Source organism: Melozone crissalis, unplaced genomic scaffold, assembly GCF_028551555.1.
Source record: "Melozone crissalis strain CALT ecotype California unplaced genomic scaffold, PUWL_Pcris_2 ptg000036l_1, whole genome shotgun sequence".
In the NCBI taxonomy this organism is placed as follows: Eukaryota; Metazoa; Chordata; class Aves; order Passeriformes; family Passerellidae; genus Melozone; species Melozone crissalis.
The window spans coordinates 7,496,727-7,568,815 of NW_026535814.1; the positions used below are offsets into that span (position 1 = coordinate 7,496,727).

At 46.1% G+C, this 72,089-nt stretch overlaps 1 pseudogene; it reads left to right on the forward strand.

The window, feature by feature from the left end:
• Positions 1 to 19,973: 19,973 nt before the first annotated feature.
• Positions 19,974 to 36,779, forward strand: LOC128941469 (serine/threonine-protein kinase PAK 1-like; annotated as a pseudogene).
• The last annotated feature ends 35,310 nt before the right edge of the window (positions 36,780 to 72,089 follow it).

Genomic DNA, 72,089 nt, shown 5'->3' on the forward strand with positions numbered 1-72,089 from the left:
GTCCTTTTGGCCCACGCAGCTCCCCAGCCACAAAGGTGCCATTTTATCCTCTGATACAGAAAGTACCTTTGCAAGATGGTCTCCCTCTTCCAAGCAACACAAAACAGCACTCAAGGACTTGCAGCTTCAGCCCCACTCTAGGATCCAAGGCAATTGCCCAAGTCGCAGACTTAGGCACAAAACAGATCAGGAGAAACTTGCCCTTTCTTTTGTTTGCACCTTCTCAAAAGCCAAAAGGCCGTTGGGCCAACAGTAACTCAACAAGTGAAGAACAACTCAAGAAAACTGCAGAAGATTTCCACAAGCCAAAGACACCTTTCCAAAAGGGAAAACAAACCAACAAAGACTTTTGTCCTCCAGCAGTACCACATGTGCCCTTGGCCCTAACTCTGCGCACGCCCAGAGATGGAGCTTCCCTGAGCCAAGAAGCCAGAAGCTCCGCTGGAGCGCCCAGCTCTGAACTGCCCCAACAAGACAGGTCAAAGACCAATTTCTAGCTGTCACTGCCTGCAGGAAAAGGCCACGTCCTGCAGGACTCCAGCACTCAGCATCCTTGGCCAGACACAGCAAGTGCTGGCTTCTCAGAAACTTGCACCTCTGCCTTGCACTAAAGACAGCACCCCCCACAACAGGAACTTACTCTCTTAAAAATATGAGCAGGCTGTGGTGTGACTACGGCTGGACAGAGTTGGTGGTCGTCTTCCTCATTTTCCTCCTCTCTGGCTTCTTCAGCAATAGCAGAGAGAGCCAGGGGAAAAATGGCTCTTCCTCTTGCCACCTGTAGCAAGAGAGAATCATAGGGACAGGCTGTTACCTAACGCTTATAACCTCATACCGGCTAAAATCCCCTGACAAAACTTCTAAAGACAACTCATAAACTTTGTAACAATCTCATTCGAAGTCACTCCAACCAGATTGAAATGGGAACTTTCAACAGAACAGAAGAAGGTTATTATTCAATATAACTCCTTGGCTGCTATTTGGAAGCAATCTTCTCTCTGCAAAAGGGAGCTTTCAGTTCTTGAAAGCTCTGAAAGGGAAAACTAGGAAAGAGCCAGCATGACTCTTTGCTCCTGCTCCACACGACATAGAAACCCAGAAAGGGTTCAGAATGATTTTCAGTATTTCAAGGCTCAGAAAACAGTTCTGCAGAAGCCTACTATCTTGCTGGAAAAAAAGAAAAGGAACAGGACTTGTCCTCCTTAGAAAGCTACAAAATATAAGATGGAAGTGTCACCCGCTCCAGTGTCTACAGCCCTTGGATGCAGTGAGGAGATGTCTGGCACTGAAACAGCCCTTGTGCTGAGCACCGTCATGCAGGGATTGATGGAAGTCTGCCTGAAGGTGCCTCAAGTGCCTCCCATTGTCCAGGCTAAAGCTCCCTCAGCACCTCCTCCCTGGCCTTGTGCTGCACCCCCTTGCCCAGCTCCCCTGTCCTTCTGTGCACACGCTGCAGCCCCTCCATGACTCTCTGCTTCCCAGGGCCCACAAGTGCACACAGCACTCCAGCTGTGGCCGCAGCGCTGCCCAGCACAGGGCCACGCTCACTGCCCCGCTCCTGCTGCCCCGCTGCTGCTGACACAGGCCACCATGCCCTTGACCTTCTTGGCCCCCTGGCCACACGCTGCCTCATCTTCAGCTGCTCAAGGCCGCCAGCCCTGCGTCCTTTTGGCCCACGCAGCTCCCCAGCCACAAAGGTGCCATTTTATCCTCTGATACAGCAAGTACCATTGCAAGATGGTCTCCCTCTTCCAAGCAACACAAAACAGCACTCAAGGACTTGCAGCTTCAGCCCCACTCTAGGATCCAAGGCACTTGCCCAAGTCGCAGACTTAGGCACAAAACAGATCAGGAGAAACTTGCCCTTTCTTTTGTTTGCACCTTCTCAAAAGCCAAAAGGCCGTTGGGCCAACAGTAACTCAACAAGTGAAGAACAACTCAAGAAAACTGCAGAAGATTTCCACAAGCCAAAGACACCTTTCCAAAAGGGAAAACAAACCAACAAAGACTTTTGTCCTCCAGCAGTACCACATGTGCCCTTGGCCCTAACTCTGCGCACGCCCAGAGATGGAGCTTCCCTGAGCCAAGAAGCCAGAAGCTCCGCTGGAGCGCCCAGCTCTGAACTGCCCCAACAAGACAGGTCAAAGACCAATTTCTAGCTGTCACTGCCTGCAGGAAAAGGCCACGTCCTGCAGGACTCCAGCACTCAGCATCCTTGGCCAGACACAGCAAGTGCTGGCTTCTCAGAAACTTGCACCTCTGCCTTGCACTAAAGACAGCACCCCCCACAATAGGAACTTACTCTCTTAAAAATATGAGCAGGCTGTGGTGTGACTACGGCTGGACAGAGTTGGTGGTCGTCTTCCTCATTTTCCTCCTCTCTGGCTTCTTCAGCAATAGCAGAGAGAGCCAGGGGAAAAATGGCTCTTCCTCTTGCCACCTGTAGCAAGAGAGAATCATAGGGACAGGCTGTTACCTAATGCTTATAACCTCATACCGGCTAAAATCCCCTGACAAAACTTCTAAAGACAACTCATAAAATTTGTAACAATCTCATTCGAAGTCACTCCAACCAGATTGAAATGGGAACTTTCAACAGAACAGAAGAAGGTTATTAATTCAATATAAATCCTTGGCTGCTATTTGTAAGCAATCTTCTCTCTGCAAAAGGGAGCTTTCAGTTCTTGAAAGCTCTGAAAGGGAAAACTAGGAAAGAGCCAGCATGACTCTTTGCTCCTGCTCCACACGACACAGAAACCCAGAAAGGGTTCAGAATGATTTTCAGTATTTCAAGGCTCAGAAAACAGTTCTGCAGAAGCCTACTATCTTGCTGGAAAAAAAGAAAAGGAACAGGACTTGTCCTCCTTAGAAAGCTACAAAATATAAGATGGAATTGTCACCCGCTCCAGTGTCTACAGCCCTTGGATGCAGTGAGGAGATGTTTGGCACTGAAACAGCCCTTGTGCTGAGCACCGTCATGCAGGGATTGATGGAAGTCTGCCTGAAGGTGCCTCAAGTGCCCCCCATTGTCCAGGCTAAAGCTCCCTCAGCACCTCCTCCCTGGCCATGTGCTGCACCCCGTTGCCCAGCTCCCCTGTCCTTCTGTGCACACGCTGCAGCCCCTCCATGACTCTCTGCTTCCCAGGGCCCACAAGTGCACACAGCACTCCAGCTGTGGCCGCGGCGCTGCCCAGCACAGGGCCACGCTCACTGCCCCGCTCCTGCTGCCCCGCTGCTGCTGACACAGGCCACCATGTCCTTGGCCTTCTTGGCCCCCTAGCCACACGCTGCCTCATCTTCAGCTGCTCAAGGCCGCCAGCCCTGCGTCCTTTTGGCCCACGCAGCTCCCCAGCCACAAAGGTGCCATTCTATCCTCTGATACAGCAAGTACCATTGCAAGATGGTCTCCCTCTTCCAAGCAACACAAAACAGCACTCAAGGACTTGCAGCTTCAGCCCCACTCTAGGATCCAAGGCACTTGCCCAAGTCGCAGACTTAGGCACAAAACAGATCAGGAGAAACTTGCTCTTTCTTTTGTTTGCACCTTCTCAAAAGCCAAAAGGCCGTTGGGCCAACAGTAACTCAACAAGTGAAGAACAACTCAAGAAAACTGCAGAAGATTTCCACAAGCCAAAGACACCTTTCCAAAAAGGAAAACAAACCAACAAAGACTTTTGTCCTCCAGCAGTACCACATGTGCCCTTGGCCCTAACTCTGCGCACGCCCAGAGATGGAGCTTCCCTGAGCCAAGAAGCCAGAAGCTCCGCTGGAGCGCCCAGCTCTGAACTGCCCCAACAAGACAGGTCAAAGACCAATTTCTAGCTGTCACTGCCTGCAGGAAAAGGCCACGTCCTGCAGGACTCCAGCACTCAGCATCCTTGGCCAGACACAGCAAGTGCTGGCTTCTCAGAAACTTGCACCTCTGCCTTGCACTAAAGACAGCACCCCCCACAACAGGAACTTACTCTCTTAAAAATATGAGCAGGCTGTGGTGTGACTACGGCTGGACAGAGTTGGTGGTCGTCTTCCTCATTTTCCTCCTCTCTGGCTTCTTCAGCAATAGCAGAGAGAGCCAGGGGAAAAATGGCTCTTCCTCTTGCCACCTGTAGCAAGAGAGAATCATAGGGACAGGCTGTTACCTAACGCTTATAACCTCATACCGGCTAAAATCCCCTGACAAAACTTCTAAAGACAACTCATAAAATTTGTAACAATCTCATTCGAAGTCACTCCAACCAGATTGAAATGGGAACTTTCAACAGAACAGAAGAAGGTTATTAATTCAATATAAATCCTTGGCTGCTATTTGTAAGCAATCTTCTCTCTGCAAAAGGGAGCTTTCAGTTCTTGAAAGCTCTGAAAGGGAAAACTAGGAAAGAGCCAGCATGACTCTTTGCTCCTGCTCCACACGACACAGAAACCCAGAAAGGGTTCAGAATGATTTTCAGTATTTCAAGGCTCAGAAAACAGTTCTGCAGAAGCCTACTATCTTGCTGGAAAAAAAGAAAAGGAACAGGACTTGTCCTCCTTAGAAAGCTACAAAATATAAGATGGAATTGTCACCCGCTCCAGTGTCTACAGCCCTTGGATGCAGTGAGGAGATGTTTGGCACTGAAACAGCCCTTGTGCTGAGCACCGTCATGCAGGGATTGATGGAAGTCTGCCTGAAGGTGCCTCAAGTGCCCCCCATTGTCCAGGCTAAAGCTCCCTCAGCACCTCCTCCCTGGCCTTGTGCTGCACCCCCTTGCCCAGCTCCCCTGTCCTTCTGTGCACACGCTGCAGCCCCTCCATGACTCTCTGCTTCCCAGGGCCCACAAGTGCACACAGCACTCCAGCTGTGGCCGCGGCGCTGCCCAGCACAGGGCCACGCTCACTGCCCCGCTCCTGCTGCCCCGCTGCTGCTGACACAGGCCACCATGTCCTTGGCCTTCTTGGCCCCCTAGCCACACGCTGCCTCATCTTCAGCTGCTCAAGGCCGCCAACCCTGCGTCCTTTTGGCCCACGCAGCTCCCCAGCCACAAAGGTGCCATTCTATCCTCTGATACAGCAAGTACCATTGCAAGATGGTCTCCCTCTTCCAAGCAACACAAAACAGCACTCAAGGACTTGCAGCTTCAGCCCCACTCTAGGATCCAAGGCACTTGCCCAAGTCGCAGACTTAGGCACAAAACAGATCAGGAGAAACTTGCTCTTTCTTTTGTTTGCACCTTCTCAAAAGCCAAAAGGCCGTTGGGCCAACAGTAACTCAACAAGTGAAGAACAACTCAAGAAAACTGCAGAAGATTTCCACAAGCCAAAGACACCTTTCCAAAAGGGAAAACAAACCAACAAAGACTTTTGTCCTCCAGCAGTACCACATGTGCCCTTGGCCCTAACTCTGCGCACGCCCAGAGATGGAGCTTCCCTGAGCCAAGAAGCCAGAAGCTCCGCTGGAGCGCCCAGCTCTGAACTGCCCCAACAAGACAGGTCAAAGACCAATTTCTAGCTGTCACTGCCTGCAGGAAAAGGCCACGTCCTGCAGGACTCCAGCACTCAGCATCCTTGGCCAGACACAGCAAGTGCTGGCTTCTCAGAAACTTGCACCTCTGCCTTGCACTAAAGACAGCACCCCCCACAACAGGAACTTACTCTCTTAAAAATATGAGCAGGCTGTGGTGTGACTACGGCTGGACAGAGTTGGTGGTCGTCTTCCTCATTTTCCTCCTCTCTGGCTTCTTCAGCAATAGCAGAGAGAGCCAGGGGAAAAATGGCTCTTCCTCTTGCCACCTGTAGCAAGAGAGAATCATAGGGACAGGCTGTTACCTAACGCTTATAACCTCATACCGGCTAAAATCCCCTGACAAATCTTCTAAAGACAACTCATAAACTTTGTAAAAATCTCATTCGAAGTCACTCCAACCAGATTGAAATGGGAACTTTCAACAGAACAGAAGAAGGTTATTAATTCAATATAACTCCTTGGCTGCTATTTGGAAGCAATCTTCTCTCTGCAAAAGGGAGCTTTCAGTTCTTGAAAGCTCTGAAAGGGAAAACTAGGAAAGAGCCAGCATGACTCTTTGCTCCTGCTCCACACGACATAGAAACCCAGAAAGGGTTCAGAATGATTTTCAGTATTTCAAGGCTCAGAAAACAGTTCTGCAGAAGCCTACTATCTTGCTGGAAAAAAAGAAAAGGAACAGGACTTGTCCTCCTTAGAAAGCTACAAAATATAAGATGGAAGTGTCACCTGCTCCAGTGTCTACAGCCCTTGGATGCAGTGAGGAGATGTCTGGCACTGAAACAGCCCTTGTGCTGAGCACCGTCATGCAGGGATTGATGGAAGTCTGCCTGAAGGTGCCTCAAGTGCCTCCCATTGTCCAGGCTAAAGCTCCCTCAGCACCTCCTCCCTGGCCTTGTGCTGCACCCCCTTGCCCAGCTCCCCTGTCTGTCTGTGCACACGCTGCAGCCCCTCCATGACTCTCTGCTTCCCAGGGCCCACAAGTGCACACAGCACTCCAGCTGTGGCCGCGGCGCTGCCCAGCACAGGGCCACGCTCACTGCCCTGCTCCTGCTGCCCCGCTGCTGCTGACACAGGCCACCATGCCCTTGACCTTCTTGGCCCCCTGGCCACACGCTGCCTCATCTTCAGCTGCTCAAGGCCGCCAGCCCTGCGTCCTTTTGGCCCACGCAGCTCCCCAGCCACAAAGGTGCCATTTTATCCTCTGATACAGCAAGTACCATTGCAAGATGGTCTCCCTCTTCCAAGCAACACAAAACAGCACTCAAGGACTTGCAGCTTCAGCCCCACTCTAGGATCCAAGGCACTTGCCCAAGTCGCAGACTTAGGCACAAAACAGATCAGGAGAAACTTGCCCTTTCTTTTGTTTGCACCTTCTCAAAAGCCAAAAGGCCGTTGGGCCAACAGTAACTCAACAAGTGAAGAACAACTCAAGAAAACTGCAGAAGATTTCCACAAGCCAAAGACACCTTTCCAAAAAGGAAAACAAACCAACAAAGACTTTTGTCCTCCAGCAGTACCACATGTGCCCTTGGCCCTAACTCTGCGCACGCCCAGAGATGGAGCTTCCCTGAGCCAAGAAGCCAGAAGCTCCGCTGGAGCGCCCAGCTCTGAACTGCCCCAACAAGACAGGTCAAAGACCAATTTCTAGCTGTCACTGCCTGCAGGAAAAGGCCACGTCCTGCAGGACTCCAGCACTCAGCATCCTTGGCCAGACACAGCAAGTGCTGGCTTCTCAGAAACTTGCACCTCTGCCTTGCACTAAAGACAGCACCCCCCACAACAGGAACTTACTCTCTTAAAAATATGAGCAGGCTGTGGTGTGACTACGGCTGGACAGAGTTGGTGGTCGTCTTCCTCATTTTCCTCCTCTCTGGCTTCTTCAGCAATAGCAGAGAGAGCCAGGGGAAAAATGGCTCTTCCTCTTGCCACCTGTAGCAAGAGAGAATCATAGGGACAGGCTGTTACCTAACGCTTATAACCTCATACCGGCTAAAATCCCCTGACAAAACTTCTAAAGACAACTCATAAACTTTGTAACAATCTCATTCGAAGTCACTCCAACCAGATTGAAATGGGAACTTTCAACAGAACAGAAGAAGGTTATTAATTCAATATAAATCCTTGGCTGCTATTTGTAAGCAATCTTCTCTCTGCAAAAGGGAGCTTTCAGTTCTTGAAAGCTCTGAAAGGGAAAACTAGGAAAGAGCCAGCATGACTCTTTGCTCCTGCTCCACACGACACAGAAACCCAGAAAGGGTTCAGAATGATTTTCAGTATTTCAAGGCTCAGAAAACAGTTCTGCAGAAGCCTACTATCTTGCTGGAAAAAAAGAAAAGGAACAGGACTTGTCCTCCTTAGAAAGCTACAAAATATAAGATGGAAGTGTCACCCGCTCCAGTGTCTAAAGCCCTTGGATGCAGTGAGGAGATGTTTGGCACTGAAACAGCCCTTGTGCTGAGCACCGTCATGCAGGGATTGATGGAAGTCTGCCTGAAGGTGCCTCAAGTGCCCCCCATTGTTCAGGCTAAAGCTCCCTCAGCACCTCCTCCCTGGCCTTGTGCTGCACCCCTTTGCCCAGCTCCCCTGTCTGTCTGTGCACATGCTGCAGCCCCTCCATGACTCTCTGCTTCCCAGGGCCCACAAGTGCACACAGCACTCCAGCTGTGGCCGCGGCGCTGCCCAGCACAGGGCCATGCTCACTGCCCCGCTCCTGCTGCCCCGCTGCTGCTGACACAGGCCACCATGCCCTTGACCTTCTTGGCCCCCTGGCCACACGCTGCCTCATCTTCAGCTGCTCAAGGCCGCCAGCCCTGCGTCCTTTTGGCCCACGCAGCTCCCCAGCCACAAAGGTGCCATTTTATCCTCTGATACAGCAAGTACCTTTGCAAGATGGCCTTCCTCTTCCAAGCAACACAAAACAGCACTCAAGGACTTGCAGCTTCAGCCCCACTCTAGGATCCAAGGCACTTGCCCAAGTCGCAGACTTAGGCACAAAACAGATCAGGAGAAACTTGCTCTTTCTTTTGTTTGCACCTTCTCAAAAGCCAAAAGGCCGTTGGGCCAACAGTAACTCAACAAGTGAAGAACAACTCAAGAAAACTGCAGAAGATTTCCACAAGCCAAAGACACCTTTCCAAAAGGGAAAACAAACCAACAAAGACTTTTGTCCTCCAGCAGTACCACATGTGCCCTTGGCCATAACTCTGCGCACGCCCAGAGATGGAGCTTCCCTGAGCCAAGAAGCCAGAAGCTCCGCTGGAGCGCCCAGCTCTGAACTGCCCCAACAAGACAGGTCAAAGACCAATTTCTAGCTGTCACTGCCTGCAGGAAAAGGCCACGTCCTGCAGGACTCCAGCACTCAGCATCCTTGGCCAGACACAGCAAGTGCTGGCTTCTCAGAAACTTGCACCTCTGCCTTGCACTAAAGACAGCACCCCCCACAACAGGAACTTACTCTCTTAAAAATATGAGCAGGCTGTGGTGTGACTACGGCTGGACAGAGTTGGTGGTCGTCTTCCTCATTTTCCTCCTCTCTGGCTTCTTCAGCAATAGCAGAGAGAGCCAGGGGAAAAATGGCTCTTCCTCTTGCCACCTGTAGCAAGAGAGAATCATAGGGACAGGCTGTTACCTAACGCTTATAACCTCATACCGGCTAAAATCCCCTGACAAAACTTCTAAAGACAACTCATAAAATTTGTAACAATCTCATTCGAAGTCACTCCAACCAGATTGAAATGGGAACTTTCAACAGAACAGAAGAAGGTTATTAATTCAATATAAATCCTTGGCTGCTATTTGTAAGCAATCTTCTCTCTGCAAAAGGGAGCTTTCAGTTCTTGAAAGCTCTGAAAGGGAAAACTAGGAAAGAGCCAGCATGACTCTTTGCTCCTGCTCCACACGACATAGAAACCCAGAAAGGGTTCAGAATGATTTTCAGTATTTCAAGGCTCAGAAAACAGTTCTGCAGAAGCCTACTATCTTGCTGGAAAAAAAGAAAAGGAACAGGACTTGTCCTCCTTAGAAAGCTACAAAATATAAGATGGAATTGTCACCTGCTCCAGTGTCTACAGCCCTTGGATGCAGTGAGGAGATGTTTGGCACTGAAACAGCCCTTGTGCTGAGCACCGTCATGCAGGGATTGATGGAAGTCTGCCTGAAGGTGCCTCAAGTGCCCCCCATTGTCCAGGCTAAAGCTCCCTCAGCACCTCCTCCCTGGCCTTGTGCTGCACCCCTTTGCCCAGCTCCCCTGTCTGTCTGTGCACACGCTGCAGCCCCTCCATGACTCTCTGCTTCCCAGGGCCCACAAGTGCACACAGCACTCCAGCTGTGGCCGCGGCGCTGCCCAGCACAGGGCCATGCTCACTGCCCCGCTCCTGCTGCCCCGCTGCTGCTGACACAGGCCACCATGCCCTTGACCTTCTTGGCCCCCTGGCCACACGCTGCCTCATCTTCAGCTGCTCAAGGCCGCCAGCCCTGCGTCCTTTTGGCCCACGCAGCTCCCCAGCCACAAAGGTGCCATTTTATCCTCTGATACAGCAAGTACCTTTGCAAGATGGCCTTCCTCTTCCAAGCAACACAAAACAGCACTCAAGGACTTGCAGCTTCAGCCCCACTCTAGGATCCAAGGCACTTGCCCAAGTCGCAGACTTAGGCACAAAACAGATCAGGAGAAACTTGCTCTTTCTTTTGTTTGCACCTTCTCAAAAGCCAAAAGGCCGTTGGGCCAACAGTAACTCAACAAGTGAAGAACAACTCAAGAAAACTGCAGAAGATTTCCACAAGCCAAAGACACCTTTCCAAAAGGGAAAACAAACCAACAAAGACTTTTGTCCTCCAGCAGTACCACATGTGCCCTTGGCCATAACTCTGCGCACGCCCAGAGATGGAGCTTCCCTGAGCCAAGAAGCCAGAAGCTCCGCTGGAGCGCCCAGCTCTGAACTGCCCCAACAAGACAGGTCAAAGACCAATTTCTAGCTGTCACTGCCTGCAGGAAAAGGCCACGTCCTGCAGGACTCCAGCACTCAGCATCCTTGGCCAGACACAGCAAGTGCTGGCTTCTCAGAAACTTGCACCTCTGCCTTGCACTAAAGACAGCACCCCCCACAACAGGAACTTACTCTCTTAAAAATATGAGCAGGCTGTGGTGTGACTACGGCTGGACAGAGTTGGTGGTCGTCTTCCTCATTTTCCTCCTCTCTGGCTTCTTCAGCAATAGCAGAGAGAGCCAGGGGAAAAATGGCTCTTCCTCTTGCCACCTGTAGCAAGAGAGAATCATAGGGACAGGCTGTTACCTAACGCTTATAACCTCATACCGGCTAAAATCCCCTGACAAAACTTCTAAAGACAACTCATAAAATTTGTAACAATCTCATTCGAAGTCACTCCAACCAGATTGAAATGGGAACTTTCAACAGAACAGAAGAAGGTTATTAATTCAATATAAATCCTTGGCTGCTATTTGTAAGCAATCTTCTCTCTGCAAAAGGGAGCTTTCAGTTCTTGAAAGCTCTGAAAGGGAAAACTAGGAAAGAGCCAGCATGACTCTTTGCTCCTGCTCCACACGACATAGAAACCCAGAAAGGGTTCAGAATGATTTTCAGTATTTCAAGGCTCAGAAAACAGTTCTGCAGAAGCCTACTATCTTGCTGGAAAAAAAGAAAAGGAACAGGACTTGTCCTCCTTAGAAAGCTACAAAATATAAGATGGAATTGTCACCCGCTCCAGTGTCTACAGCCCTTGGATGCAGTGAGGAGATGTTTGGCACTGAAACAGCCCTTGTGCTGAGCACCGTCATGCAGGGATTGATGGAAGTCTGCCTGAAGGTGCCTCAAGTGACCCCATTGTCCAGGCTAAAGCTCCCTCAGCACCTCCTCCCTGGCCTTGTGCTGCACCCCTTTGCCCAGCTCCCCTGTCTGTCTGTGCACACGCTGCAGCCCCTCCATGACTCTCTGCTTCCCAGGGCCCACAAGTGCACACAGCACTCCAGCTGTGGCCGCGGCGCTGCCCAGCACAGGGCCATGCTCACTGCCCCGCTCCTGCTGCCCCGCTGCTGCTGACACAGGCCACCATGCCCTTGACCTTCTTGGCCCCCTGGCCACACGCTGCCTCATCTTCAGCTGCTCAAGGCCGCCAGCCCTGCGTCCTTTTGGCCCACGCAGCTCCCCAGCCACAAAGGTGCCATTTTATCCTCTGATACAGCAAGTACCTTTGCAAGATGGCCTTCCTCTTCCAAGCAACACAAAACAGCACTCAAGGACTTGCAGCTTCAGCCCCACTCTAGGATCCAAGGCACTTGCCCAAGTCGCAGACTTAGGCACAAAACAGATCAGGAGAAACTTGCCCTTTCTTTTGTTTGCACCTTCTCAAAAGCCAAAAGGCCGTTGGGCCAACAGTAACTCAACAAGTGAAGAACAACTCAAGAAAACTGCAGAAGATTTCCACAAGCCAAAGACACCTTTCCAAAAAGGAAAACAAACCAACAAAGACTTTTGTCCTCCAGCAGTACCACATGTGCCCTTGGCCCTAACTCTGCGCACGCCCAGAGATGGAGCTTCCCTGAGCCAAGAAGCCAGAAGCTCCGCTGGAGCGCCCAGCTCTGAACTGCCCCAACAAGACAGGTCAAAGACCAATTTCTAGCTGTCACTGCCTGCAGGAAAAGGCCACGTCCTGCAGGACTCCAGCACTCAGCATCCTTGGCCAGACACAGCAAGTGCTGGCTTCTCAGAAACTTGCACCTCTGCCTTGCACTAAAGACAGCACCCCCCACAATAGGAACTTACTCTCTTAAAAATATGAGCAGGCTGTGGTGTGACTACGGCTGGACAGAGTTGGTGGTCGTCTTCCTCATTTTCCTCCTCTCTGGCTTCTTCAGCAATAGCAGAGAGAGCCAGGGGAAAAATGGCTCTTCCTCTTGCCACCTGTAGCAAGAGAGAATCATAGGGACAGGCTGTTACCTAACGCTTATAACCTCATACCGGCTAAAATCCCCTGACAAAACTTCTAAAGACAACTCATAAAATTTGTAACAATCTCATTCGAAGTCACTCCAACCAGATTGAAATGGGAACTTTCAACAGAACAGAAGAAGGTTATTAATTCAATATAACTCCTTGGCTGCTATTTGTAAGCAATCTTCTCTCTGCAAAAGGGAGCTTTCAGTTCTTGAAAGCTCTGAAAGGGAAAACTAGGAAAGAGCCAGCATGACTCTTTGCTCCTGCTCCACACGACATAGAAACCCAGAAAGGGTTCAGAATGATTTTCAGTATTTCAAGGCTCAGAAAACAGTTCTGCAGAAGCCTACTATCTTGCTGGAAAAAAAGAAAAGGAACAGGACTTGTCCTCCTTAGAAAGCTACAAAATATAAGATGGAATTGTCACCCGCTCCAGTGTCTACAGCCCTTGGATGCAGTGAGGAGATGTTTGGCACTGAAACAGCCCTTGTGCTGAGCACCGTCATGCAGGGATTGATGGAAGTCTGCCTGAAGGTGCCTCAAGTGCCCCCCATTGTCCAGGCTAAAGCTCCCTCAGCACCTCCTCCCTGGCCATGTGCTGCACCCCCTTGCCCAGCTCCCCTGTCCTTCTGTGCACACGCTGCAGCCCCTCCATGACTCTCTGCTTCCCAGGGCCCACAAGTGCACACAGCACTCCAGCTGTGGCTGCGGCGCTGCCCAGCACAGGGCCACGCTCACTGCCCCGCTCCTGCTGCCCCGCTGCTGCTGACACAGGCCACCATGTCCTTGGCCTTCTTGGCCCCCTAGCCACACGCTGCCTCATCTTCAGCTGCTCAAGGCCGCCAGCCCTGCGTCCTTTTGGCCCACGCAGCTCCCCAGCCACAAAGGTGCCATTCTATCCTCTGATACAGCAAGTACCATTGCAAGATGGTCTCCCTCTTCCAAGCAACACAAAACAGCACTCAAGGACTTGCAGCTTCAGCCCCACTCTAGGATCCAAGGCACTTGCCCAAGTCGCAGACTTAGGCACAAAACAGATCAGGAGAAACTTGCTCTTTCTTTTGTTTGCACCTTCTCAAAAGCCAAAAGGCCGTTGGGCCAACAGTAACTCAACAAGTGAAGAACAACTCAAGAAAACTGCAGAAGATTTCCACAAGCCAAAGACACCTTTCCAAAAGGGAAAACAAACCAACAAAGACTTTTGTCCTCCAGCAGTACCACATGTGCCCTTGGCCCTAACTCTGCGCACGCCCAGAGATGGAGCTTCCCTGAGCCAAGAAGCCAGAAGCTCTGCTGGAGCGCCCAGCTCTGAACTGCCCCAACAAGACAGGTCAAAGACCAATTTCTAGCTGTCACTGCCTGCAGGAAAAGGCCACGTCCTGCAGGACTCCAGCACTCAGCATCCTTGGCCAGACACAGCAAGTGCTGGCTTCTCAGAAACTTGCACCTCTGCCTTGCACTAAAGACAGCACCCCCCACAACAGGAACTTACTCTCTTAAAAATATGAGCAGGCTGTGGTGTGACTACGGCTGGACAGAGTTGGTGGTCGTCTTCCTCATTTTCCTCCTCTCTGGCTTCTTCAGCAATAGCAGAGAGAGCCAGGGGAAAAATGGCTCTTCCTCTTGCCACCTGTAGCAAGAGAGAATCATAGGGACAGGCTGTTACCTAACGCTTATAACCTCATACCGGCTAAAATCCCCTGACAAAACTTCTAAAGACAACTCATAAACTTTGTAACAATCTCATTCGAAGTCACTCCAACCAGATTGAAATGGGAACTTTCAACAGAACAGAAGAAGGTTATTAATTCAATATAAATCCTTGGCTGCTATTTGTAAGCAATCTTCTCTCTGCAAAAGGGAGCTTTCAGTTCTTGAAAGCTCTGAAAGGGAAAACTAGGAAAGAGCCAGCATGACTCTTTGCTCCTGCTCCACACGACACAGAAACCCAGAAAGGGTTCAGAATGATTTTCAGTATTTCAAGGCTCAGAAAACAGTTCTGCAGAAGCCTACTATCTTGCTGGAAAAAAAGAAAAGGAACAGGACTTGTCCTCCTTAGAAAGCTACAAAATATAAGATGGAAGTGTCACCCGCTCCAGTGTCTAAAGCCCTTGGATGCAGTGAGGAGATGTTTGGCACTGAAACAGCCCTTGTGCTGAGCACCGTCATGCAGGGATTGATGGAAGTCTGCCTGAAGGTGCCTCAAGTGCCCCCCATTGTCCAGGCTAAAGCTCCCTCAGCACCTCCTCCCTGGCCCTGTGCTGCACCCCCTTGCCCAGCTCCCCTGTCCTTCTGTGCACACGCTGCAGCCCCTCCATGACTCTCTGCTTCCCAGGGCCCACAAGTGCACACAGCACTCCAGCTGTGGCCGCGGCGCTGCCCAGCACAGGGCCACGCTCACTGCCCCGCTCCTGCTGCCCCGCTGCTGCTGACACAGGCCACCATGCCCTTGACCTTCTTGGCCCCCTGGCCACACGCTGCCTCATCTTCAGCTGCTCAAGGCCGCCAGCCCTGCGTCCTTTTGGCCCACGCAGCTCCCCAGCCACAAAGGTGCCATTTTATCCTCTGATACAGCAAGTACCATTGCAAGATGGTCTCCCTCTTCCAAGCAACACAAAACAGCACTCAAGGACTTGCAGCTTCAGCCCCACTCTAGGATCCAAGGCACTTGCCCAAGTCGCAGACTTAGGCACAAAACAGATCAGGAGAAACTTGCTCTTTCTTTTGTTTGCACCTTCTCAAAAGCCAAAAGGCCGTTGGGCCAACAGTAACTCAACAAGTGAAGAACAACTCAAGAAAACTGCAGAAGATTTCCACAAGCCAAAGACACCTTTCCAAAAAGGAAAACAAACCAACAAAGACTTTTGTCCTCCAGCAGTACCACATGTGCCCTTGGCCCTAACTCTGCGCACGCCCAGAGATGGAGCTTCCCTGAGCCAAGAAGCCAGAAGCTCCGCTGGAGCCCCCAGCTCTGAACTGCCCCAACAAGACAGGTCAAAGACCAATTTCTAGCTGTCACTGCCTGCAGGAAAAGGCCACGTCCTGCAGGACTCCAGCACTCAGCATCCTTGGCCAGACACAGCAAGTGCTGGCTTCTCAGAAACTTGCACCTCTGCCTTGCACTAAAGACAGCACCCCCCACAACAGGAACTTACTCTCTTAAAAATATGAGCAGGCTGTGGTGTGACTACGGCTGGACAGAGTTGGTGGTCGTCTTCCTCATTTTCCTCCTCTCTGGCTTCTTCAGCAATAGCAGAGAGAGCCAGGGGAAAAATGGCTCTTCCTCTTGCCACCTGTAGCAAGAGAGAATCATAGGGACAGGCTGTTACCTAACGCTTATAACCTCATACCGGCTAAAATCCCCTGACAAATCTTCTAAAGACAACTCATAAACTTTGTAACAATCTCATTCGAAGTCACTCCAACCAGATTGAAATGGGAACTTTCAACAGAACAGTATAAGGCTATCAATTCAATATAACTCCTTGGCTGCTATTTGTAAGCAATCTTCTCTCTGCAAAAGGGAGCTTTCAGTTCTTGAAAGCTCTGAAAGGGAAAACTAGGAAAGAGCCAGCATGACTCTTTGCTCCTGCTCCACACGACATAGAAACCCAGAAAGGGTTCAGAATGATTTTCAGTATTTCAAGGCTCAGAAAACAGTTCTGCAGAAGCCTACTATCTTGCTGGAAAAAAAGAAAAGGAACAGGACTTGTCCTCCTTAGAAAGCTACAAAATATAAGATGGAAGTGTCACCCGCTCCAGTGTCTAAAGCCCTTGGATGCAGTGAGGAGATGTTTGGCACTGAAACAGCCCTTGTGCTGAGCACCGTCATGCAGGGATTGATGGAAGTCTGCCTGAAGGTGCCTCAAGTGCCCCCCATTGTCCAGGCTAAAGCTCCCTCAGCACCTCCTCCCTGGCCTTGTGCTGCACCCCCTTGCCCAGCTCCCCTGTCCTTCTGTGCACACGCTGCAGCCCCTCCATGACTCTCTGCTTCCCAGGGCCCACAAGTGCACACAGCACTCCAGCTGTGGCCGCGGCGCTGCCCAGCACAGGGCCACGCTCACTGCCCCGCTCCTGCTGCCCCGCTGCTGCTGACACAGGCCACCATGCCCTTGGCCTTCTTGGCCCCCTGGCCACACGCGGCCTCATCTTCAGCTGCTCAAGGCCGCCAGCCCTGCGTCCTTTTGGCCCACGCTGCTCCCCAGCCACATAGGTGCCCATTTCCCTTCAGATACAGCAGGCACCATTGCAAGATGGCCTTTCTCTTCTGCATCCACATCTTTTATATGTAGATAGATATGTAGATATTATATGATTTTGTAGGAATACATTTCTGAGGTACTCTGACTGAATTTCAATGGTGAACTTCAACTGTACAGGAATTTTCTCCTTGTTAAACACTCCACCCTATATGCTGTAGGACTCAGCCTTCTCTCTGCAAAACTGGATTTGTAGTTCCTTAAAGCTCTGAGATGGAAATAATAAATTACCACTTATGCTTTTTATTTTTTTCCTGCCGGTATTAAAATGGATTTTCTTTCAGCCTTCCTAGCTCACCTTCTATATTCTACTGTCTCTGTCCCAGCTCACAGCTTCCTCTACAGTGCTTAAACACCAGGAACATGAAATGTGCCTTTCTCACTCACCTCATTATCAGCACGGCTGGACACATGCCTCAGGTGACCTGCAGTGGGCAGGGAAAATGAACCAGATACGTTTAGAAAACATCCTGGGCTGCTGAATTCCACAGAACAAGTCAACCCAAACAGAGATGATTTCCCATTTTGCAGCATCCCTCCAGGAGACATATTTTATTCACATAGCCAGCAAGAGGTCAGGTCAATATTCTTGGTTGTCCCTGCACTTTGGCCTGTTTTGCCAGTAAATGACTACAAACATGACCAAGAAAATGCAGATTTTTCTTTAACACTCAATGTTCCTGTTCTACTAAATACATAAATAGCTTCTAAAATCCTCTCCTTGAGGTACTTCTTAAAAAAATCAGTTGAATGCACCAATTCTCATTTACTTGCTGGAAATGCTTGCCCAGTAAAGCTCCCCCAAAATCCCCCTGAGCTCTGGCAGTTCTGTTGTGAAACAGCAGAGCAGCAGCTCCAGGGTTCTGGAGCAGACCTTCACTGCTTTGGAGTTTGCATTTCATTGCAAAGGGAAGATCTTAGCACTCAGTAAAGGGTCAAGTTAGACAGTCAGATCCTTTCAAGACAAACTGTTGAAAGAAAGAAGCTTTCCCTGAATTCTGGGAACAATTGCAGAGTTTCAAGAAGGCCTTCCAAGATGGTCTGTCAGTCTACATTTTCAAAGGTGTCCTGCTTGTCCCAGCAAACTGAGGAAATGACAGACTCTGCTGCCACAAACTCCCCACCTCGAGGCAATTGAAGCCCTGCATGTTCCCTTGCAAATGCTGCCCCTGTGGCTACAGACACCCCCTTTTTAGCTGAACGACTTGACAGGAGCTTTACCAAACCAGTGGCATCCTAATGCTCTTTCTCTTTCAAAATCAGACACTCAGTCACTAAGAGCGAGCAGGAAGACATACAAAAGCCAGGTTAGGATACACCCTAACCTAAGCAGAAGAGAAACCTCTACTTACGTGCGAAATTCATAAAATAATAGATGGAATATGTAACGCCATATGCAGCAAAAGCTGCAGTGGCCAGATGGTTAATTATTGGCATTTCTGCAATTTCTTTAAAAACTAAAAATTCAAGCCTCTTGTCAGTGAGCAGCTGCCTACTGACAAATGCTACGACCAGGAGGGATCTCCTGATCTCAGCAAACGTTAGGGCTGCTCTGACACTCAGGCCTTCCCTGCACCAAGGCAGCCTCCTGATGTCACTACGACAATGTGGCAATCACGCCTTGACATCACAAAGGGACAGCTCTGTGTTGTCTGTGAGTTTATGCAAAGCAATACCCAACCTTTCCTACATCAAACACAAAATAGCCTGGGAAGTTCTCCTCTGTCACAAAGCAGCACAAATTCCCCTCATGGGCCAAACCCTGTTGTTCAGGGGGTCCAACAGGAATTCCAAGCACTGAGTACTCAGTTGGGACACAAGCAAAGGAACCCAGATCAAGAGAATGGCCCACAGCATTGCACATGTGAGAAATTGCTCTCGTTTTTAACATTTTAAAGGTATATTACACAATAACAAAGGAATGAATAAGGAAAAATTGCAGCATTGAGAGTCTCCATGACTAGCAGGCATGTGCTCATCTACAAAAAGGATGCTCTGCCTATTATACCCTTAGCCCCTCCAAAAGTTTTGTCAGTCAACTCTTTCTCTGCAGTCCATTAGTGGAGATTACTTTCTTGCATCTTGACTGGAGGTCAGGTGTTGTTACACACTGCCTGCTGGTCACAAGCCAGCCCTCCCCAAATGCCCTGACTACCAAGGCGATTACAAGGGGGACTAGAAAGAAAACTGTGGGAGGATATATTACAAATTCATCAGTACAAATTTGAACATCCACATAACATCTACTACTTAATTGTCAGAGCCAACCATTGCATTACTTGTCTAGAACACACAGAAAAAGGAGCGAAGGCACTGTTGGCATCACAGCTGAAATGCTTCCTAACAAATCTGCCCACATATTTGCACCTTTATTAGACATGCCCAGGGCTCCGGGGCATGTACATCTCTGCCTTTCTTCCCCTTTGGGAGCAGTCCAACTGGTAGCATCTGCCCGCCAGCAGCAGCTGCTCCAAGCTGGGAATGCCGCTGGCAGTGCTGATTTCCAGAGGCTTCTGTGTCCCAGGGGAAGCCAAGGCAGGAGCGGGTTGAACGGTGCTGGCGCTGCTGCTGCTCTGTGCCAGAGAGCCCCGGCTGGGCAGGGCACGGTGCCCACTGCGCTGTGGGCTCCTTCTCCTGCCACAGCTGGGCACACCTGGGAACAAGGCATGACAACTTGTGGGCAGCCCAAGGGGTTTCTGGGGCTGCTCTGCTCTGCACACACCCAGGACACCTGCAGCACTGAATTTTAACCCTCAAACAGGTAAACCAGAGGGAAAAAGCTAGAAAAGATTTCATTTGGACCATTCTTACCTGCTCAACAGAAGTCTTCCAAATGAACGTTACCAAGCAGGGCCCAATCCCTGCTGCCAGCTCAGGGTTAGAAGGGAGGCAATACTTGATTTCAGCACAGGGTGTATGGGGAATCACTTCCCTAATACATGCACATCCAGCAATCTCACTTACTAGTTTGTATCCATGGTTCTAAGATGTATTCAACACTTTGCTGAGACTCACAGGCTAAATATTCCCCCAAATTGTTTGATTTACTGACTGATACTTATTGAATTATTGATACTGAAATCACTTCTCTGAATTTACTGACATGAGAATAGGAGTGTCCTGTAGGTCCATTCTGGTTTTTGTCAAGGCTCAGAAGAAGACCCCTGCACAAAATAACCCAGGACAAAAGAGGACTTGCAAAGCAAATTCATTCTATTAGTTGCAGTAGCAAATAATACATACCAACCCCTGGATTCCTCAAAAAACACTGAGCAGTAGAAGGAGGTGGAGCGTGGTTGTCTGCAGCAGGGGCAGGTAGGCAGCGCATTTTCAGGACATCCCCTGGATGAAAACGCTGTGCATCTCATTCTTCTCACCCTTCCAGCTCAGAACCAGGCCTTGTATCTCCTGCTCAGGAGTGGAATTTCCCAGTTACTGCATTGGCTCACACATGGCTGGCGGTTGAGATGAGGCCAATGAATCAAGGATTTAAAAGAACTGGGAGAGTTAAAATTTTAGCAAGATTTAGTTAGGGGGAAAGAATATAGCAAGAAGAATAGAAACAAAAGGGGATAATTAATGTTTTGCAGGTAACGTAGTTAAGGCAAGGGTAATATATCACTTGCCTGTCTTTACTATGTTTAAAGAAGCAGGATGGGATGCAGATTTCTTTGTGACAAAGAAGAGGACCTGCACCTGGGCAGGTAGCCTGTACCTGGGCCCCGAAACTTCAGCTATAGCCAAGGGGTGCGAAAGCCTGCCAACAGGTCATAAGTAAAGAGGTCAAATTGAGGAAGACGTCTTGGTCTTCATCAGAAGGAGACCATTCCCCACTTTAAAACCCACCAACCCATTTGAAGTGAAAGACTGCAGAAAGCAAAGGAACTTTGGACTCAATTATAATACATTTTAATACAAAGGGGGGTAGGCAGTGTTACCTAATGAATGTGTGTTAGTTTTTTTGGGAATTATATGGATATGTAAGACATTTTAGAAAAGCAGAGAGACAGCGATTCTTCACACGTCTTTAGGAGACAACTCCTCGTGTGCCTGTTGCTGTAATAAACACACCACCTTCTAACTTTAAATGTGGTGAGTTCTATTCCACACTTCATTTGGTGACCGTGGCAGGAACACTTCTCTGCTCCAGCGAGAATAACCGTGCTGTGGATGTCTCTGGGCGCTGCCAGGACATTCCTTTCCTGGAGGCACCTCCTCTCTCGGCTGTTCCTCGTGGGGGACAGACAAGACTGCTGGGACTGTGGAGAAAGGGAATGTTTAACTCTGTATAAAGTAACCCGTAAGGTGTACGCAGGGGAAGGGTGGTTCATAAGTCACACAGAGATGTCCTGTGCACAACGTACGCCTGTACAGTTTGGGTTTGGGTCTGGCTGCCGGCAGAAAGGATTTGCTGTGTCAATAAGGACCTGCTAGCAATTCTAGGGGTGAATTGAGCAAATCCTGGTTTATTGCTGCAATTTTTCCTGTGTGCTGTAATTGTGGTTGTGTTTTCAGTGTGTGAATGTTTGAGGAAGATGATGTGAGTGGATGCTGTTGTGATTTATGGTGTGTGTTGTGTTGAGAAAAGCAAGCACTCTGTCCCCTCACAGAGATACTCCTTTCCTGGTGAGCTTGTGTGTGTGGACTTTGTAATTGCAGGGGTTAGTACTCCCTGTGACACCTGGTGCTTGGGTACACAGGGGGGTTGAGTAGTTTTTCTCCCTCATTGTTGTCATTTTAGACTGTACGGTTGTGTTTGGGGAGATTTTAGGATTTTGTTTGCATCAAGTGCACCAATTTATGCAGAAAACTACAGTGTGGTGATTTAACATGTTGCACTATGGTAGTTCCTTTCTACTGCTCCCCCTCCACCAGGATTTAAAATCTCCTGCCATGAGGTGGATGCTCTGTTTCCTCTCCAGGACATCCTCTTTCCTCTCCTGGATGCTCTCTTTCTCTTCTGGAGTTGTTCTTCATTAAAGCAGTGGGACTTTGGTCCCGAGAAGAAAGAGCACCTCTCGTCTCTTGCTTTTGTCCTTGACAGTGTCACTGTGGTCCAGAGCTCGCCAGACTGATCCCCCATGAGGTAAAAACCGACAAATGGCCCCACATACACAGCTCAAAAATTGGCCACGTTTTTGATGGACTGGGTTGTTTGCCACACTTTTGGAATTCCCCATTCCTACCCAGGTCAGGCAGTTGTTGAAAGGACACACCACACTCTAAAACACATTCTAGATCAACAAAATGGGGAGTGGCCCAAGCAACACCCCAGATGAGGTTGAGCAAAGCTTTAGATGTCTTTATGTTTTGAATAGCTCATTTGCAGGACCTAATCCTCCAATTTTTAGGCACTTTTCCAACAGCACACAGGCAAAATTGAAAGAGACTTCTTCAATTTTGATCAGAAACCTTGAGTTAGGACAAATTGAAGGACCATTTGCACTAATCACTTGGGGCAAACGGTATGCTTGTATTTATTTGCACAGGTGCCAGACCTAAGTGGGTCCCCGCGAAGGACGTGAAACCGTCTCATACACAAGAGCGCACCGACATTTCCACCAGCAGGGAAATGAGCATGCAGACATGAGCCGCACAAAGAAACTACGGTTCATGCCAGACATTCCCTGTTCAACCTGTGAAAGCTACAAATCTTGAGTTTGATTGTTGATTTTTGGACTGTGAAAAGGGTTTGTATCATAGAGCTCTTTCAGCAAAAGCGTGGTGTCCATTGTGTTCAAAAGAATTTTAAGATATCCAAATTTGTAAAAATTGAAGGTTAGAGGTACAGTTTAGTGCTCTATAATTGGCCAGTCCCTTAACAAGTGCTACAAGATTTGCTTGAGAACTGAAATAGATGGGGAAGCTTTTGCCAAAAAGCAGCTGAACAGGAACTTGGAGCTTGATCAAATGATATACTGGCGCTTGTTGGTTTTGCTTGCTTGCTTTTGTAGTGCATATATGCCTGTAGATCAACCAAAAATGAATGTTTACCTTGCTTTAGCGTAGTCAGCAGGCTAAGACACCACATGTTTGACCAATTCGAGCCCAGACAAACCCTTTGTGACCTGTTTGGTTAGTGTGCCAGTGCCAGCCAAGGAATGGCCAATACCCAGTCGTGACAAATATTGGTGTGAGGCTTCCAACGAGACCAATCCCATAACCAGCTGGCATCATTGGGCCCCTGATCTTCTTAGAGAATCTTCTGAACCTCAAGAATTGGAATTCTTGGTTCATTTCTAATGGAATTTTCTACTGTGTTTCAGTACCAGGGAGATCCACAGTTAAATGTTACTCCCCATCATCCTGTGGACAGATACTCAAGTTTGTGGTGCAATTGTACTACCCCAGTGTGCCCTAAGGATGAAGCTGCTGACAAGTAGATGACCCAGATGAGTCCCCACGACAATTAGTAACAGAATATTGGCTCATTTGTGGAGATAGAGTGTGGCAGGGAATTCCTCAAAGATTAAAGGTGGCCCATGTAGCATCAGACAACTCACTGTGACAGAATTTATCATTAAAAAAGCCATCAAGAGAAAAAACAGAGAAAAAAGATTTGCCCATCATTACAAAGAAAAATGTAATACTAATTTGAGACCCTAGGGCCCTGCAAAATGAGTTATATCAAATTTATTTCTGCATACACTTACCTCGGGTGAGGCATTGAAACCATTATAGCGATTGGGCTGTTGGCTGAAGAAAGAAGACAGAGCTACGTCCATTGCAATTAGTGACATGATGACTGATGTTAGCGGTGTCAGACATGCAACCATACAGAACAGAGCAGAAATTGATTTTCTTTTACTGGCACATGGACACGGTTGTGAGGAATTAGAAGGATTGTGTTGTATGAACGTGTCTGATCACTCTGAATCCACCCACAAAAGCATACAAAAGCTGAAAGATTTGAAAGCTCCAACTAAAGAAGATGGTGGGTCATGGTTAGATGATTTGTACAAGGAAGGGGCTTTGCATTTTGGCTAAGGGGACCTTGTAGCATAGGTCTCTATGGATTGGGTGTTTTGGTTGTGGATCTTGGCAGCCCCATCGATACCTTGTTGCCAGTGTCTTGCAGAACAGCTGAAGACGTGGAGCATGGAGGTGGTCGGGAGGGGCTGGATGCCAGTAGCCTTTGGGCTTCTCCCGAAGGTGCCTTTGAGAAGGGGACATGGGAACTGCCCCAGCTGGAGAGGCCTGGCCGTGGCTGGCAGCACCTTCCCAAGGCCTTGCTTTTGCCGTGCGCTTAGGGGGGGCATGTGTGCCAGCCACCCTTCTGACGGGCAATCCTTTCTTGTCCCAGCGCAAGACAGGCTCTGCCATTCAGCCTGGTGCCGCCGGAGCAGTGTGGCCTGCAGCAGCCAGCTCAACCCCCGCTGCCGGCACTTCCTGCAGCAGCGCAGCCCAGCAGCCCGAGATGAGGGAGGGCCTGAAGAGACTGAGTACGTCCGGTGCATTTCTTGTCTGCCAGAGCAGGGTGTTGTGCGCGTGTCTGGGTGTAGGCTGCGCCAGATGCTGCCCCTCGGTCTCAGAGGCACTTAGGCCTCTCTGCAGAAGGTGTTGTTGTGCTCTGAGGCAGCGCGGCAGCGCTCAGGGAGTCCCTGCTGCCTGTGAGGGCGGCTGGGCCTGGCTTGGCCCTGCCTGGGCTGCCTTGTGGGCCAAAGACAAAAGCAGAGATTGTTTCTGCTTGAGCAGAAGGCTGGCACCTAGCAAGTGACTATTGCCCAGGCAGCTGTCTGGCGCCAGCTGTTTTCTGGCTCTGGTTCTTACTCCTCCTCCGGCCCAGACACTTTGTGCCCCTGGCAGTGGACCTGCCAGTGATGGTGGGTGTGAGTGAGGAGGCTGCAAAGGCCCTTGGTTACCTCTTAGGGCCCCCTTCTTAAGGGCTCATCATTTTGGCTTATCGCGTGGGATGCTGCTCTTGAAAGAAATCAAGGCCTTCTTGGAAAGGCCACCTGATGAAAGGTGGAGAAGATGGCCCTCCCACTTGCTGGTCTCAGCAGCTGGAAGCCGAGGGACCGCAAAGGGCCCAGAGCTGCGGGCAGTGGGGCTGCCTTTGGGACGCTCTGGGCAGCGGCGTCTCTGTGTGCCAGTGAGCGCCCTGAACTGCTTTTGTCTTTCAGGGAGCATCGTGAGTCCAGGCCGGCCAACAGGCAAATACACGGCATTTGAGGAACTCGGGCGAGGGTAAGCGTGACGTCAGCTCATTTTACAAAAGTGTGGGCCAGGTCTTTGGCAGGTGCAATATCAAGCGTGAAGTCAGGCAAGCCCCAATCATGGTCAGGCTCTGGCTTGACCTCGTGTGGCCTGCCCAGACTGCTCGGTCAGAGCAATCCAAAGGCCTCATCAAAGACAAGTTGATGCTGGCAGTGTCTTGCTTGCAGCAGTGAGGAGCAGGAGCTGGGAAAACCCCTGCCCCTGCAGCTTTCAGGCCTGAAAGAGCACCTTGCCATCCAAGAAAGGTCAGATTGTCAAGGACAGTCTTCTGACTCAAATTGTTCTCCCTTTTTTGACACACACATACATGCACACCCGCACAAGGAGAGAGTTCCCCTTAGGTTGTGAAATGACCTGGCAGGGCGTGCGCCTTGGAGATTTCCAGCGGCCCTTGGTCTTCATGCTGCACCTTAGTGTTCCCTCGGACAGCCTGTGCCGCATGGCAGAGGGCTGACGGGCTGAGGTGCCGTTGGCCGAAGAGATGCTGCAGCCAGGCATTTTTTCTGAGGAAGGTGTCCAGGCAGCCTGGGGAGATCTGCTGCCTGGGCTTGCTTTCACTGCCAAAGGGATAAAGGTGTCTTTCTGCTGCTTTTGTCTTTCTAGGGGGTTTGGAGCTGTTTATAAAGCCCTTGACACCAGCAGCGGACAACAGGTAAAGTGCCAACAGCCCCATGCCATTTTGCAGCTCTGGAGCGCTTTGCCTGCTGCTGTGAGCTCTGCTTGGAGTTTTGGGTGGCAGCTCCATGTCTGCAGCAGAGGCTGTTCCTCTGAAATGCAGTCTAGGCTCAGGGGGCAGAATGCATTTGGGCTGGCCTTTGGTGCTTCTGCTAAGCTCTGCTGTCTAGTGACAAGGCGCTTTGGCCCAGCGTGCTGCCTCATTGCACCAGCACTCGCTCCGTGCTCCTTGTGATCTCGAGCAGGGTGCGTCTTCTCAAGGTACCGGTGGCCAATGTCATTGCAGGTGGCAATCAAGATCATGTCCCTCGAGGAGGAGATGTCCGAGGAGCTGGCTGCCAATGAAATCCTGGCCATGAGGGACAACAGGAGTCCCAATATCGTTACCTACTTAGACAGGTTGGCATATTCTGGTGTCAATGTAGCTTTAGCTGGTGCAAGCGCAAAGAGACGATGCCCTTTGGTCACTGGCAGAGAACAGAGCTGGGGATGATTTCTCTGCTGGTCTCCAGAGCGTGGGAGGAGGTGGAGCTGCTGTTCAATAGTCTCTTGTGGCCCACGTAGCTTGGAGAGCAGCTGTAAAAACCTGGCTCAGGCCCTGGGGTGACTGAGGCTGTGCCCATTCTGTTTCTCCATGCCGTAGTTTTCTTCTTTCAGCTACCTGGTGGATGCGGAGCTCTGGCTGGCCATGGAGTTCATGGACGGCGGCACCTTGTTTGATGTGCTGAGGGCAGTGTACCTGGAGGAAGGACAGATAGGCGCTGTCTGTCGGGAGGTGAGGGATCCCGCTTGTGCTTGCCCAAGCCTGCCCGGATGCTGCTTGCCAGCTGGAGCTTAAGGAGAGCCGAGATTTCTTGCTCTCACCCTTCTTTTGCTGCTGCTGCTGCTGTTGCTGCTCTCATGCCACACAGGAGAAGAAAGAGCATGGGAAGTGTACTGCCTGCCGGTGCCCTCGCACTCCTCAGGCTCTGTTCTTGCACTCTTCCATCCTGTCTGTTGTCTGGCCTTGGTGCTCGCTCACTGGCTCAATTTCTCTTTCTTCCTCTTCTCAGCTGTGCCTGGGAATGTTTGCCTGGAGCCTGTCTGTCTGTCCTACATTGCTTGCCACTGGAAGGCAGCATGCGGGTGGCAGAATTTCAAGCTAAGGGCAAAGAGCTGTCCTCAGCTTCAAAGGATAGCATTGCAGCCTGGATGGCGATGCATTCTGGAACAGCTCGAAGGTGCTGCTGTCACCAGCAGCTTCCTCTTCTGCTGCCACTAGGCTTCCCCAAAATTCTTTACCGTGCCGCCTCCCAGCCAAAGGTGACGCGCTTCCTACCCAAGGCCGGTGGAACTTTTGGGAGCCCAGGTGCCTTTGCTTGGAAATCTAGAAAAAACTTCCAAGAGGGTTGAAGCAGCAAGCTCTTCATGATGACAGCAGCGTGATGTTTCGCCCTGGCTCACAATTCCCTGAGAAAGCCGCCAATCCCGTTGAGCTCTTTCCTTGCGGGTGGGATGAAATCAGATCCTGCACGTTAACTTTCCCTCCCTCCTTCTTCTCTCTCAGTGCCTGCAAGGACTGCATTTCCTTCATTGCCGCCAAGTCATCCACAGAGACATCAAAAGTTGCAACGTCCTTGTGAGCACGGACGGATCCGTCAAGTTGGGTGGGTGTCCCTGCTGGGCTGCAGCATGTCCAGCATATGCCGTGCGCTTGCATTTTGGTGACGGCCACTGGGGCAGAAGCGCGGCTTGGCCAGTGCGTGAATCGTCAGGGTGTTTTTGAAGCGGCCGATGCCTTATTTGCCTGGCTCCAGGCACGTGGAAGGAGAGCTCAGCTGCTTTTTCAGCTAGATTCAGCATGGCCTGGTCAGGCTTGGAGTGGGCAATGGTTTTGGCCACTTTGCCAGTGGTAGCTGGCTTTGACAGGCTTTGTTTTTGTCCTCAGGTGACTTTGGCCTCTGTGCTCAGCTCAGCCCTGAGCACAGCAAGCGCAGCTCCAGCGTCGGCACTCCCAGCTGGATGGCACCGGAGGTGGTGAGAGGAGAAGCCTACGGCCCCAAAGTGGACATCTGGTCCCTGGGGATCATGGGGCTGGAAATGGTGGAAGGGGAAGCTCCTTACCAGCGGGAAGCCCGTCTCCGGGTAAGGTGCAGCTTAGCAAGAGGGCTCTGTGTGGAGAGAGCTGTGTGTGGCTAGCAAAGGAGCAGGTGGAGTGTCCTCTTGCATCCATGTGCTGTAGGTTTTTGAACTGCTAGAAAGGAACGGGCCCCCAAAACTGCAGAACCCCAGGCACCACTCGGCTCTCCTGCGCGACTTCCTCCGCTGCTGCCTGCAGGCAGATGAGGACAGGCGCTGGTCTGCCCAGGAGCTCCTACAGGTAAGGAAAAGCAAAGGGGCAAAAAGGCCTGGCAGCTGAGGACACCTGCATGAAGGGATGAGGAGGAGGAGTGTGGGCCACGTGGCACAGAAAGCTGCCAGGACAGGAAGGCGCAGGGTGACATGCTGCCCTCGGTGCTCGATGTGTGTCTTGCTGGTAGCCAGGGAATCCTGCTTGAGCCCGCGAGGATGTGATCCTGGAAAGTAAGAGTTCCTTTCTTTGTTCTTTTTCCTCTGGGCAGCATCCCTTTGTGACCTCAGGCGATCCTGCCTCCAGCCTGGCTGCTCTGATCATCTCAGCCAAGCGAGTGCAGGAAGACTGGAGAGGAGACACCTGCGCCTGAGGAGGCCCTGATGCCCCGCCAGCCGAGAGGAGGGAAAAGGGGATGCGTCATCTTTAGGCCGAGCTTCAGCCATCCCCCGAGTTTGAAGAGGAGCTGTGCTGTAGATAGGAAACACGATAGTGTAAATATTTGCTCAGTTTAGCTCTTAGGTTAGCTGTTAGGTTAGCTGTTAGGTTAGCTGTTAGGTTAGGTTAGGTTAGGTTAGGTTAGGTTAGGTTGGGTTAGAGATGTTGTTAGGTTCAATTTAAAGCTCTGTTGTTTTTCTTTCTGCAAAAGATGAAAGTTTAAAAAAATTAGGAGATGTAGGGATCAACTTTTAAGGACTATAGAACGTAGAGAGCTTGGATAGTAGAGGATTGTTTAGCTTAGGATAGAGTGTTGTTAATTTAGGGAAGCTTTGAAGTAGAAATGAAAGAATTGTCATAATAAGAATTAGGCAGTGAGAGGAAAAGCTGGGCTGCAGCAGAACTGGAGCCTGCAGGCGCTCCAAGCTGTCAACCTGAGCAGGCCACCTGCAGGACAGAATGCTGAAGATGGAGAAGCAGCGAGGGGATACTTGGTTTCAGCCCGAGTGTCAATAAAAGTCGAAAATATCCCGAGTGTTGTAAGACTCCCTTCCTTGCCAGGCTGTAGCTAAGTGGACAGTCCCTTTCAGAGGCCCAAAGAACATAGGGAGGTAAGCAGCTTTGCTTACCGCAAGTGTGGCATGCCTGCGGGAAGCTGAGGGACCTACAGGTAATGAACACCGGGTAATGAGCTCCCATTCAGGACAACACTAGGAGGCAGATGTGCAGTCCTTTCTGGGCCTCTTGTCTTGAAGATGTCAGGCTGATCAGCAGCAATCACCATTTTGTTGCCACCCTCCTCTCACTATGTCACCTGTGGGATGGAATGGCATTCTCACAGCGGCATCTGGCATTTCCTCCCTGCTTCTCTTCTCCCCCCTTTTCACCCCAGACCCCCAGGGACCCTCTGGGCCAGCCTCATCCCCCACAGGGGTGTGCAACCGCCCGGGCCTCCTGCAGAGCCCCATTCCCACTCTGCTGCCTCCTTGGCCTTTTCCCACATCTGGGCCAGCCTGCTGTTGCCAGGTGTTGGAAACATGCACACACCATAGCACGCCTGTCTTTGAGCAATTTGATGCAGGAGCCCCTGCTGAGCACGGCTCCCCACCCCGGCCCTTTTCCCACCGAGCTGGGGCTCCACTTCGCCTCCATCTGCTGGCATACGCACTGTTAGGGACTGCTCAGGGCCTGGGTGCTCCTTGAAGGTTGCCCACAGGCCTGAGTTCCACGCCTCCCCATGCCTCCTACCCCTAAGGCTGCCTCAGCCTTCTGAACACAATTTTTCTTACTCTAATGGCTTCCTGTGCTTTACTTCATACTGTAAGCAGAAGCACACCGTTTTGATTGTCTTTCTTCTAGAATTAATAAAACTAAGTTGGAAATACTCCTAGATTTTGCCATTTAAAACTTGAGGCAAGTGCAAAAAGTAGAGAAGCTTTCTGTGCAGCTTTTCAGTTAATTTGAGGTCTCCTTCCTCTTCACTCCCTTTCAGCACATCTGTTGATTTTCCTTTGCTCTCATCTTTTAAGCTTCATCCCTTGTCTATCGATCTGCAAAAATAGCCTGTAAATGCGTCGCAAATTTACTATCCTTTGCAGTTTTCCTCTTCTGGAAAAGCTGAGGCTCGTGTGATCTTCTCCTGTGATCTAGACTTTGATTCCCATCTTGGCTCTGGCTAAGAGCAGAAGAAATGTAATTTAGTAGCTGCTAGTATGATCTGCTAGCAAAGGTCACATTTAGAGCTAAGCATGATGCTTCTCTGCCTCCGTTGAATACACATCTTTGTGTCTAGGCCTGGTGACTTCCAGGAGCACCTGGAAGCTACTGCCAAGGACAAAAGTCTCCCTCTTGCTGGTTTTGACACTGATTTGTTGGTAGGATTTTGATCTACATCAACAGTCATCTACAGGAACTGGATCCTTGACACAAAGTGCCTTCAAGCAACATTTCTAAGCATAGTGGGCAATGAAGTCCAGATACTAATGAGTTGTGGTTTGTTTTGCCTCTGTCTAACATATGGTACACTATCCCAAAACATGTCATTTTTGAGTGTTTCAGGCATTTAAAACTTAGCTTTATTCTTGTCAACACTTTTCTTTCCTCCCTTCAGAAACCTGCATGTCCAGGTACTAATTTCTTTCTCAGCTTGTTGAAAAGTTACCAGTCAGACAAGACTTGTTTCTTGACCCAGAGATGAGGTAATTGTGAGGCATTTGACAAATTGAATTTTTTTTAGTCTTATGAGAAGGGTTTGACCATGCAGACGTTATAATTCCTGCTATCACAACTAGAATCTTACTCTTTCTCAGGTATAATACATTATAAGCTTTTCTTGTCCTATTTTGCTTTTTCTTATTCCATGCTATAGGTGCCTGCAAACCAATCATCTAGAACTCGTCCTCATGGTTCTGTATACAGTGCATACTTCATAGTTGTATTTCTCTAAATTATCTAGTCCTATTTGCAAGGGTATCTTTTGAAACTTTTTTCTAACTCCGTTTCTCTCCCAACAATATATATCCTATTCAATGGCATTTCTAATTCAGCCTTTCTTTTCTCAAGGTACTCATTTGTAGGTGCATACTGTGTAGGCCTTCTGTCAGGCCCTGAGAACTGTCTTCCATTTCCCGCATTTACCAATATACAAGTTTTTTGCTTTAGAGTCCGCCTCTGAAATCAAAAATTAACACCTATCATGTAATTTCAAGATCTGAAGGGTAGTGTATGTTGGGATGGGGAGAGAGGGAAGAAGGGAAATAATTTAAAAATAAACTAAATTACGAAATGAGGCCCTCATCTAATATTCCAGTATTTGGATATGAAACTAACTCTCCTCCTTTCTTTGATCACAGCCAAAAAATAATTTGTTTCTTTCATGTTATGAGCTACACAGAGGATTTCTGGAACTTATCCGTGAATTTGCCAAGGCTTGCTATTTCCTTGAGGTCCCTTGTCTTCCTGAGAACGTGGCACCTTTTTGAGTATAAATATAGCAGCTGGAAAAATTCTCTTTCTTCCTTGTTTTCCTTCTAGGAATTGTAGGAGGATCTACAAGCCAATCTCTGAGAATCCTCTTTAGTTTTGGATTCAGCAGGCCCAGCCTTGGGTCATAAGATGCCTACTGGGCATCTTAAGATGCCTACTGGGCATCTTAATTTCTTGGTATTAGGGAGTTGTGACCGTGTTCACAGGGGTCCGAGGAAGAGGTAAGAGATGAGGATCTGACTCCATGTTTCAGAAGGCTTGATTTATTATTTTATGATACATATTATATTAAAACTATACTAAAAGAGTAGAATAAAGGATTTCATCAGAAGGCTAGCTAAGAATAGAAAAAGAAGGAATCATAACAACGGCTTGTGTCTCGGATAGAAAGTCCAAGCCAGCTGACTGTGATTGGCCCTTAATTAGAAACAACCAACATGGGCCCATCAAAGATCCACCTGTTGCATTCCACAGAAGCAGATAACCATTGTTTGCATGTTGTTCCTGAGGCCTCTCAGCTTCTCAGAAGGACAAATACTAAGAAAAGGATTTTTAATAAAAGATGTCTGTGACAGGGAGCAGTGTTTGTTTTGTATCATTCTGATCTAAAATGGAAGCCTTGAACTGAAAAAGAATTTAAAAGTCTTAGTGCAAAGTCAGTGACTTGAAAGTTAGTGACTTCAAGTGGAGTCACTGCTTGCCATCCCAAATACCCACTTTGCAGACATTCAGGCTCAGAAGTGTTTATTTTTATTACCTGGCCACACTTTATCTAGTTGTAAGAATTTATCTTTTTGTTTAATTTTTAAGGTATATATATGAAGTATATATACCATATATATATATATATATATATATACACTCTATCTATAGTATATATAGTATATAGTATGTATACTATATACTATGTATCTCTCTGCTAGAGATCCACAATCCATCTGAATTTTCATTTGGTGGTGTGTTTTACGTGTGACTCTACTGTTTCGTGATAACTGGAAAAAACACACCTTTTCCTCTTACCTGTCAGTGTAATAAAGCCTTCATCCTTTGTGTCCCAACACATGGAGAATTGAATCCTAGCTGAAACTTAGCAGAGTGAAAAGTACACAAATGATTGCTTTATTCAAATCCAAATTCCATTTTATATGACTCCTGATTTTCTTTTTTTTTTTCCTAGTAAGTTCTCTTACAAATGTCATAATTGCTGCTATAAACCATGAATATGTACAATTTAGTTTTGCATTTAGGTATGATGAATGATAAAGGCAGACCAAAGGAATGTACCAAATATTAGAACAAAAGAATATCAAGATAGTTTCACTCCCTTTTATGCCCTGGTTGCTAACAATATTGGCTTGATACATTCTTAAGTATACCCCATTCTGCTTCTTTTTGATTGGTGTATAAATACATGGCAAGAAAAGTGGTTTCCCAGCCTTTTAGAAATAAAAACTTTTCCCATAAAGATTTTGGGATGTTCACTTCTTTTTCTTTTTCTTTTTCTTTTTCTTTTTCTTTTTCTTTTTCTTTTTCTTTTTCTTTTTCTTTTTCTTTTTCTTTTTCTTTCTCTTTTTCTTTTTCTTTCTCTTTTTCTTTTACTTCTCTTTTTCTTTTTAATTTTATTTTATTTTTCTTTTCTTTTCGTTATGCAGGACTTAATGGAAAACCAATGAGAAGAATCCATTTCATCAGTGTTGGAAGCCAACTTGATGGGGTGAAATCTGGGAGTTCCCTTGGCTGATTCTGGAGAGCAAACAGGACTCATGTGTATCCATATAATTTTATTTCAGAGCCTTTTCTTCAAAATTATTTCTTTTTTTTTTAACTCATATTTAGGCATAGGTTAGGTTCCTCAGGTGGTGGGCTACAAGGAAGAATTTCCTTCTGCCACAGGAGTCAGTGTTCCTGCTGCCTCACCTTCCCCCTCTCCTTTCCCTGCAGCATGGTGGAACCTCTGGAACCACTGTGCCAAGGAACAGCCCAACTGCCCAACGGCCACAAACTGCCCAACTGCCCAACGGCTGCAGCGCTGTGCCTGTCACCCTGTGGCCCCACTGCTCCTACAGCACTCTAGGGCTGTGTTTGTTCTCACATCTCTCTGGGTGTTGACAAAGTTTGTGTCTCCAACAGAAAGGTCTCAGCATGGACCATAGGAAGGTACTTGTATACTTTTAAGTAAAGAGGAGAGCTTTCCTCTACACATCGAATGTTTAACAAATGCAAGCACTGCATAATTTTAAGATGGCAGTCTTGTAATTGCTCAAATGAGAAATGTTTTTCATTTCTTCTTTCACCTAGAATAAAAATGATGGAGAAAAGAAGAGGAGTTTTTAGTGCAAAACAGTGCTCCAACTCTTGAGTCACCTTCCATTGTAGCTGTAGCAGAGCGCAGTAACCATCAATCCACTGTCATTGTCTCTGGGAGTCTGCCACCAAATCAAGAAGGGAAACAAAGCACCACAAATGAAATGCATGGCATGGCAGAGGCACAGAATACTGCAGGGCAGATGCAAGATCTCCAGTCTCACCAAAATATTTCTTCAAAAGATTTTGATGCCAGGGTCAGCTCCAGTAGTGGTAATCAATCAGAGCCAGAGCATGCTGAAAATGGTAAAGGAAAGGGTAAAAAGAACTGTCTTCAACCTAAGCTACTTTCATTTTACCATTGCGCATGTATCTTCATTCTGTTATAGTTTTGCTGCTGGGAAGTGAATTTTTGCAGGAAATAGTAGCCTACTGTCTACTTCAAATGTGTGGAAAAGGTGCAATCATCTAGTGAAAAAAAATACAACTGCCAGGAAGTTTCTTGGCCTTTTGTTAGGAATTGTGATGGTTTCAATGAGGAAAAAAGTATATAAGAATGATGTTTTATACTGGACTTGAAAAGAAAGGCCCAGAACAATCTGTAATACAGAGTGTAAGGAATATTTCTTGTAGCAAGATGAAAGCATTTTGAGTGCCCTGCTTATAAGTAGAAGATGCTGTTTCTTGCACAAAACCTGATTCTCTGTAAGCTATTTAATTTGTGGGAGAAAGTGCCGTTATTGCATGTTTGGGAAACCATTGCTCCTTGTGAAGTTAATGTTTTGAAAAATGGAAGTCAAGCTGATATCAAACATTGACCTTCTTAGCTGGGTTTCACATTCATGTGATTTTGAGATTCATCCTGAGACCACCAGAGAGAAGAGGACAATAAACACAACCAACACTTGTGCACATGATGTCAGTGTATTGCTGCCTGCATTTTAACTGCTGGCAAGGCTGGATTCAAAAGCTTTTTTGTGAAAGTGACTGGCTCTTTTGCTGTTCATCAAAAATACAGATGCGTTCACTGTGCTGTAGTGCCTGAAAAACACTGAGGAAGAAAATGCTTGCCTGACTATACTCCTTGTTTTTTTCATTGCAACAGACTTCAGTTAACAATTAGCTGAATTTCCTCAAAATGCCCTGAAGGTGTGTTACTATAATTCATCTGGAAACGTTGTTCTAAAAGAATGCAATAAAATGTGTTTCGTTCAACAAAGGCAAGAGTTTGAACGAGGTCAATAGGCAGCCATCAAAAAACATATCTCTATCGATTTGTTAATTGCAGATGTATATACTTGGAGAAAAATGCAGAGAAATGCAGGCTTTTTTTTTAATTGTTGTTGTTGTTATTTCCATTTCTTTCTACTTTTTGGGGTCTTTTTCCTCCTTTATAGTGTTTAGAGGACAAAAAACCCTTCAAAATGCTCAGGGAAGAGACAGCTCCTCCAAAAAGCAGAAAACAAACCTCAAAAGATCTGTGAACATCAAAAAGAAGAATAAAAGTAGTAAGTACAGCAGCTCAGTGTGAAATAAAATGTGTGAAAGTACCATTTGTTTGAAATGAATATTAAAAAAGGTGAGTAGGAGCTAGGACGTAATAATCAGTCTTGCAAAGTTTTTTAAAGACTATATAGCTCCATAAATAGAAACATGTGGATAATTTTGGCACCTACATGAACACATTACAGTGCCTCTTTGCCTTATTTTCTGATGCAGGCAATTTATTTATGGCTGTGATTCTAAAGCAATAAGTGCACACTGTCGTGATCCAGTTGGAGAGTAGAGTGGACTATGGCTATACGAACCTTGAGCAGCTGGATCGTATTCAAGAATCTCCTTCCAGGAAGTGTGTCCCTACCCTACCTCCCTATGTTCACCCACACACACATTCAGTTAAACACCGGCCAGTTTTTGGGATGGATTGTGGAGCCACAGTCTCCTACTTTTATCAGCCTTCTAGGTCTGTAGGACTATGGTTCCCATAAATCCACAGAACAGATCTGAGTCTACGTGCACAACAACTAACTGGCTGGTGTTTCCAGTGCAAGGGTTCCCTTTCCCAGCATGCCAGAATTAGTGGGCTCCCATTACAGACAGGACCTGGTTTGAGGTCCTGTCCCTGGGCACCCATGGTGTAGAGAGCTGTGTGCCAAGCTGCTACACCAGGATGGATTCTGTCATGTTAGAGTAAGACAGGTCCTGGTAAGCTTTGGGTTGGGTGGGAAAGTTGCTTTGTTTTGTAACAATCTACCTTCCCACAGGAAAATGTGGGCAAAGTGGAGAGAGGGAGTCTGATCTAAAAGAACATGATAGTCATTTGCCCAAAGGTTGCAAATGGAGTTTTCAAGTGTGTAAGTATCTTTTTTGAAACATGCCTCTTGTGGTCTTGTGGCATACTATAAGAAGGCTTTTGGAATTTTCTGGTTTTGAGCGTTTTTTAATTCTAAAATCACTCCATCCCCAGTTTGCCTAATTTTGCCATACATCCTGATAGTTTTCCTTTCTTGCTGTTTTACTCCTTGTTCTCTGTTTCTTGCTCAGCCTCTAAGATTTTAAATTTTTAAATCTTCCCCTTCCATTTTGCCGTAATGAACCAAGACTTGTTTAGTATTTCTTGTAAGAAGAAGTTTCAGTGTGTTTGTGTCGGGCAAGATAGCGATAATAAACAGTAGTTGCTGTTTCTCAGCTTTGCTGCCTGCTACCTCAAAGTACATCACTAAGATTTGAGTACCTTCCCGTTCATAGAAGCCTCAGAAGGCTTGGGAACTACTGCAATGCAATAATTAACAGAAATTGTTTAACTTGCAGCTGACTTGCAAAATTTGAGTAGCACCGAGCGCATAACAGTTCTCCAAGCAAAAATGCAGGAAATCCAGAAACGCTACCGGCTGCTGAAAGCTGAGTTGGCTGCCATTGACCGGACAAAGCGTTTAAAGAAAAAAAAAGAGGTGGAAAGTAAGTGCTGGGTACTAAAATACATCTTTAGAGAGCTAACTTGCATGTCATCTTACTAAGGTTTTTACAAGAGTTGGGTAATCTTTAGGGAGATTACTGCTGTTAGTATGTTTATGCTTACTGTTCTTCTGAAAACAGTGGATACAGTTATTTATGACCTTTAGAAGGTCCAGATCAGATACCCAATGATGATGTAAGGGGAGAAACATGAACAAGGCAGTCATTCTAGTTATTTCTGTTAAGGCAGAACTATTTTATACAGGAAACAATATACAGAAAAAAAAAAAAAAACCTTTTCTAAGCAGCAAAGAAAGAATGGGTTTTAATAACTTTTTATTTTTTGTCAAGTGAGATACATTTCCTGTAGCATTGCCTGTGTGCTTAGGCACTTAGGATTTTCATCTTCCTTTCTCAAGCTGTTTTTCTCTGCTTCAATAAGGTGTGAGATAAGCACGTTTCCTTTATATATATTCCAAAGCTATAGTTTCAAGGATACAAGTAATATTCTAAAATTATACTTCACAAGGTTATTATTGCAGAGCTTTTTATGGATTAAATGCAAGCAAAAAGCAACATCCTTAACACTTTAGTTCCAATGCTCCTAAATCAACCAGGGTTAATTGCAAACAAGAGATAGATTCAAAAGATAGGTTCTTTTTCCATGCTTTATTTCCCTCAGTTATTATTAGAATTCACAGCTCTCCCATTGTCAGGGCCCACACATTTCGCATTCACAAATACACACGTTGCCTGTTTGTACCTGACACGAAACACAGCTTTGTATTTTACACCAAGAGCAAGGAAAAGGGACTCTATTCTGGAGAGAAGGAGTTTGTCCAGTCAAGAAAATGTGGCAAAGGGAGCTGTCTAATATTGTTTATTATCCAGGTTGGTTTTTTTTCCCATGGAATTGCTTCTTTTCATATACCCTCTGACATTAGTATTGTTGCTGTTACCATTTGGTTTTGTATCTCATTGCTGTTTCAAGTAAGTTGTTCTTATCTTAACCAGTGACCATTGCCTTTCATGTCTCCAATACTCCTCTCCAGCATGCTGCAGCAGCATGGGGGAGCAAGAGAGAACAGTGTGTAGTTTGGTAAAGTCTCAGTGGGGGCACTGAACTAGAGAGTATCATTCCTAAACCACAAAAGCCTTATTTGTGTCCCAGTGTAGGGCTTGAAGGGTTGAGATAATAACAGATCTGGCCAGTGTGAGCTGGAAACGATTTGATCTAAGCATTAGTTGTATTAGGTACAGAGCCAGTGGTCACAATGCTGCTGGGTCTACTCATGTGCGTGTGCTACCTAACTCCATGGTGGGTGGAGCATGACTGGGTGCCACCAAAGCCTCTCTATCATCCCCTCTGCAGCTAGACAGGAGAGAGAAAATATAACAAAAGGTTCATGAGCTGAGGACCAGGAGAGATCACTCACCAAATACTGTCACAGGCAAAACCAGCTAGAATTAGGGATATTAATGGAATTTATTACTAACAAAATCAGAGAAGGATAATAAGAAAAAAAACAAAAACACCTTCCTCCCACCTCTTCCACCTTCCCAGCTCTATGTCCTTCCCTTCAGCATCACAGGGAGACAGGGAATGGACAGTTCAGTTAGTTCATTGTGTGTTTCTGCTGCTGCTCAGGGAGAGGCATCCTTCTTCTGCTCCAGCATGAGGTCCCTCCCACTGGAGACAGTTCTCCATGAACTCCTCCAATGTGAGTCTATCCCGTCAACAACAGTTCTTCACAAACTGCTGCAACAGGGATTACTCTTCCACTGTGTATTTCAAGAACAGGCTGCTCTAGCATGGATCCTCCAAAGGGTCACACGTCCTGCCAGGAAATCTGCTCCAGCACGGGTTCCTCTCTCCATGGGTCTGTAGGTCCCTGTCAGGAACCTGCTTCAGCACAGGCCTCCCATGAATTCACAGCCTCTTCTTGGCATTCACCTGAGCCTGGCACTCCTCTGCAGACTGCAGGTGGATCACAACTCCCCACCTCCTTCCCCGCTTACCTTGGTGTCTGCAGAGTTGTTCCTCTCAAATATTCTTCTGCTCTTCTCTGGCCACAGTTGCATCTGTGCAAAAAGGTTTTTTTTTCCCTTCTTCTTGAATATGTTTTTGCAGAGTCATTACCGTGAGTTCTGATTGGCCCAGCCTTGTCTAGTGACACACCTGTCCTGGATCTAGCTGGCATTGTCTCTGCCAGACAGCAAGGAAGGTTCCAGCAGCCTCTTACAGAAGCCATCCCTGTATCCCTCCCAGTACCAAAATAGAAACTAAATACGTTTCCATATATGTACTGTGTGCCCATTGTGTTTCTTTTTCAAAGCATGGAGAGGGATCAGGATTGCTCCGTTGCACTCTCTGATATTAGCTCATAACATGATAATATCAAGGGTCATTTGGGATCTGAATTCAGTGTTGCTCTCCTACCCTTACCTAAGGTGCTACCCTTGGGAGCCAATTATTAAAAGCATCCAGAGAGAGGAAAGAGGAGGATGATTTTCCCCAACCTTTTGCCTCCGTTTACCCCTTCATGCCTATTACAACAGCTTTTAAGAATTCTGAATTCCCTTTGGATGTTAAGGAAAGTATGTTCTTATTGCTAGGTCTGCTAGGTCTGCTCAGTGCAGTGCACACCATATTTAGAGCCAAGAAAGATTTCTAGGGAGCTTATTCAGAGATCTGCCCTGAAGTAGGATAGTAATGAGGGGCATAGAATGTAGAAGGACACGAGCCAGTGTTGGGAGGACTTCTCCAATAGTTTAGCAGTTCACCCATGAACAACTACATGGGTAGTTTAGGTTATCACTTTAACAACCTGATAAAGTGGTGAAATATGTCAAAGCTCCAGAGAGGCACGAACTTACACAATGCATTCTGTCCTGGCTACTGTTTACTGGACACTGCTCAACAGCAGACATCATTCCCAGGGGTGGAGAAAGGAAGCAGACCAGCAGGCACCATGGCCACACAAACTGCTGCTGAACCAGAGGAACAACCAGTAGCAGTCGACCCTATACAGAAAAAGAAATCCAACATATAATCAGTTGACTGCATGAGGGATGAAGAGGAAGCAGAGCCCTCAAAACAAGAGGAAGAGGCAGGGCCAGAGATAATCACCCAATCCCAGTCCTCAGGTGAGCTATGAGATATACAAATAGATTTCAGCCTCTAGTCAGGAGAGCCCCTGGTGGTCTGGCTGGTCTAATTCTGGAATGCCATGGCCCTTGATATGAAACTGGATGGCGGTGAAGCCAAGAAGCTGGGATCTCTGTCCTGGAATATGGGCATTGACAAGATGATTGGGAAGAGCACAGAAACTCTCAGCCACTGGAGACAGTTTGTGTCAAGTGTGAGGGAAAGGTATTCTCTCAAGGATGATCTTACCTGGTCTCTCAGAGGACCCTTTGCTGTGGGATTGCTGAGGGTTGAAGAACAACAGGTACTGAGGGCTACTACAACAGTGCATTGTTGGCAATACCACACCAACCAGGACTCTGTGACCCCCATGCAGGAGATGATTTGAGAGATGGAGAGCCAGGGAGTGGTCAGCAAGATCCGCTGGCCCTTTACTAGTCCTATAAGGCCAATGTGTAAGCTCAATGGAGAGTGGAGACTGACAATAGACTGTTGCCACAGGGGTGGAAACACAGCCCCGCTATTTGCCATGGGCTGATCCAGGCTGTACTAGAAAAAGGCAAGGCTCCAGAACACTTTCAGTACATCAATGATATTATATGGGGCAACACAGCAAAGGAGGTTCTTGAGAAAGGGGAGAAGAAAATCCAGATCCTCCTGAAGGCTGGTTTTGCCACAAAGCAAAGAAAACTCAATGGATCTGCCCAGGAAATTCAGCTTTTAGAAGTAAAATGGCAAGAGGGATGTCATCAGATTACAATGGATGTGGTAAACAAACAAGCAGCTATGTACCCACCAACCAGCAGAAAGCAAGCGCAGGTTTTCCTAGCCCCTACAGGTTTGTGGAGGATGCATGTTATAGATTACAGTCAGATTGTAAGCCGTCTCAATATTATGTGACATGGAAGAAGAATAATTTAAAGGGGGGTCCTGAAAAATAACAGGCTTTTGAATGATCTGAACAGGAGATTCTTCATGCAGTAACCTTTGGGCCAGTCAGGATAGGAGCACATGTGAAAAATTTGCTCTACACTGCAGATAGGGAGAATAGTCTTTCCTGGAGTCTCTGGCAAAAAGTAGCCAGGGAGACTTCAGGATGACCAGCGGGGTTCTGGACTCAGAGATACAAGAGATGTATGGTGTGTTATACCCCACATGAAAAAGAGATCCTGGCAGCTTATGAAGGGTTTTGAGGTGCTTTGGAAGTGATTGGCACCCAAGCACAGCTCCTCCTGGCACCCTGACTGCCAGTGCTGGGCTGGATGTTTAAAAGAAAGTCCCTGCCACTGCCACATATCATGGCAGTGATGCTACATGGAGTAAGTGAGTTGTGATGATCACTCAGCAAGCTCAATAGGAAATACCAGTCACCTAGGAATGTTGGAAATCAAGGAAGCCAAACATTTTGGACTATCATCATCAGAGGAGGACGAAAAGATGACGTACTGAGGAGGCTCCATTATATAATCAGCTACCAGAAAAAGGAAAACGGCCTCACCATTGACAGCTCCTGCCATATTGTTGCAGTGTGATGTCATGGTTTGCCTCAGATACCCCAGGTTCCTCCCTGATAATTCTCTGCCAGGTGTGTCAATCATCCATCCTTTCCACACCCTGACCCCTGCTGAGTGCTGTCTGTCAATCTTGGCATTCCAGAAGGGACGTCCAGTGATCGGCAGAGTTCAAAAGATGCCTCCACCTCTGGAGGACATTGGGCCATCCAGGTGCCATTTGTCCCTTAAGACTTCCCCCCCCTACCTGGTTGGTGGGATCCCTACCCCTTCCCACCCCTTCTCCCCGGGGTTAAAAGGAACAGCAGCAACACAGTTCAGGGAGTTCTGTTGGAGCTGTTGCTGGGTTCAGAGGCCTGTGGGCCAGGAATAAAGCTCTGGATCAAAACCCTCCAGCAGAACCCGCCTCCTTTTCCTTCACCATTGCCTTGAAGCTTCTCTGCCAAAGGTAAACCTGAGCTCCTGCAAGCCTGGACTTGGCTTCAAGTGCCCAGCTGCAGCATCCAGCTAGCCAAAGGTGTCTGTGAGGTGAAAGCACCACAGTTGCTGCCTTTTGGTCAAGCAGCAGGGGCCAGACAAGGTCAGGCAGGTCCCATTTGGTTATATTGGTATTATTATTCCAATACCATATCTTGGGGATAAATCAAAAATAGGAAGCTGCTATATGGAGTACTACATGGCAAGTTGCAGAAGCTACTACACAACAAGGTGGATCAAGTAAATTTGCAGACCTGAAAGCCATCCAGATGGCTTTAGATATCACTAAACAAGAGACATGGTCAGTGCCCTTCCTCTACACTGACCACTGAACACTATGTAGGGGTGGGTGGATCAATGGAAAAATAGAAACTTTAGTAGAACAGAGGTTAACCTGACTGGGCTGCCGAAGATTGACAAGACGTCACTGCTTGGAGAGAAAAGCTGGCTGTAAAAGCACATCACATAGATGTGCTTTTACATGCAGCTGTGAGCTGGGCTACTGAAGAACATCACAACAATGGACAGGTGGATTGGGTTGCCAAGATCAAAGTGTCTCAGGTGGATCTGAACTGGGAACATAAGGGTGAATTATTTCTGGCTCATTGGGCCCATGATGCTTCAGGTCATCAGAGAAGAGATGTAACAATACAGACGGGCTCGGGACTGAGGGGTGGACTTAACCACGGACACTATCTTCCAGATTACCCTTAGCTGTGAAACATGTACTGCAATCAAGCAGGCCTAGTAAAGCCTCTGTGGTATGGGGAACAATGCCCAAAATACAAATATGGGAAGCCCTGGCTAGTTAGACTACACTTCCACAAACCAGTGAAGGCAAGCGCTATGTGCTGACAGGGGTGGAATCCACCATGGGGTGACTGGAGATGTACCCTGTGCCCAAACACCGTCTTGGGCCTTGAAAAGCAAGGCCTGTGGTGATGTGGAGCCCCAGAAAAAGCTGAGTCAGACAAGACAATGGGATTAATTTCAAAAGTAGTGTCATAGACCCCTGGGCCAGAGAGCACTGTAGAATTGAGTAGGTGTCATATTTCTTACTGTGCATCAGCCTCTGGCATGGTCAAAAAACTGTGCACAGTTTGGGAGAGCCTCAGTGGGGCACTGAACTGAGGAGTAACATTCCTAAATCATGACAATACACCAGTGCTTACTGAAGGAAAAACATTTTAACTGCTTATTAATCCTTATAACCTGTGTTTTCTTCTTCCTGTGCAGGGGCTGCTGCCACATCAAGTTCTTCACCAAATGGAATGCCAGGGGAATGCAGGTGACAGGAGGAATTGCCAAATCCCTTTGCACTTAATGGCTGCTGCAGGCCACTCTTTTTAATCAGTACTGAAAACAAAATATGAGGATCCATTAAAAGAAGCACACAAAACCAACCAACCACCCAAACCAAATACTGACTAATGTTTATAGGTTTGAATTGGATTTAAAAAAGTTACCCTGGGTTTTGAGAACCCATTAATTGGGATAAAACTGCAGTACTTTGCCATACTTAAATGTATTTTTAAATTTTGTTTAAATACATTATAAAAAAAAAAGAAAACAGCTAAAAAATTAAGTATCAGTATTAAGTACTGATGTATGAAGATTGCATTCAATCTGCTTGAAGTATTTTTTCATAATGGATTAAACAAGTATATTTATGTATTTTCTTGTAACTGTTTTCCTGTGAAAACAACAAATATTTCATTTGTAATGCCTATTTTGAGCTTCTAGAAGGCTTCAAGAGAATGTGACCTTATATAAGTTTATAGAAAAAAGTCATGAAAGACATATTAGGTTTTGCAGAAAATGGAGAGCTATTCAATATATTGTACAAATATAAGCAAAGATCTCTGAAATAAAATGGCACAGTTTTTGAATTCCTGATTTTGTTTCTAATAGTTCAATTAACTAACCATAGTGTCTTCATGAAAATGACATCAAGCTACAGAATCTGTTGATAAATAATTAATTCAGATCCATTCTCTCTTTTAGCAGAAAGCAAAAGTGTGGTCCAGCATTAATGCAACACCTGTCAAAACAAAGCTGAATTTTGATTCCTGTTCATTATGGTAGTTTGAAAATGTCAAAGCAAGCTCCTAAAAATATTTGCTGAGTCCTTGAATCACCTGCCTTGAGGTCAGATTGGTTGGAATTGAAACTGGAATAAATATTCTCGTGTTCTCTGCTTACATTGTGTCTGACTGTATTTTAATTGACCAAAATATTGTTACACCTGCTAAAGGACACCTTACTGATGAGACTGCTAAAATACAATGGTAAGCTTTGGAAGCACTGACTGTGTTAAGCATTACCAGTGACCTGGGACAGACAGGAATCATTGTAAAAATTTCAGTGAGGATATTATACTCAAAACAGAATGAGCAAGTATTCTCAGAAGGGAACTTTCTCCATGCTAAGACAGCCAGGTAGTAGAACTAAAGATCACTACAACCAGTGCTATCCTAAAGAAAAACAGAAAGCAATGCAAACATAAATCTGAAGAGAATCACTACTGTGCATGTCATAACCACAAAGTTATTTAACCTGACAATTATCTTGCCCTAAACTTAAAGCCTCATTTAGTTTTCCATCTTTTTAAAGTCTAAGGTTATTATTTTAAGTTACCTACATGTGGTGGCATCCTGAATAGTATTCTGGAGAAGATCAGTGCCCACAAGAAGGCAGTGCAGTGTAATTAAGTGCTTGGATTTCTAGGGGAGGAAGAACAAAAACCATCACTACTTACTTACTGATTGGACAAGCTTATTAGCTGTGCTTCCAAAGCAACAGACTACAGGAATAATGAATGCAAAGCAAACTAAATGCACCTGGAATACTTTGTATTCTCAGCTGACAGTGGAAAAATGTTTCATCTTAGAAAGGACTAACAGTACTTTGCGCGCACAAACCGTCTTTAGGAGGATCTCTGCAGACCTGAGTCAGGAATTGAAATGTCTTCTGAAGATCTAAGCACTCTTTCTGGAGTAGGTAGAACAAAACACAGCTAATCAAGCAAAAACTGAGGCAGTGTCAATTTGCTTGGGTTTTTTCAAGGCAACAAACAAGATGTTTGTGCTGTCAGAGTAACAGCTGCCTTTGAGTTAAGATCTACTCTTCTTCTCTCAGAAGCATGACTGTTTTCAAAACACTGAATGAAGTAGAAATCAAGTGCATACAAACTGGACAACTGGAACAAAACCAAAATATTATTCAACTATAGCCCAACACAGTAGTTCTGATCTGACTAGAAATCTTTGAAATGTTCTCATTTCTTGTGAAAAGACTCAAATGATTTCTAGGAAAGTGCTTGAGGCAAACACCCACAGATGATGCTTCAATCAAATCAAAGTTTAAAAAAAAAGTATCTTTTTTTAATGCATGTTTTAAAAAAAGCTGGAGGAAGAAATGGAGACGGAAAGGAAAAAAGCAAACACATTCAGGGAGTAATGGTATGGCTTGCTAGGACACAATCCAAACACAGATCACGTATTCAGAACACGTGAGCCAGAAGCAACACTCCCGCTGTGAGAGAAGAGGGACTCCCTCTCCCTTTTAACAGGCTACAGCAAGAGCTTGTCACTGCTTTGTGAGATCACACCAGCTAGCAAAAGGCAGCTTTTCTGTCAGATTAAGGCAAAAAGATCTAGTACAGCAGCTTCCTTGCAGAATCTTGCTCTTGAGCCCCCTTCTTCAACTTTCTCACTTCTGGTCACGGGAAGAAAAAGCACATCCTGTCCACAGGAGCCCATGCTGCATCCACCTTGTCTACAGTGACAGCAACCACCTGTGATTCCTCTCCAAAGATATTTACATATAGAAGCCAGCTGAGAGGTGTATTATGGAAACATAAGCTACACTGGGAGCATGGCATCATAACAAAACAGCAATTACTTACAAAAGTTATCCTAAAATAGTAGCTTGCAATATCTGTACACTTATATATCACAGGAAAACAGATGGAGAAACAAGACTCCTGTTTACTCTAAAATAATTGTTCCAAACTACTCAAGCAGCCACAGGCACCTCCCACTCTCAGTATACATGTCATCATTGAGTGGTGAAAGCAGAGTCACCGCTGACACCAGTGAGAAGTTTTAACACCAGCCTTGGGGGTTTTTAACCCCACAACATGAAGCACGTCAGGTCTGGCTGTTCTCACTTGCCAAATGCCATTGCGGGGCCTCTGCTGTAAGGAAGGATATCAGCTGACAAAATGGTCCACAAGAGCTGAACCTCAAGGCCAGCAGAACCAAAGGCTGCTGACAATGGCCACGTGTCCTTGGAAATGGGGAGTTCCATGTGCCAGGCTGGCCGGGATGTCACTGAGGAGCAGGACACGGAGGGATTTCAAAATGGACACAGGTAGGGAATGCCCTGCCCTGTCCCATCACTGATTCTGCTCATTTCCAAGTGCAGATAGGAGCACCCCACCAACCCCAGTAGCTGCAGCTATGTAAATCAAGGCCTGAGGGAGCACTCTGGTTTTCCTTAAGTAACCAGTTGGCACTCCTGGAAGAAAAGACATGGTGCTAAGGACAGCTACTGCCTTGAACCCTGCTGTCTTCCTCAATCCTTCTGTAAGGAATCAGCATCTCAAATCAAATTGGGACAGCTTGGGGAGCATCCAGTTTCCTGCTGAAGTAGCAATAATGCACTGCAAAGCTCACAGGTTCATAAAAGCCCAGGAGACGGACGAGCAGACCAAACTGCTAGAGAGGTGGCAGAACAAAGCATCTTGTTGGCAATTCTTTCCAAAGTTGTGAACCTTTCCAAATCACACACAGAACACCATGATGAAAACATTCCACAAAATCCTTAAATGTCTAATTTGGTCCTGAAGGGTGGTAGGTATCAAGAAATCAACACGTTAGGGTGCCTCAAGCAATAATGAACCAAACTGGAGAAGACAAACATAAAGAAACCCATTGGGGTATTGAAGGTACAGTAGACAATTTGGTAAGGCAGCTACTTAGTGTTAGGTTGACAGGGACTGTGACAACTGAAATGTAAAATCTGCTTACAGATCAGTGCACAGTTTTACAAAAGACTGCCTTTTTGGATCCCAAAACAGGGAAGTAGTACCAGATATTAATGACAAGGACATTTTTCTGAGTTAAGAAGAAGTAAATATAAATACTTATTGGGTTTAATGGACACATTTTCTGCATGGCCAGAGGCTTTTCCTTGTCACACCAACAAAGCTAGAGAAATACCTCCAGTTAAAAATAAAAATACTACTAAGATTAAGGATTCCTTTTGGGTTGCCAGCAGATAGTGATTCTCCTTTCATAGCTGAAACTGTACAAAATTTATGAAAAATGTCCCAGTTAATTGAAACTTATTCAGCCCATGGAGGTCTTACCCTAGCAGCAAGATTGACAGAGCAAATCAGAGCCTACAAAGACAAATGAGTAACATTTTCCAGGAAACCTCACTAAAGTGACCAAAAGTTATTTCCCTGCCACTGTTGAGAATCAGAATTCCAGTGGCTTTTAAAGAAAAAGTCATCCCACATGAAATGCTCTCTGGAAGACAATACCAAATTACAATCCTTTCTAGAGAAAGTTATGTGGTAGGAAATAAGAATTTAAGTCCCTTTTTACCATCTTTGTGAAAAGTGCTCTCATCTCTGCAGAAATTTTGTGTATGAGCATCACTGATGACTCTGGATGCTAAGGTACATTCTCATTAACCTGTGGACTGTGTCTTATGTCACAAAGCACAACAACAAGGCACTTAAAGTAGAAAGGACCATTTCAAGTACTCCTAAACACTGTTCCAGCAGTAAAAGGGGATGGGACCAGTGCATTCATGCATCTTCCCCCAAGGGCAGCTTGCCCCAACACACAAGAAACTGGAAGGGAAAATAGAGTCAGCCGGGAATATGAAGATTAGACTTGTTAAAGCATGGAAATATAACTTCTTTATGCAGTATAAAATTAGCTAGAAGAAATTCCATTAAAAGCAAGATAGGTCATGAAGGGGTAGCTATTAAAAATCCTCACTCTCAGCCCACCCTCACCCACAGCATTCCTGCATGCTCTGTCAACCAGCAGCCACCACCAGGCCAAGGGGAGGCTCCCCAGCACAATTCACCCCATGTGCCCCACGGCAGCGTTCCTGGGGCTGCTGCACTGCAGAGCTGCAGCAGCAACCCCTGACCCTGGCAAAAATGGACCCAAATTTCAGGGCTTAAGAGGTGACATTTTAATGAACTTCACTTGACGGAGAACAGAAAGGCAACGATGGCTCAGGTGTTCAATCAGAAAACACTTGAAAATCTCTCAGGTAGGGAATTACCATCATTGCATGGAGACAACTGAGAATTTGTAGAATCCTCTCTAAGGAAGAAAGGGGCATTCAAAGCCCCCTGTGAGTGTTCCCAAACATTTTCCTGCCTCAGACAATTTCATATTCTTCCCCAAAAGAATGTTAAGGTTTTTCTGGTCACAAGTCTACCGTTTAAGCTAAATAAATAAATGGCAGAAAACTTAGGAAAAGGTTTTTTTTCCAAGTTCCCAGAGATCTGTAAAGGAATCAAGATCTGTGTCTCTCTAGAAAGGCTGGTTGAGACAGACTGGTTTAAATATGCAAAGAAATGGACAGCATTTCCATAGGGCCACTTGAACCCAATTTCTCTTTAAAACCCATTGAAGTACCTTGACTCCAACACCACTCCACGTATTTTACAAAACTCTTGCAAAGATCTGGATATTCCTTGGCTCACTGACAAGGGAAGGCCATGACTTAAAATCTGTTTTGAGAGCTGCTTCAGATGACAGCTGAGAGCAGCTCATGTGCACTCCTCTGTAACCCTCCAAACCAAAGGGATTTGCTGACAGACTTGTCCAAACTTCAATGTCTTTCACCACTTAGGCAAAGATTTTGCATAAACAAGAAAAAGGTCAAAAAACACCCCAAAACTTATAAAGAATTTCCATCAGCCAAAATCGATTCTTAAAATGTGCATAACTTCATAGCACATGTAGTGGTCTTCCACCCCCTACTGATAAATTTATCTCAGTGGACAAACTTAAGACTTGAAGAACAGAATTGACAGAAGAAATCCACTCCAAATATCATAGAAGCAACAATGAGAGAAGGACTTATAAATAGTGAGATTTCTTTATTGTTAACATTCAACACTATCATCTTTTGACTTCTTAAACTTACTAAACTTCTTGGAATTAATCCAACATTTTAAGAAATATTCTACGGCTCAGTGCTAACATAACCTACTGTTCAATGCTAACTTAAAAAATCCTAAAACCCAATCCTCTTGTAAAAATAAAAAATTCAGAGTTAGCAGATGTCACGAGGCTGAAGCAGATGTCTGGTGCCAGTACTCCACTCACTGCTGGTCAAATTCAGAAATGCGCCTCTGAATATGGGCCAGCTTTTTGTGGAGGTACAGGCACCTGCTCTTCATTTCAGAGTAGCTGGGGCTACCCTGTGAAGGAGAAAGCAAAATTAGGGCATGCAAACACTTCCGCAGAGTCTAGAGTCTGATGTCCTTTGCTTTAAAAAAGCCTTGAGGCAGACTCAGCAGTTACTGTGGCCCTGCAGCTCTGGTGTCACACGTACCTGTTGTAACTGCTGATAATCGGCTAGGATTTGATGACGCAGCCTCTACAAGAAAATAAACATGAGGAATGTTTCACCACCAGCATGAAATGCAAACTTTGGTAAAACACTAAAAGTTCATTCAGTCTAACTCTGGACATTTTCTTCTCTGTCAGCCACCATTCTTCTGGGACATTTGCAAGAACAAATCTCCCTCAACCAGCATCACCCAAGATCTGCAATTAAGCCTCTCAATAGCCAACAGAAGGAGCCCATGCTCTAAGACTCTGCTTGGGACGCCTCTTCCCTTACTGTTTCTTCATAGACAGCTCAAAAAGGGGCTTTTGGGCATGGCCTTGCAAAAATCAGACCCAGCCCAAGCAGTGTCTGAGCATATATGCCAATTCTGCAGGTTCCCATTGTTTCTCTGAGCAGTTGCAGGGAATCAAAAACACTGCTGTGCTGTGATGATGAAGCACAGCCTTCATGGTTTTGTCCTTCTTTACCTGATAGGCTTCAGAGCCTGGAGTCAGAGACTTCCATTGCTCCTGAAACTGTCTGAACTTCTTTGTGGTCTTGTCAATCAGAGAATCTAAATTCCGGTATTCCTCATACTCTGCATTGAATTCATCCTTGTAGCGCTGGCGTTGCTCCAAGGAGACAATGGCTACGTATTTTCTAATGGGAAAAAATGAGGCCATTTTTCTATGAGTGAACTCTAAGAGAACATTCCAGTATGTTTCTAGTCCACAAAACACATGTGTAATATTACACCAAGCACAGGGTAATGCCAAACACAGACACCCAAGCTTTGAGTCTGATGCTCTGGGGCTGACAGTTTCTACTTTCAAGCTCATGTGCTTCAAGAGAATGCAGTCAGGTAACTCTAGGAATCTGTCACATTTCAATGACACTTAGTTACTAATAGTTTACATTGTGGAGGTTTTCTTCATTAGTAAGTGGAGCACACTTAGAAATCATTTCCTTTAATTTCAAATGTTAAAGGACAAACAAACCCAGCAGCCTCAGGAAGAGGAGATACATTACTAAATTAGAATCTCTTCCTCTGTAGGAAAAGCTTAAATTAGTTACATTTACTTGTGACAATACATCTGTAAAACATATTTGTCAGGGACTACATTTATGGAGTTGAGTGCACAGAGTTGGACTTTTGAGCTATATTCTTTACTGTCTAACACCAAAGCAGTGTTAATGATAATATTTGATTCTTCTAGTGGACAGCAGTTGCGTCACTGACCATGGAACTGAGGCATTTGTAACACAGCCACAAAAACAATCTCTATATCAGTCTGATACTACAACTACTACCCAAACGGCATCTGCACCTAAAGAGGGCAAATTCATTAATGCTTAAAGCCACTGATGGGAGTCAAATATTCTTCAATCCCTTCTCCCTCAAATCAACAGGCGTGAGGTTTATCAAACTCAAGATACAAATCCAATTGAAATGGCAATGAGAAGAATTGATGCCACTTCCCAACACTCTCACACCAATACTTCTGCTCCTCTGGGCCTGAAGATCTTGTTCTTTTTGGATGACAAAAACACCTTTCACATGGGAATAAACAATTCAAACCGTCCTGAGATTAATATTTACAAGCAGTAAATCCTCAACAAGATGAAGTTCAGTCCCAGGACAGACAACAGTTTGTGCCAAGGATGCATCCCAGGCCAGACACACCTGATGAGTGTGCAGGATGAGTTTGAAAACTACAGATGCCTTGTAACATTTTGGGAGGCACCGGAGCAATGTGAGCCAGGGCCTTGCCACACCTGCTCCAAAGGCCGCAGCTGCCCCAGAGCCCCAGAGCTGCAGGAGGCCTGACTGCCCTTGACAACATCCCTGCTCTCACACAAGCTGGCAGCAACGTCCAGTCCTTTATACCACACATACACACAGACACACACAGACACACACACTCACACACACACACGCACACACACACACACACACACACACACACTCTCTCACACACTTCTCCCTCCTCCCCTGCACTGCAAATTCGATGAGGGGATGCAGCACCACTGCTGCAGCTGAGCCTGTGCAACTGCACTGCAGGAAGGGAGGAAGGGAGGGTCCGCCCGGGCCTAACCCGCCTCGGTGTTCATCTCTGCTCTGAGCTTTCCAGACCCAAATAAATCTGCTCAAACTCATCCTTTTAGCGCAGGAAAGAGCTGGAGACTGCATCCCACTGAGAGTGGCAAGAGTTAATGGCTACTTTGCTCACCTCAAGTAGTCTTGTTGGTCGCTTATTGCAGAGCATGCGGAGGCAATGGAAGTTCTCTCCTTTCTTGTTCCTGCAGAGAAGCAGAATTTTGACACCTGTCACCAGGAGATCTTCAAAAGGTCAAAAGAACCCCATTGGATAGTCTTGAAAAAGTCCTTCAGTGTTCTTCTCATAGCAAATTACTCAGAAGGATTAACAACTTTTAACAGTAGGGCACATAAGACCTTCTCCAAAGTAGCCCTGCCTGGGAGGTAGATAGAGGGAATGGCCACTGTATTCTACAGGTTGTGGATTCCCACAGTGTTATCCCCAGCTCAGCTTTTCCTATTTGAGGCATGAGGCGGCATCTGCACAGCCATCTGCACAGTCACGCAGAAAATTATGCAGCTTCAAAAGACAACAGCTTGAGAGAAATCAACGTCGAGGTTCCAACAAAAAAGAAAGAAGAAAGCTTTCTTTTACTGCCATGTTTCTAGCCCCACTTCCCTGCTAATTCCAGAGGCCCACAGTTCCGATGAGAGCCTGCACTCTTGTCAGCAGGAAAGCCAATTTCATTCTATAGGGCTTACTGGCACTAAGACTCCAATACCCAGCAGTCAAAACTCAGTGCTTCTCATTAATGTGGCAGGATGGGGCAGGAAACAGCTCTGCATTTGTGACTTGCCCTTTGCCTCTTGGGAAGCATTGCACACGTAACCTCGAAGCCCTCTTTCCTAAGAAATGTGGAAGAATTACCATGATAATAAACAGAAGTTCCATAAGGAAAAGTCAGCTGAAACAGGAAGGAATACTCAGGAGCTTGGAAATCTCTCTCTGCTTTCTATTTCAGGTTTTGTGTCAAGCATAAAAATCCCACATATTCCTTTCCATTCCTTATCAGCTTCCATTGCCATTGTTTACATAAAGTAATTTTGTTAAAACTCAGCCATTCTTGACAATTTCTAAGCTACCTGAGCTTCAATTCTTGAGGAAAGAGCTGTTTGTGATCGTCCACTTGCTTTTGTTGATTTTAGTTGCATAGCAGAAGTATAAAAAGGAAGTGTAAAAGTCGTAATACAACTGGACAGAAATACCAATAGTCACTGTATGTTCAATGCAACTTGGAAGAACAGCTTTGCTGTGAGCATTTCATTTCCAAAAGTGCATTTCCTCTCATGGCTCAGTCCATATGAAAGCTTCCTAAGCCCCAACTTGAAACACAGAACATATTTTTCCTTCATAGCTGGGCAGAATTTGGGAACTGGTTCTTCAAGAAAGCTGCTCATGTGTTTATAGATTCAAGCAGAAATCCTTCCAAAGGCATTCCAAGGTTTGCAGGCACCGTGTGTATGTCCAGAAGAAATGTGGAAAGACCATCTCAAAGCACCTGTTTCTACAAGCACACCACCATTTGCAAGAGGCATCTGCACACTCCAAACCTGCCTCCAGGCTAAACTCAACTTGTAATTTGCAAGGTCAACCTCCAAAAGGGACAACCCCCAGATTTAACAAAGCAACTGAACTCTGCCCTGCTGGCTGTGTACCTGTCATCAGAAATCAAGTGTTCTTTATGTGTTTCTGTTTAGCTTTTCAATGTTTTTTTCAGTATGTACTACTTCCACAGCTTTTGAAAAATGAAATTCTGCAGCAGGGATGGAGAGAAAACTCCCAGCCCAGTTAAAAGTAGAACTCCAGGAAACCACAGCCTAGGTTTTGCAGCTTTTGCAGTTTCCATGAAAAGGCTGAGTTTAATGAACAACCATGGAATCACTGAGATTTGATCAACATGCTTCAGTCAACCAGTTTGCGTTACATGTTTGACAGGTTTTTGCCTTCAGCATGCAGTCTTGAAAATCTGCTGATTGAAAAAGTGCAGTCTCCGTCAACACTTGTCATTTTACTAGAAATCAGATGGAAAGAAAAATAATCCATTTCCTCTGGTGTCTGGCTCTTCCTTTTAACCAGCTTCTCCCAAAAGAAACCTATTTCAAATTCATTTGTTCTTGATTGGTTTTGCACTACTTTGAGAGAAAATTTCTAAAAATCTATGTACTTTTAGAGAAGGTTCCAGCAGCACAAGTTCTGGGCTTTGCTGTTTTTACCTTTTAAACCAAGAGTTACAATGTAATATAATGGGGAAAAAAATAAAAAAGTCTTGATTTTTCATGACCATCCAGCAGAGAGAATGGTATAGCAGTCATGTAGAGCAGTGCCTTCATGTATCCAGTGCCCACTTTCAAATCTCCCTTTCCACAAGGTGCAAGAGCACAATTAACTATTCCAGAATTCTGTCAAAGAAGGATGGTCCCATAAGATAAGCCACCACAACAGGAATTTGAGAGAAGCACAATTGGCAAGAAGAAAAGCATGAAGCCTTGGCCTAACAGAGGTGAGGGTTTGGAATTAGGACACCAGACCAAAACCTCCACTGTAGAGACTGTGGGCAAGGAAAATCAGTGCTTGCATGGCTTCTAGCCCAAGATGTGGGGACAGCTGTGACCACCCTGTGGATTCTCCAATCTTGGATAGCATAAAGGTGGTATCTCCAGAGAGACTTGGGGATCCCACCACTGAGAAGACCAAGGGTGAGGAAGGACTTGCTGGATGATAGAGAGTCCATGTGGTGATGATATCTCCCCACCTAATGTCTCTCTCTTCCCCTAACCCTGCCTCTCTTCTCTCATTTCTTTCTATCTCCCTAGTTTGCATTTACTGTTCAATAACATTTTTACTGTTGACTGTGGAAAAGGGTCATGCTTGCACCTTAATTTGGACAGAAGCTTCTCTTCATAACCAAATCTTTACACCACAGTTATCCACACAGAAGACAGGAAAACCAGCACATCAATACCTTCATCGAAATCCAAGTGATGCCACTTCTTCAGCCTCCCAAATTCATTTTTCTCCCCGCTTGAATTGGGCATCTCCTCCTGCTCCGTGGCAGGTGCTGGGATGCTGGAACTCTGAAATTTCTCTGTTTGCTGCACCACATGGGTGCACGGGGAAACAGAGCCGGCACTTGGAGACATGTCCAAAGAGAACAGAGATGTGGAGGGCAGAAGGAAGGAAGAGAAGTGGCCACCAGCTGCTGGCCGGACATGATTGGGCTGGTGGGCAATTCTCCTCTTCTTGCTCATCACAGGACTGGTACAGTCAGAAGCCAGAGGCCGTTTCTGCATCAATAACAAAAAAATTCATCCATTAACTTATGATCAGGATCAGACTTTGCTCCCAATCTGAAAAAGCAGTTTTTCTGAACTGGGCCAGTTTGAACACACATCTTTCTTCACTAAAAAGAGCATTCAAACCAGAAGTTCTGCAGGTAAATAAAGGCTCTGTCTCATTCCTACATTCCCATCTTAGCACTCAGCACGTCCTACTTCAAGTCTGTAACTAAAATTCTTTGGAAGAAAGACACTCCCTCCAGGAGCTCAATCAAAGGCTTCCCCAAATGGGAAGATCCTGCACATCATTCAGATAACAATTTTGCACCACCAGCAAGTCTGCTAAAATTTACCATACAGTCCAGAATGTTAAAAATGCACAAAATACCTGAGCAGGTCTTGCTGCAGCGTCTGTCTCAGAAGGCCCTGGAGATAACGCTTGGCTGGAGTTGGTGCTGTTCTGAGATGGAGCTGATTTTCTGTATGGATGGGCAAATATTTCATGTTTTAAGGGCTAAATATCAACTGTCAAAATTCGCTTCTTGCAGGGAAAACAGAGACCTTCAGTGTCATGACTCAAGGAATCAGCATGAAGCTGAGTTGAGGGAGGTTTAGGCAGGATATCAGGAAAATATTCATGGCCCAGAGGGTGCTTGAGCCCTGCGACAGGCTCCCCCAGGCCAGTGGCCACTGCAGGGGAGCTTCAAGAAGTCTTTGGACAACACTCTTGGGCACCTGCTGTGCTTCTCATGGTGTCCTGTGCAGGGCCAGGATCCTGGCAGGTCCCTGCTACCTCACCATATTCTCACAATCTAAGCTTCATTAACCAAGGATTTTTCTTTGTTCCTTTCTCTGAGAGACTGAACTTACCTAGAGAGTATTAACTTCAACTTCTGTCTGTCTACTTCAGTGTAGCCAGGCCAATCAGTCTGAAGGGTTTGAAACAGATGTTCCTTCAGACTGAAGGAATTATCCTTTGCATTCCACTTGGCTACCTACAGGCAGACATGTAGGAAAACAAATCTTTATTATGCTTGCTGCATGCAAACTACAGAAATGTGATTGATCCTGAAGAGCTGCTTGTGAGCACCCTGTCTCAATTAATCAATTAATAATTTTAAAGTTTTCTTTCTTTTTGTCCCATGGACCAGCAGCATGAGACCTCTGGATGAAGTTGATGGAAAAACTTTAACAGGGAGCATTTCCAAACTTATTCGTCCGTATCCAATTTAAAGAGTAGAGCAACAAGTGACAATTAGGAACAAAAGAACAGCATGGTGGAAATAATGCTGGCACAAACTCCACAATCTCACCTGCTGAAGGATCTTTGCAAGGGTGCCCTTGTCCTTTTGCATGACACCATCTCTCTGCAAGCGAGCAAGTAACTCTGGCTTCTTGTAAGTCCTCAGAGCAAGTAAATGAATCACCCTGTCCCTGTAGGGTCGCCGATAAACAGCACTGCAAGGATTCTGTTCATTCTCTGCAGGCTTCATGGGCGTTGTTCTCTTCTCCTCAGGGGCAGGACATGAATTGTGTGATTTGGCTCTTCTCACATCTGCTTGTTTTCCCAAAGGAAAGGAAAACAGAAAAAGAAGTGTCAAATGGGAAGTTGACAGAAGGCAAAAGAGTTGATTTAAAATGATGATGCATATTCTTGGGGACAGAGCTGATTTTGAATATCCTTGTGGAATTCCTTTGAACTCACATATTCTCTGATTCTGTGAAGAAACCTAGTCCCTAACTGGTCCTGTGTGGAGCATGTTGCAAAGGCACCCTGTACTCTACCAGCTACCAGACTTGTCTCACCTGAGATTTTTTGTGCCAGCCTAAAGCAGATGTGGTAAAAATTCTCCAGTTGACTCTCAAATGCCAGTTCTCACACCCCAGTAACTCAATGTTAAATATTCCCTTAGGATCTATGTAGATCACCACCAAGAATCGCACAAATCATCACTCACATGTGAAACAGAACCTCCCCAATGAGAACTTCAGAAGTTGAGTTTTGTCTCTCCAAAAAGCCACCATGATGCTGCCCAAAAATGCTCTGCACTAGGCTAAGGCAGAGCAAGAGCTGCACTTGCAGGGGCAGGGATGTCCCTGCAGGCAGGTGACTGCAGCCACAGCCAGGTCAGAGCCTGTTTTGCTCAGGGCAGCTGGCTGGGCCTGGCTCAGCTCACTGCTGCAGGCAGCACCACTGAGTGCCTGGAAGGGGAATGTGCACCTGGCGTCTGCCTGGAGCCAGGCTCCTTGGGGAAACAGCGCTCAGAACAGATTAATACAAATGGCACCTCCTAAGCACACTGAGCTTTGTGGGAAATGCTGGTATTGGTGGGCAAGATGACATCAATATCTTCCTTTCACTTTCCTTGAGAACAGCAAAATGTAGTATTGGGGCAACATTCACTTATTAATGACCAAGACAAATAATTCAATCAAGTATGGTTTCCGTCTTGAACTTATGAAATTCTCTATGCAACTTCCTCAGTGCAATTTTCTTTCAATTTCCCAATTAAATTTCAATGGTTAAGGACAGTTGATAGGTCTTCCAAAAAGAAAAGCTTAGCTTCCAAGTCTGTGAATTTAAGTGCATAAGATGGTAAAAATCTTGACCTCCATGCTCCAACTTCCAACCCATCAAGCAGTATGGGAACAAGGAAGGACTGGCAGGCTTTCTCAGGGGAAAACAAGCCAGTGGCTGAATGCAGTGACAAGAGACTGCAAGTCTGACCTGAGGGGAAACCACCTCCAGGTTGAGATCTCTGAACACAAGAGATCCCCTTTCCAATGAATATGCTGCAAAAATGAATGACCAAGTTGAAAATCTTACGGACATTGAGCAAACTATGAAAGGCAACCATACCTCCAAGTGAGTTATACAATTTGACAGCCTGCACACTTCCATTGTGCGACGCCTTGCTGGTATTTGACTAAAATGAGAAAGAAATTTTCTGTAAAATCTTCAGCCTAATCTCCATTTCTGCTGATTAACTAGGCCATCCATTTTAAACAAGAGCTGTATTTGCAAAGGTTTGCTGTCACATCACCAAAAAGATCTGCTTTGACACAGTTCTCCCTCTGAAAGCAGCCGGCTACAAAAGTGCCCTGAGAGAGCAACCCTCAATTAGCCTCTAATGCAGCCAAGCCCTCCAGTAGCAAGTCATCCTTTCCCAATTGCTGGAATTTATAGGCACGGGCTTCCCTTGAAATCAAGTGCCTGAGTACAATTGAACTGATCAGTGCTAAGCTAAAAATCCAGAGAGGGTCACAAAAGATTTGAAAGTCAGGGCAGCACCTGACACTGGGATTTATTTGGCATTAAGGAAGCACATCCTGGAGTCAGCTCCAAGAACAACTTCAACTGCAAAAAGATGAATTTCAACTGCAACAGGCATCAAAACCCTTTCTCTTTTGCTCAGCTCGATATGCAATTATTTCCATAGATGTAAAATACTTTATTCTAAGTTATAGGAAATAGTTTATCCTAAGTTAATCAGAGATTACAAAATTTGGGTGCTTGGCTGAACTCATCATTTAGTACAGATTATGACATGTCCCATTGGAACTCAAAATCACTCAAATGTCTATTGACACAAGCATATTTTTTACCAAAAATAATTACTGCCATCCATCTGCCTAATTTGGAAGGCAAACTTGGCTGAGTTAAAATCTAAAAAGCCATGATAAATGGACTGAAACTTGTGGACTAATTACCATGAGGAGGGAGACATCACTACACAATAGAAGATAAAATATTACTCTATGGAAGGAATTCTGTAATTAAGAACAAATGACAATAAATTTCTATGCTTACTAAAAGTGTATCAATAATTAGAAAAGTTTTGAGATGAGGTACATGTGGCTGCAGTTCTCCACTATTCAAGACAGCTAGGAATAAATAATGGCTATTCCTAATACTTTAAAAAAAATTTAGACAGTTTCTTTTACCCTTACGTGTTCAGTGAGTGCCATACAAACTTGGAACCATGAGAAATCCATGCATTTTGGCCATGAGCCATGTCCAGAGCATGAATTTCCTGAGTGTCACAGCAAGGAGAATATCTGACTTTCTCTGGTTCCTCCTCTGTATCATCCCTGAGTGCCACTTGCAACTGTGAAATTAACCTCCCACTTCCCCTGGCACCTTCTCCCTATCATTACCTGAGAGCCACTTCCTGCAGACAACCTCCCAGTTCCACAAACACCTCCTTTGTGTCATCTCTGTCAGTCGTTTCCGCCCCGGGCAGCTGCCTCAAAGGGGCCCTTGGAGCACCAGTGGGGCCCCAGCCCTGCCCAACAGGTCCCGCGGGCACAGCAGCACCTGACACCAACACCATGGCCAAGCCCCCACCCGCTGCCAACCCGCAGAGCCCCACACCTGCCCCTCACCTCTTGCTCCTGGCACCTCTGGCTCATCCTGACGGGCATGGCAGTGCTGGTGGGGACCCTGTGGGACGCAGTGCGGATTGGGGCCCTGCGGAACTCACTGGATCCTGCCCAGGCCCGCAGCTCTGCCATCCCGCTCTGCCTCGGCTGCTCCAGCTCCCACACACACACAGATCCTGCTGAAAATCTGCACAATGCAAAATAATTCTTCGGAAAATCTGTTCCTGGATGTTTGTCCTTTGTGGCTTCCAAGGCTCATCAACAAGAAGGGAGGTGATTGCCATGAAACAAGAAGTAGCCAACAAGCTGGAAGCGATGGCCAGGCCTTGGAAAGGCAGGTGACTTCTTGCCTGAATTGCCTTGTTGAGGTGCAGGGCTTGACAGGCTTCAGTGACCTCAGACACAGGGCCGGTCAGCAAGGCCTGGGAAGAGGGATGCACCACTTATGGTGGACACAAAGAATGCAGAATTTATGGACATAAGGACATTTGGCAGAACCCCTGAAAAAAGGAACAAACTGATAAAGGCAATTCAGCAACTGTGCTGAATCAACTCTGTCAGGGAAAAAAGGCCATTCCAGCTTTTTGCACAAGAAACCTCACTGTGAGTATGGGGAGATTGGGCATGCAAACTAATGAGCATAAGAAGTGAGAGGATCATTACCAAACCGGAGAAAGTATACTCATTTTGGAGAGAATTATGGAAACTTAGAGTCAATGAACACTAACTCCTTTCTTTGCTCAAATGTATAAACACTGAAATGTTCTGGTTGTTGTGCTGTTGCCTTTGTGAATTTGTCCCTGAGCCCCCCTTTCTGCACAGAACTGTAAATAATTACCTCCACTCAGTGGTGGAATTGGGCTCTTGAACAACGGGTGCTGGAACCAGCCAAGTTGGAACAACACTCGCTGTGGCTCTGACACCCCCGCTCTCGCTGCAGCCGCCAAAGGCTCTGAGCTGTCCTGCCCTGTGCCGGTGACAATGGCTACGTGTCCTTGGAAACGGGGAGTTCCATGTGCCAGGCTGGCCGGGATGTCACTGAGGAGCTGGACACAACACAGTCGGGACAGAGGGATTTCACAATGGGCACAGGTAGGGAATGCCCTGCCCTGTCTCATCACTGACTCTGCTCATTTCCAAGTGCAGAAAGCAGCACCCCACCAACCCCAGTAGCTGCAGCTGAGCAAAATAAGTCTAATGAAGTGTTTCTGCACAAAAGTGCTGCACTTGGCTCTCTGAGGCAAAGGAGCAGCTCAACACCTCTAACCAGGCCAGCAAGGAGCAGCCCTGCCAGCTCTGGGCCACTCTGTCGTGGGCCCATCAGTCTGTGAGGCTTCCTGCATGTTCATGATCACTCAAATATCATCTCTTTGACACAACCCCCCAACCTTTCCTCATCCCAGTCTCCTCAAAGGAAACAAGCCAGCAGCATGCCCAGGCCCCCAGGTGCTCTGCCGGAGGAGCTGACATGGAAAGGCCAGGGAGGAGCATGAACACAATTCCAGGCTGACAGTTGTGCTGACTGCAGGTGGCCATTGAAATTATTGATGCATCTGGAGAAATGTTTTATACTCAGCTTCTGATCATTTGACTTACATTTTCCCCATACCCAAGCTTACTCCTGATCTCAGTCAGCTGGCAACATAGAACCCATAGCAGGGAGAGGGAATAAAACATGCCATTGAGAATGGCTTGAATATTAGCATGCAAAGCTCATTTTCCATGTCACAAAATATTTTTTTTGTCTTCAAGACCATATCCATATGTGCCCACGTTTGGTTACCTGGCTGCCACAGTCAAAGGGTCGGTGTAGTTTTGGGGACAGAAAGGAAGGTAGCAATTTTCCAAACATCAGAGCTAACATATTTAAAAGAACTGTGTCCCTTTTTGGGAATGACTGGATTGTGATGTTTATGGATCCCCAGTTATGGACTGTTGGAAAAACTTTTGTATGAACCTTGAAGGGAATCTCATGAGGTCTTACCCTCCGGAAAGTCCAACAGCCTTTCCATATCTTAAAAAGACATTGATGACAACCCCGGTTCTGGAGTTACCAGATTTGACTGATCCCTTTGCACTATTCATACATGAGTGCCTTTGCCTTGTACAGTAAATCCATATTTATCTCAAAGACTGGGAATGCAGGAAAGAACCCTTAGGAAAAGAGCATATTTCCTAAAAGAACATCTAAACATTGTCTCCAAGGGATGAAGAGTGTCCTTGAGAGCAGGAGCCACCACAGTCCAGATTGATAGAATAGACTTGAAAACACATGGGAAGAAATGTGTCAGTTTACGTGCTGTACATGGTAATGTGCACATGTCTGGTGTAGAGCAAAAAGGAGCTCACTGGTTTTCCTAAAGTAACAGGGGGTACTCCTGGAAGAAAAGACATGGTGCTAAAGACAGCTACTGCCTTGAACACTGCTGTCTTCCTCAATCCTTCTGTAAGGAATCAGCATCTCAAATCAAATTGGGACAGCTTGGGGAGCATCCAGTTTCCTGCTGAAGTAGCAATAATGCACTGCAAAGCTCACAGGTTCATAAAAGTCCAGGAGACCGATGAGCAGACCAAACTGCTAGAGAGGTGGCAGAACAAAGCATCTTGTTGACAATTCTTTCCAAAGTTGTGAACCTTTCCAAATCACACACAGAACACCATGATGAAAACATCCCACAAAATCCTTAAATGTCTAATTTGGTCCTGAAGGGTGGTAGGTATCAAGAAATCAACACGTTAGGGTGCCTCAAGCAATAATGAACCAAACTGGAGAAGACAAACATAAAGAAACCCATTGGGGTATTGAAGGTACAGTAGACAATTTGTTAAGGCAGCTACTTAGTGTTAGGTTGACAGGGACTGTGACAACTGAAATGTAAAATCTGCTTACAGATCAGTGCACAGTTTTACAAAAGACTGCCTTTTTGGATCCCAAAACAGGGAAGTAGTACCAGATATTAATGACAAGGACATTTTTCTGAGTTAAGAAGAAGTAAATATAAATACTTATTGGGTTTAATGGACACATTTTCTGCATGGCCAGAGGCTTTTCCTTGTCACACCAACAAAGCTAGAGAAATACCTCCAGTTAAAAATAAAAATACTACTAAGATTAAGGATTCCTTTTGGGTTGCCAGCAGATAGTGATTCTCATTTCATAATTGACACTGCTTCCCCTGCCACTAATGAGGATCAGAATTCCAGTGGCTTTTAAAGAAAAAATCATCCCACATGAAATGCTCCATGAAAGATCTTACCACGATCCTGTCCCTGCTAGGATCATGTGATAGGAAATGAAAATTTAAGTCCCTTTTTACCATCTTTGTGAAAAGTGCTCTCATCTCTGCAGAAATTTTGTGTATGAGCATCACTGATGACTCTGGATGCTAAGGTACATTCTCATTAACCTGGGGACTGTGTCTTATATCAGAAAGCACAGTAACAAGGCACTTAAAGAAAAGTGGAAAGGGCCATTTCAAGTGTTCCCAAGCACTCCTGCAGCAGTAAAAGGGGATGGGACCAGTGCGTTCATACACCTGCCCCCAAGGAAAACCTGCCCCAACTCATGAGGAAGTGGAGGGGAAAATAGAGTCAGACACGGATTTGAAGATTGGACTTATAAAAGCATAAAAATATACTTTTTTTAATGTGTACAAACAATTAGAAGAAATGTCATAAAAGGAAAGAGGAATCATGAAGGGGTAACTATGAAAAATCCTCACTCACAGCCCACTCTCACCAACAGCACTCCTGCATGCTCTGTCAACCAGCAGCAGCCACCAGGCCAAGAGGAGGCTCCCCAGCACAATTCACCCCATGTGCCCCACAGCAGCGTTCCTGGGGCTACTGCACTGCAGAGCTGCAGCAGCAACCCCTGACCCTGGCAAAAAAGCATCCAAGTCTCAGGGTGTAAGAGGTGACATTTTGTTGAACTTCACTTGAAGGAGAACAGAAGAGCAATGATGTCTCAGCTGTTCAATCACAAAAACACCTCAAGAGCTCTCAGGTTTTGGGGGCTCACAATCACAGCATGGAAACAACTCAGGAATTTATAGAATACTGTCCATGAAGAAAGAGGCATTCTCAGCCCTACTGAGTGTTCCCAAATGTTATCCTCCTTCAGTCAATTTCATATTCTTCCCCTAAAAAGGTTTTGGCATTGATGGTAACAGCTCTACTGTGTCAGGTAAATAAATAAATGGCAGGAATCTTAGGAATAGGACTTTATTCCAGGCCCCCACAGCTCTGTGCATGAATCAACATCTGTCTCTCTCTAGATAGGCTGGTTGTGACAGAGTAGTTTAAAATATGCAAAGAAATGGACAACATTTCCATAGGGTCACTTGAACCCAATTTCTCTTTAAAACCCATTGAAGTACCTTGTCTCCAACACTTCTCCATCTGCTTTACAGAACTCTTGTAAAAGATCTGGATATTCCTTGGCTCACTGACAAGATGAGGCCATGATTTACAAGCAGTCCTGAGAGCTGCTTCAGCTGACACCTTAGAGCTGCCCATGTGCACTCCTCTGTAACCCTCCAGAACGAGGTCATTTGGGGACAGTGTTGACCAAACCTCTATGCCTTCCATCACTTAAGGCAAAGGTTCAAATTAACAAGAAAGGTCGGAAAACAGGCTTATTCTAATCATAAAGAATTTCCATTTGCTGCAATCTTTTCTTAAAATGTGCACAACTTCACAGTAGAGGTAGTGGGCATCCACTCTCTACTGATAAAACTCAGTCTTGAAGAGAAGAATTGACCAGAAGGAAGACACTCCCAATATGATATAAGTGACAATAAGAGAAGGAGTTAACAATCATGAAAATTCTTTATTACTAAAGTTCAATACTAACTTTTATAATCCTAGAAGAACTAATCCTACGTTTTAAACAAATAATCATCTCCTCATTGCTAACTTGAAGAATCCTAAAACAGCTAATCTTCTCTTAAAATAAAAAAGCTGGAGTTCATAGATGTTCCCTTGCTGATGCAGACGACTGGTGCCAGGACTCCACTTGCTGCTGGCCAATTTCAGATACTCATTGCTGAATGTGGAACTGCTTTTTGTGGAGGTACTGGCACCTGCTCTTCATCTCAGAGTAGCTGGGACTACCCTGTGAAGGAGAAATCAAAAGACAATTAGGGCATACCAACATTTCTGCAGAGTTTAGAATTTCATGACCTTTGCTTTAAAAGACACTTGAGGCACACTCAGAGGTTACCAAGCCTGGCCAGTTTGTTTTCTTCGTGTAAAACAGAAAAAATACTCTCAGTTTGACTTTTGAGCTATTTTTCTCTGTCAGCCACCACCCTTCTGGGAACTTTGCAAACTGAGGCTGTTTTAATACAGACCTAAAACCAAACTCTAGACATATCTGAAACCACCACCACAACAACCTAAAGCACATCAGCTCCTAAGGAGACTAAAACTCATTAATGCCTAAAGCCACTGATGGGAGTCAAACCTTCTTCATTCCCTTCTCCCTCAAATCAACAGATGCGAGGTTTTTCCAGCTGTTGATAGAAATCCAAGGTGACGTGGCAATGAGAATAATAGATGCCACTTCTCTGTGGAGAGTTTTGTCGAAGAGTGGCTTGAGGAAAGGGGACACAGCCTAATCAATTTAGTAAAGAAGTCTTAGCTAGAGCAGAGGCCCCTTCAAGGCTAGGGTGTCCTTGTGGATAAGAAGAATATAGAAGCTGCTGTGCTTGCTAACCACAGGAATGTAACTAAAAGGCTAGATTAGATGAGGCTGACATGTAGCTGAATAGCCAATCCTGAGCTCAGCTTTTGCAATATGTATGAGACTCATTAGACACTGTATTTAAGTTGCTGAATTAATCAATAAATTGGACCTGTGATGAACCATCTGGTGTCCTGGTCTCCTTCCTTCGACACTTCTCAACACTCTCACACTAATACTTCTGCTCCTCTGGGCCTGAAGACCTGGCTCTTTTTGGATGACAAAAACTCCTTCCACATGGGAATAAACAATTCAAACTGTACTGAGATTAATACTTACAAGCAGTAAATCCTCAACAAGATGAAGTTCAGTACCAGGACTGAAAACAACTTGGGCTGAGGGTGCATCCCAGGCCAGATGCACATGACTGGCGTGCAGGATAATTTTGAAAAGAAAACTACAGATGCCTGGCTACATTTTGGGAGGCACCGGAGCAACGTGAGCCAGGGCCCTGCCATGCCTGCTCCAAAGGCCGCAGCTGCCCCAGAGCCCCAGAGCTGCAGGAGGCCTGACTGCCCTTGACAACATCCCTGCTCTCACACAAGCCGGCAGCAATTCCCACTCTTTTATACCACAGACACACACACACACACACACTTCTCCCTCCCCTCCTGCACTGCAAATTCAATGAGGGGATGCAGCACCACTGCTGCAGCTGAGCCTGTGCAACTGCACTGCAGGAAGGGAGGGCCCGTCCGGGCCTCACCCACCTTGGTGTTCATCTCAGCATTTCCCCTCCCCACCTGGCCCTTCTCCTTCTTTCTTTGTTCTATCTCCCTAGTTCACATTTACTTGTAAATAACATCATAGTAATTTTAATATGTATAAACTGTATAACTGTAGTATTAACTCTGAAATATGGTCTTGCTTGCACCTTAATTCATACAGTGGCTTCTCTGAATAATCAAATTTTACTCCAGCATTATCCACACTGGAGTTAGGAAAAGAAACACATTAATACCTTCATTGAAATCCAAGGGACACTACTGCTTCAACCTCCTCAGTTCTCTTCACATCTCTTTGGACATGGTAGTCATCTGCACACAAGGGCTGGCATTCTAAAACTCCAAATTTGACTTTCTCTTAAAGCCTAAAGGGTGCAGGAGAAATGGAGCCCAGACTTGGAGACAGGTGGGAAGTAGAATGGGCTGTCAAAGGCAGCACTCAGGAAGAAGAGAGGCCACCAGCTGCTGCCTGGGTGTAACTGAGCTACGGTTCAGTCCTCTGCTTCTTGCTCTTGACAGGACTGGTCAAGCCAGAAGCCTGAGGCCGTTTCTGCAACAGTAAAATAATTCATTATACTATGATCAGGATCAGCTTTTGCTCATATTCTAAAAAAGCAGCAATTGGCAAAGGTTCAAAACAAATCTTGTTTAATTCAAACTAGCTGTCTAACATGGAAGACCTGCAGGTAAATATCTGCTCTGCTGCAATCCTACTTTCTCATCTTAGGACTTAGCAAGTCCTTCTCCAAGTCTACTGCAAAAAGGCTTTGGGAAGTAGACACTCCCTTCAGCAGCTCCAGCATAGCCACGACAAAATGGGGATGCCCAGTAAGATTTGTCTACGTCCAATTACTGCTCGCACACCCCAGGAAAAAACTCAGCTTTTGCTGTTACACACCCACATGATTTACTTAAGAGAAACAAGCCTGTTTTGGAGTTTTATAAGTTAAAAACAAGATTAAAACCCAGAAGTAAAGGCTTTGATGGTTGGCTGTGAATTATCATCAGGATGAGCACAGACAGCTGCCGCATGACAAGAAACTCTTGTTCATTTAGGTACAGCTGTCTTCAATCCAGCAGGCTCCCCACTCTGCAGACTCAAAAGCTGTTGGCTAACAAGCCCTTAAATTTGTACAAGAGAGTTTCACAAGAGGTTACCAAAAGCCCTTACTGTTGCTCAGTGCCCTTTACTCATCTCCTCCCAAGGAGCTTCTCAAAGGTGCTGCCTCACAAGCCACAGCACACGGCCACAAGCTCCCCACAAGCACAGCAAAGCTCAGGGCCAAGGATGGAGCAGAACAGGACAGTCATGCTGTGCCCAGGCACAGGGAGGGAGGAGAGAAAGTAAGGCAGAGGAGGGAATGAGGGAATATCACCATTCTGTAGGTCCTGTGTTTTGTCCAGCCACGTGGATAGTGTAGAGCTGGGGTCAACAATGAGAGGGACAGAGAGACAGAGGGAGAAGAGAGCAAGAGGGCCCCATCTGCCCCATCTTCATGCAGCCTCCAATGCACAGGAGATTGTTCATGCAGTTCTGTCATGTCGGATTTTGGGGCTGTTTAGATGGTCTGGGAAAAGCCCAAGATGGCCTTGGGTCGCCCGCGTTCCAAAGGACGAGAAGAAACTTCAGATTTTTTCTCGGTCTCGGTGTTTATTAATTGCTTATCTAAAAGATTTTCTCTTGGCCTGACAGAGTTCTGCTCAGCAGTCAGCCATGGGCACACACTGAGAGCCCCTGGGGCGGCCACCTATCTTTATACCCGGAGTTACGTATACAATATTTATCATTTTTCTCCAATACCCTCTACCCTTATTAACCAGTGCACTTTTAGTAAAGACCAATCCCAAAGTGCCAACATCACCACAGAAAATGGAGGCCTAGAGGAAGAAGAAGAAGGAGAAGGGCACGCCCCAATTCCTCCATCTTACCTCTCTAGACCCCCCTGTACAGAAATTTTAAACCCTGTATCTCACACTCCAATTAACTTATCCCTTCACCATTCACCCCGGTGAAATCCTCCTGTCCTCATACTGATGTCATCTCCCATGTGGGGTCAAAGTCCAGCCACCAGACATTTCTGGCAACATTCCAGGACTCCCGAGCCCCCCCAGGGGTGGTCTCGTTCACCCTGCACCCCAGTTCTGAGAGACTGAGATCCCACACTGTCACACATGCAGAGCCAGCCCTTGGAGCCCTTCTGCAGGGAATGAGTTGAGTCTGCGGGCTGAGCTCAAGTCTCCAGGCAGAACAGAAAGTTGCCTCAGGACAATGCTGCTCCAACCCCACAGGATCCTCTCTTCTTGTAACACCCTTCCTGTCACAGCACTCAGAATGTCAGAGGCAAAACATGCTTAGGCCTGCTCCTGCACATTCCCATCACAGCTTTTACACCACCAGCAAGTCTGTTAAAATTTACTAAACATTCCAGAATGTTAAAAATGCACAAAATACCTGAGCAGGTCTTGCTGCAGCATCTCTCTCAGAAGGCCCTGGAGATGTCACTTGGCTGCTGCTGGTGAGGTTCAGAGACGGAGCTGATTTTCTGTATGGATGGGCCAATATTTCATGTTATAAGGCCTAAATATCAACTGCTATAGTTCTTTCCTTGAAGGGAAAACAGAGTCCTTCAGTGTCAGGACTCAAGGAAACCCCATGAAGCTGAGATGAGGGAGCTTCAGGCAGGATATCAGGAAAACATTCATGGCCCAGAGGGTGCTTGAGCCCTGCAACAGGCTCCCCAGGCCAGTGGTCACTGCACCAAGAGCTCTAGAGGAGTTGGAACAACACTCTTGGGCATAGGCTGTGACTCTTGTGGAGTCCTGTGCAGGGCCAGGAGGTAGATTCAATGACCCAGATGGGCCTCTGCTGGCACAGCATATTCTAAGAATCCAGACCTCATTTCCTAGGGCTTTCTTCAGAAAAGGCTCTTTTCCTTCCCCAAAAGACTGAACTTACCTAGAAAGTATCAACTTCCAATTCTCTCTATCCATTTTACTGTAGCCAGGCCAATCAGTCTGAAGGGTTTGAAAGAGATGTTCATTCAGACTGAAGGAATTATCCTTTGCATTCCACTTGGCTACCTACTGGCAGACATTCAGGAAAACAAATGTTCATTACACCTATATGCAAATTACAGAAATCTAAATGAGCCACTTCAGCTGGCATGGCAGAACACGGCTCTCATTATATTGTGAATGACTTCAGGGTGAAAAATCCCTGCCACTGCCCTGGGCAAACCCAGCAACACACTTCCCAGGTTCAGGGAATGAGTTCTCAAAAGTCACTGTGGGATCAACTGAAACTGTGTCCACATTGAATTTGAGTCATTTGACTAGGTTCCAAAATGCTTTTTCCTGGCTAAAGAAGAAATATTCCTAGTTGATATAATACTGATTACCTAATTCATCAACAGCCTACGTAGATGGGGAATATTTAAAAAGGAAAGAAAGAGCTACTGCATCTTTCCATGGGTGTTCATCTTATGAAAGCCAATCAGAAAGAAATAGCTGTGGAACTTAACTCAAAGGAGAATTGGAAAAGACTCTAATTTGAACAGGTGAGGAAGTAGTAAAGTTATTAACAGCAGAACAGCATGATGGAAGAATTGCTGGCACAGGCTCCATGATCTCACCTGCTGAAGGATCTTTCCAAGGGAATCCTTGTCCTTTGGCCTGACCCCATCTCTCTGCAGCCGAGCACGCAACTCTGCCTCCTTGTAATCCCTCAGGGCAAGTAAATGAATCACCCTGTCCCTGTAGGGTCGGCCGTAAACAGCAGCGCAGCCGCTCCAGTCGATGTCTGCAAGTCTCACAGGCATCATCCTCTTCTTCTCAGGCACAGGCCCTGAATTGTTTTCTTGGGCTCCTCTGACCTCTGCTTTTTCTCCTAAAGTGAGGGAAAACCAGAAACAAACAGTTCAAACTGGAGGTATGGAGAAGCCAAGGAAGTTGATGCAAAAGGATGCACCAAGGTTGTTGAACTTCTATTTGTTCGGCATTCACAGATCTATAACAATCCAAATCGTAAAGCATTAAAAAGAAACCATCATTAAAAGCTGATAAAGAAGTGATATTGGATGGGAAGTTTTCGTCAAAAATTCAGTTTATGCGTGGTGCTTTGAAATGATTTCCCCAGTTTGTAAGCTCAAGCACTGAGCTATGTCAAGAATGACATGGACAGTGGGATTAGGTGCACTCTCAGCAGTTTGCAAACACCAGAGGCCTGGGATGCTATCCACAGGGACCAGGACAAGCTTGAGAGCTATGGCCCTGGGTACCTCATCAGATTTAACAAGGTCAAGAGCAAAGTGCTGCATCTTTGTCTTTGTAACATGCCCTGGCATCAAGACAGGCTTGGGCCTGAAGGTGGGTTCATATCACAGCTTGGACATCAAGAGCATGTGGGATAAAACATCAGACATGGTGGAGAATATTTAAAAAAATCACAAAATACCTGAGCAGTTCTGGGTGGAGTATCTCTTTCAGAAGGTCCCAGAGATGGTGACAGGCTGGTACTGGTGGCATTCTGAGATGCAGCTGCTTTTCTGTAAGCATGGTCCAACATTTCAGGTTATAAGGCAAAAATATCAACAGTCATGGCTCTTTCCTCACAGGGAAAACAGACCTTCATTTCCCAGAGAATTTTCTGAAATGCTTGTTGTCCTGAACTTACTGAGAAAGGGTCACCTCCAATGTCTGTCTATCCCTTTCACTGTAGCCAGGCCATTCTTCCTGAATGTCTTTAAAGAAATGTTCCTTCAGGCTGAAAGAATCCTCATTTGCATCCAGGTTGGCTACCTAAGGACAGACATTTCAAACATACATGTTCATTACACCTGAAATCAAACTACAGATGTAAAACTGGTACTGAAAACCTCAAGCAAAGCTGGAAAGAAATTCAAGCAGCAGTTTTCCAGGACTTTTGTTCAATGTGAAGAACAAAGCAGCTGACATGGAAGAGGCAACAAGATTAAACAGGTTTTATCCACTGGGGCTGTGAAATTTGGATGGGACATGACAAAAACCTCTCCCTGCACCAGGAATCCAGGTTTTTTGGTCTTTAACACAGCTTTGAGAGTCAAAGTACACTATGCCAAAACTCTTATTCTTCAGCATTTGAAATACATGGAGAGGCCAGGTATTTCCCTTCTATTTCATTTTCTTTTGAGTAGGACCTGAAGAACATCATCTCTGTGGGCAATTCCATATTTTTTCCCCCTCAGGAGGACACCAGCTGCCCTCTTCTTTCCCCCAGCTGCACTGCCATGGCAGAGCACAGCCTGGGCCTCTAGCAGGGCATGTTTTCACCATCCCATGTCGCACCACAGGATGCTGGCGTTTGTCTCTGCAAACAGAACTGCTTTTCTTTCTCAAGTGCCTCTCAGAGAAAACTACAGCTTCCTATGGAACACTTGTATGAGATAATCTGCCTAGAGATACTCTTCGAGGGTTTAAAAATAACCAAGATAGCCAGATTTAGGAATTCACTTCTTAAAAGCAGAACTAAGGGGCTGTGTTGGAAGAAGGAAGGCTGTGAGTATAAGAGCTCAGCAAGTTCACACAACTGGTTTTTTCATCTATACCCAAAATCAACACCACCTCCCTATGAAGTTCAGGAAAAGGTGAATAACAGTTTTCAGGATGAAGTGCTGTTCACACAGGCCTTTCAGAATGCAAACCAGTACCTTGAGGCAGTTCACACTGCAAACAAGAAATTACTCCTTCAAAATCTCCTTAAACATTGACAAGAGGAAAGGGAAAGGTAACCGTTTTTTTTACCTCTTGCCCTCTAAGGAGCTGAGCATGAAATCCTAGAATCCCTTCTTTCATAGCTAAAAAGGAAATATTAGTATTTGAGAGGCTACTTAATGCTTGCATAATTCAGCAACAGCCTACATGGATGGAAATTATTGAAACAGGAAGAAAACAGCCACTGCATCCTGCAATCAATGTGAATTGTATGGATGATAAAGAAATAAAGACATAAAGTGATAAAGATATGCCAGTGGAAGTAAAAGGACAGCTGGAAAAGTCACTGAATAATAATAGGGGCCAAGGAAGCTCAAGACTCGATCCACACGACAGCAAAGAACCCCTGTGCTCAAAGTTTGGCCACCCCTCTCTCATGGGGGATTTTCCTGGAATACCCTTCCCTGGAAGGCAATCCCCACAGATCCCAGAAGAAGCCAGGTACCACTGAGAGGCCACCAGCTCCGTTCAAGTGAAATGGTGCCCTATGCCGCTACCAAACTTCTCTCCTCTGAAACCTTCCCAGGATATTTCAAGGACCTCAGCTAAGTGCTTCACCCAGTTGAGAGTTTCACCCTGTGAAGTTACTCCATGAAGCAGTTAAACAGTGCAAGGCAAAGAGAGAGGATTAAAAAAAGTCATGAGAAGCAACAACATTACAAAGAATTTATCATTGCCAGCCATTCTAGAAAAACAACAATGCCTCCAAAGTTTGGAAGGTTTCTTCTTTTTTCACATGGACTTGCCGTTGGGGGAAACTGGGTAAAGCTGA